The 72,089-nt window shown below is 42.1% G+C and overlaps 1 protein-coding gene across 2 annotated transcripts; it reads right to left on the bottom strand.

Moving 5' to 3' along the window:
* Positions 1-11,061: 11,061 nt before the first annotated feature.
* Slc30a4 (solute carrier family 30 member 4) lies at positions 11,062-33,446 on the bottom strand. 2 transcript variants are annotated; one of them, XM_052724452.1, is made up of 7 exons: positions 33,018-33,446; positions 25,757-25,903; positions 19,357-19,510; positions 17,860-18,064; positions 17,081-17,186; positions 16,117-16,251; positions 11,062-15,455 (listed from the first exon to the last, which is right to left on the bottom strand). In XM_052724452.1, exons 1-7 carry the CDS (start codon positions 33,406-33,408, stop codon positions 15,301-15,303), a joined length of 1,293 nt encoding a protein of 430 aa, XP_052580412.1. In that variant the 5' UTR covers positions 33,409-33,446; the 3' UTR covers positions 11,062-15,300. The 2 variants fall into 2 exon arrangements, with proteins under 2 accessions (XP_052580412.1, XP_052580413.1); XM_052724453.1 differs by lacking the exons at positions 11,062-15,455; positions 16,117-16,251; positions 17,081-17,186; positions 17,860-18,064 and adding an exon at positions 18,093-19,014.
* Positions 33,447-72,089: the final 38,643 nt, after the last annotated feature.

Consider the following 72,089-nt stretch of genomic DNA (forward strand, 5'->3'; position numbering starts at 1 on the left):
TGTTTATGTCTCTGGAACTTGGTTCAGATAAATTTTATCTTAGTTTTGCTAGAAATGCACTTTTCTTTAAAATGGAGTTTGTCTTGCTCTCTCACAAGTACGTGGTCAGAGAGGTGAGTGGAGAAGCAGGAAAGAGCCCAGGCACAGAACCAGTGTGGTGTCTCCAGGAGGAGCCAGGCCACTGAGGTCCAGGTGGGCAGATCCAACTGGTACTTGGGAAGCAAGCGTAGGAAGGCTTTGGAGGCCATGGTAGGGGAGATCACAGATAACGTTCTTGGGTGCAGACAGTAAAACAGCTGAGTGGCTGTGGATTTGTGAGCTTCCCTGTGTGTTTAGGGAGTGAACGAGGGAGGGACACAAGAAGTCGCACAAGAAAGTAAACAAGCAATTACTTCTGGGAGAGAGGCAGTTGGGGCGGGAGGTGAGATACTGCTGGCTGTGGGGGTTTTTTTTTTCCTATTGCCTTGATATTTGAATCATTTGAAGTTTCATGTGTTAAAGAAAATTAAAATCTACACCAAGAACCAAAATATGTCCAAGGGCATCGACAGTTGGAAAGGCATTCGTGAATTAATGACCTCATGGGGAGATTTTAAGCAATATATCAAGGCAGATAAATTAGGGTTGAATGGTTGGAGAAGGGTGCACTAGCCTGGCCAGAGGGGAACTTGGGGCATGTGGCTTGCCTTGTTTTTTTATCAGCTGGCACTCGGGAGGGAAGAGGTGGGAAGAGGAGGGAAGAAGAGATAACCTACAGACACGTTTCCTGTGTCAACACGGTAGCTTCTGGCCATATGTGGCTCCGGAGCTCTTGAGATGTGAAGATGTGGGGAGAGAATTTAAATTCACTGGAATTTTTATTCCTTTTCACTCAAGGCATAAAATTAACCTCTGATACCCTGCACACATTTGAAGGGAGCATTATGATATGCTTTGGTATGTGAATATCCTGATGAAACCACGATTACACTCAAGACAGTGACCCCATGACTCCGGATGTATTCTTCTGCATCTTTGAGGACCTTGCCCTCGTTTACTACAAGCCAGCAGCCGACCTCCTTCCTGTCACAACAGCTTAGACTGAACTTAAAGAGCTGTATATGAATAAATCCCCCAGTAGTTGCTTCTTTCATTTGCCACTTTTGCTCAGTGTCATTATTTTGAGGTTTTTGTACCAATAATTTTATGATTTATTAGTCACTCTGATGTATTCTGTCCCATTAAAATGCTACTGTTTATTTTTCCATTCATCTGTGAATTGATGTTTTCAATCGCAAATTTTAGATGTTGTGGGAAAAACACTGCTATTAACATCATTCTATTGGTGTTTTATAGGCATATGATTTCATTTTCCTGGGTTGCATACGTAAGAATGGAATGGTTGGATCCTACAGTAAAATTTAACCTTAATTAACTTTAGTTTAACAGCAAAAGGTGGCCAGTAGCCATATCAGGTCACAGAGTTCTAGAGTGCACTCACTACCCCAGTGGGTCAGTGCCAGGGAGAAACTTCCACGCTCATCTAAAATCTGAATTCATTGACTTTACTCTTGAGCAAAGACAGAGTCCTGTGCTGAAGCATGGACCTTGTTCTTAAGGGCTTGTAGCCAAATGGACTCTGGAGGCTGTTTGTAGTTTGACTTCGTTTGGCATTTCCAGCTCACAAATTACAACATGGAGACTTCTTATTAATTATGAAAGCTTGGTCTTTAGCGTAGGCTTGTCCTCAGCTAGCTCTTATAACTTAATTAACCCATATTCTTTAATCTACATTCTGACACGTGGCTTTTTTATTTTTAACCTCTCCTCCATTCTATATGTCTGATTTGGTCCACATTGCTAGCATCTCCCACGCGCCTTTATTCATGCCCATTCCTTTCTTTCCTTGGAAATCCCACCTATCCTCTCTTGCCTAGCTATTAGCTGTACAGCTAGTATAATTATTAAACCAATCAGAATGCATCTTGGCAAAGACACATCTTCATAGTGTACAAGAAGATTATCTCACAGCACGCATTTGTTGCTGAAGCCTGCCAAGAAATAGGAGGAAGGACCCAGTGTGACTATGAAGTAGTGTAGTTTAGGCAGGTGGGTGGGCTTGGGCGGTGGACTGAGGTGACCTGCACAAATCAGGTTCATGGATGGGGGTGAGGAGGGGGTGCAGTTGTTGGTAAGGGAGGATGAGGACACAGCTGTGTTAGTAGGAGTTGTTCCAGATGGGACATGGTGACAGCCCAGTGCAGGAGACGTGGCTGAACAGAGCTCTGTGCACTCAGAGTTCACATTCTGCCACACAGTGACGGGATATAGATGTCTCTAGTAAGTGCTCTCCCTAGAGAGAAACTATTTTCAGACTATGACTTCTGGGTGTGGGTGTACTGAACTGAGAGACTTCTTAAAAATGTTAGGTCCTTCTATGCATGATTCCATCTTGCCCCAGGACACATTCCTCAGAGGCAATGATGGGCTTTTGGTGGGAGAACGAGGGTAGGAGGGTTGCCATAGGGTGTAATTTCTGAGCTGAGGGAATACTCTGGGCTAGGATGATTATGAGTGACTCACTTATGAAGCCCATCCTGCATCCTACATGTATGTTTAAGTTAGAGACTTGGGAGCCTGTTTGTGGAGAGTCTGTAAAGCCAGAGAGACCTACGGAAACCAAAACACAGTGACAGTTGTGAAATACTCAGTTTCTGCCAGGGGTCTGGAATGCACGATTTCATTTAGTTCTCATGAGAGTCCTATAAGCCAGGCAATGATTCCCACTTCACCAGTGAAAGCACGGGTCCAGGTCACACCCACTGAATGGGTTTTAAACTCAGCTAGTTCTCCCTTGCCTAGAAGCTGATATAGATAAAATGAACTGACGTAAAATCCCCTGCAGCCTCTTTTTATGCCAACTTGACACAGGCTAGAGTCATCTGGAAGAAGGGGACCTCAACTGAGAAAATGTCTCCTTAAGATCAGGCTGTAGGCAAGCATGTAGGACATTTTCTTAATCAGTGATTGATGGGGGAGGGCCCAGCCCATTGTGGGTGGTGTCACCTCTGGGCTGGTGGTCCTGAACTCTATAAGAAAGCAGGCTGAGCAAGCCATGAGGAGCAAGTCAGTAAGCAGCACCCTCCATGGGCTCCTGTCTCCAGGTTGTTACGAAGTTTGGGTTCCTTTTGGCTTCCATGTAATTCTACCAAACATCCCCATGATTTATCACCCCAGGTGCACACTTGAGTTCAATGGACTGGGACTTGGGGTATGTAGGCCAAATAAACGCTTTCCTCCTCAAGTTACTTTTGGTCATGGTGTTTCGTCACAGCAACAGTAACCCTAACTAAGACACATATATACTTTCCATTTTCAAATTAATCCCTGAGGAGAGAATCTACTTGGATTAAACTAAATTCCCTAGAGGTGTCTGTAGGGACATGTACAATCTCTCAGTCATGGAGTGAGGACAGAGGAAGGAGATAATTCGGTACTAAGGACCACCCTAGAATTTATGAGTGATACTTTTATTCACCTCTAAGGCTCCACACGAGGCATGACCTTATTCTCTTGTATAGCTGAAAATGGGCATAGGTTTAGACTTACGCCAATTTGCCTGTATGAAACAAGCAGGCTTGAAATTGAACTGGCTGTAGGCTGGATCCAAACCCACCTCATACTCGTGCTTTCTCTCCAGTATCTTACCAAGTGTCCGGGAAAAGCACAGCTCCTTCAGGGCTTTTGTTTACAAAAAGCATCAGCTAGGCTCTAGCCGTCCTGCATTCAGTTAGGCCACTATTGATAAAGCAAGCCTGATCCTGCTGGGCACCTCCTCCCTCTCATCTGCCCCAACCCACACAGCTGCCCAAGCAGGCAGGTTCTTACCATTGCCTGGGGCAGCCTCTTAGAGAGCACAAGTTGGGAGTGCACTAGATGAAGATAAGGTCAGTCTCAGCTCTAATATGGTCATAAAGGCTGAGAGCGGGGACGCTGGAGTCAGACTGTCTGGAACAGGAGCTCAGCTCTGTGCTTATCAGCTAACCTGAATTTACACTACCTTTCTCTGCCTCAGTTGCCACAAGTGTGCAACTGGGGTAATGAATCATCAGGATGTTTGGTAGAATTACATTGAGTTACTGTTTAAAAAGCTTTTAGGAATACTTCCAAGAATACACAGCGCTATACATTTTATCATATTTTATTGTATTTCTAAACAGCCTGGTCAGACTGAGGCCCTGCAAAAAAAAAAAAAATAATAATAACATATTCAATGAGGTAACCTACTACAGCTGAGGCTAAACTTAGTTCTTCATCCTATTAATCCAAGGAGTTCAAATATAAACAGCTGATATTTTAACAGTGAGAACAGAGATTAATGAGTTTTAAAATGATCAAAACTTTGAGAGTCATTGTTTACTCAGTTTCAAGATAAAAATGATCACCTTATTAATGAATCTTTTAGAGGTTTGTATGAAAGCACACATGTCAGGAATGCTAGAACTGTCATGAACCAGTTCAGTGTCAACACTGGGCTCAGATGGAGAGATGATCATGTGCTCTAAGGGTAATAACTGTTGCCTATTAACAGTAAGCATTTATTGTATTTACCTATACAACAGTATGGGGTGTTTTGAGAAAAATATCCTGAAATAGAGACATGGAAAACAGCCATAAAGATTGCACGGCTGTAGCATAACCACACACACACCCAGTACACAAACTCTGTTCTGTGTATTGGGAGATGGCCAATTTGGAGTGATTTCATGAAACAGCGGATACATTGTAAGAAAAAGGTTAGAATGCTGATGGGATTTTGCAAACTTCCATGTAGGAGCTGGAGAGGTGGCTCAGTGGTGAAGAGCACCAACTGCTTTTCTAGAGGACCTGGGTTCAGTTCCTAGCATCCACACAGCAGCTCACAACCATCTGTAACTCCAGTTCTGTGCAGGTCCTGTGCATGCTGCCACAGTCTCTGTGAGTTCTTATGTGCGTCAGTCCTGAAGGGTCTGGAAGGCACTGTTTCCCTGGAGTCATCCACCACCTCTGGCTCTTACAGTCTTTCTGCCTCTTCCACACAGATCCCTGAGCCCTGAGGGGAGGGGTTTGATGAAAAATCCCATTAGGACTGAGTTTATTACTAGAGCTCTGTAGAGCAACTTGAGATCTAGGATGGTGGCACTTCCAGCAGATCTTTTATTGTTCAGTATTGTTTTTTAAAGCTATCCTGGGCTTTTGTGTGTTTTCATATGAAGCTGAAGATTGTATTGTAGTGATAATGTGTTCCCCAAAATATTGTGCACCCTAATAAACTCCTCTGGGGCCAGAGAACAGAGCAGCCACTAGATAGACATAGAGGCCAGAAAATGGTGGCACTCACACCTTTAATCCTATCACTTGGGAGGCAGAGATCCATCTGGATCTCTGTGAGTTCAAAGCCACACTGGAAACAGCCAGGCATGGTGACTCACGCCTTTAATCCCAGGAAGTGATGGCAGGAAGCAGAAAGGTATATAAGGCATGAAAACCAGGCACTAGAGCTGGTTAAGCTTTTAGGCTTTTGAGCAACAAACAGTTCAGCTGAGATTCATTCTGGATGAGGACTCAGAGGCTTTCAGTCTGAGGAAACAGAATCAGCTGAGGAATTGGCAAGGTGAGGTGGCTGTGGCTTGTTCTGCTTCTCTGATCTTCCAGAGTTCACCCCAATCCCTGGCTCCAGGTTTGTTTTTATTAATAAGACCTTTTTAAGATTTGTGCTACATTGTATTTTCATTTTCTGTGAATTGTGATGAAATTTTGATGGAGCTTGCATTGAACGGTAGATGGCTTTTGGTAGAGTGGCCATTTTCACAGTATTAATCCTACCAATCTGAGAACATGGGAGATCTTTCCATCTTTTGCTGTCCCCTCCAACTTATTTCTTCAGTGTCTTAAAGTTTTTATTATGCAAATCTCTCACTTGCCTGGTTAGAGTTATCTGAAAATAATGTTTGAGGCTACCGTGAAAGGCACCGTTTTCCTGAATTCTTTCTCAGTCTGTTTGTCATTTGTATATAGGATTCCTGCTAATTTTGTAATCCTGCCTCTTTGCTGAAAATACTTCAGTTGTAGACTTTTCTAGTGGAAAATTTAACGATCTTTTGTGTATCAAATGATACCATCTGAAAATAAAGATCTTCTGACTTCTTGATTAACTATTTATCTCCCCTTTATCCCCTTCACTCGTCTTGTTGCTCTAGCCAAGACATTAAGTACTACATCAAATAGGTATGAAGGAGTGGACATGCCATTTGTTAGTCTGTGTCTTCTTATTAGGGAACTAATATGAGGATTATCAATAAACAGTTTTAATTTCTGTTACTTTTTGTTGTGTTGTGGGCTTCATCTCCCTCTTTTGATTTGCTGCTCAGGAATTATTTATTCCTTGTGTCTTCTTGGATGTGGTTAGCTTCTTCAGACTGAAGTTTTCTTTCAGTACCTTCTAGAGCTGGATTGGTAAATCGAAACTGCTTAAGTTTGGTTTTATCATGGATCTTTTGTTGGTTATGACTGATAGTTTTGCTGAGTATAGTAGTCTGGGCTGGCATCTGTGGTCTGAGTTTGTAGAACATCTATCATGCCCTCTGGCTTTCAGAGATTCCATTAAAAAGTCAGACGTTATTCTAATGTGCCTGCCTTTATATGTGACCTGATCTTTTCCCAATGAACTTTTAATATACTTTGTTTTTTACATTTAGTATTTTGATTATTATGTGTTGTAGGGAATATCTTTTCTGGTCCTGTCTATTCAGTGTTCTGTATGCTTCTGTACCTGATAGGGACCTCCTTCAGAGTAGGGAAATTTTCTTCTATGATTTTGTTAAAAATATTTTCTGTGTCTTTGAATTGGGCTTCTTTTCCTCCCTCTATCTCTACTATTTGTAGGTTTGGTCTTTTCATGATATCCCAAATTTCCTGAAAGTTTTATATCTAGGTTTTGTTTTGTTTTTAGATTTAATGTTTTCTTTGACTGAGTTAACCATTTCTTCTACTCTGTCTTTAAGACCTGAAGTTCTCGCTTCCATGCATTTCAATCTGTTGGTGAGGCTTACCACTGAGGTCTTCGCTAAGAGTCAGAGTCCCCAGGCAGTGGAGCTAAGTGGGGAGGGAGGGCTTCTACTGGCTGGTAGCTATAACACTAAGAGTAATTCAGGAGAGACTGGAATTGAGAACAGGAATGATAGTAAAAACCTACCTGTATACTAGCTCAGTGTGGCCCCTGGGGTCCCTGGCAGAACATGTTTCTGCAGATCAGCAGCTGATACAAAGGAATGGATATGGGCTACAAGGAAAGGCCGAGAAGCATTGTGGGAAATAGCTAGGGGAACCCTTGGGTCTGCTCCAAGAAGTAGGGGGCAGGTATGGTGAGGAGTGGGCCTCCTGCAGGTAGGCTTCAGCTGTAGTAGGAGGAACAGTTAGGTAACCCTAACCCCATTTTATGGGTGAAGAAACTGGAGCATGGAGAAGTCAGAGATTTTGCTCAAGTCTCACTGCTGAGGGGGAGTCAAAATGGAGCACAGCCAGGTTGTTTTGAGTGCGGCTGTCACTGTGTGAACTCACAGCAAAAATATGCATGTGGTTTAGGGCAACCTTGTAACTAACTCCACCATCAGCTGCATCTTATCCACTCACCAACCAAGATGAGATCAACTTTAACCTCGACTTCTGACTTCCTGCACAGCTCTGTGACTTGGCAGATGTAAGCTGTTGTTTCTGGTGCTCCATGCAGCATTTCTGAGCTGTTCATTTCCATCCTGTCTTGGTGATGGTCTATGTGTGGGTCCAGTCCTTTCCGCTTTGTATAGCCTTCTCTTAGGTGTGGAGTACTGGCTATGACCACTGTGGGCCATGGAATGTTTCATTGTCATCTGCAATTACTTCCTTCTATCAAAGACCAGACCAAGGGAGGATACAATACCCCAGTGGCAAAGCAGAGGCCAGTTAGAGAGCAAAGGTCAGGAGAAGCCTTAGAGTTATCATTGTAAGGGCTGAAGAGAAGAAGACACAGTGACAAGAACACAGTGGGACCTTTATTTGATACTAGTCTGGTGCTCCCCATCCCCCAATGACTTAACACAGCAAACTCTGGCTACATCATCATCATCATCATCATCATCATCATCATCATCCAATCAATCATCAATCACCATCATCATCCAAACATGCAGGCAACTTTGGAGAATGCTGCTAAACCATTGTTTTCCATTACATTTATATGTCACCCAAAACTTGGTTGTGATTTTTAACCACATTAGCCGACACTGGATCCCTTTCGAGTTACATCTTACTAGTTGCAACTGTTTGTTGTGTGTGACCTACCCCTGCTTTCCAGCTCTACCTACAGGACTTTGGGGAAATCATCTAGCCTCTCCTGATGAGGATTACAATATTCTTCACGGCACCATCCTAGGGACTAACTTAAGGTAGCATGTGGCACATAGCACAGCTTCTCAAATGCGTAAAGATGAACAAATACAAGCAATGCTATATTCCCCAGGCTAGCCAAAGCTGGTGTTGTGGTTTGGCATGGCTGCCACAGAGGCGGCAGGACAGCGGCAGTGGGGATGTAGCAGTGGGGTGGTTAGCTAAGTGGTGACCAGATCAGGACTTTGTGTGTTTACCGAGAGTGGACTTTATCCTGTGGGTCAGGTTCTGAAGTCATTCTTCAATGGAAGACAAGTATAACCTTCTATCTGTTGGGAGGTAGATTATGGTCCAAGATGTCCCCATGAATAACACTATTTCCTGTTTAACTTAACAGCCCATAGCAATTCTGTGCCCTATCCCACACCATGCATGGTGGCAGGAAGGTGGTCTTTAAAGGATCTTGAAATGGAAGACATTTGCAAATAGTTCCCATACACTAGTGTGCTAACCCTTTGAGATGCCTTAATTCCAGTATCATGGCATCTTAGAGATGAGAAGTGCTTCTAGAGCCAAATATACATCCATGCCAACACACTGGAAGTTATGTAATACTTTGTGTTAGGATTTTAAAGTTATCTTAGTCCTTTTAAAATATATTCACACAAAGAGGTATAGTTGGAAGTTTTCCTGTGCCCTGCAGCTGCTCAGTCCAAATGAACACACAGAGGCTTATATTAATTACAAACTGTTTGATCTATGGCTCAGGCTTATTGCTAACTAGTGCTTTTATCTTAAATTAAAAATTAACCCATTTCTATTAATCTATGTATCACCATGTCTCGTGGCTTCACCTATGTTGCATTACATCTTGCTCCCCCAGTGGCCCACAGTGTCTCCCGACTCCTCCTTTCTTCTCCCTGTATCTTTGCTTGGATTTTCCACCTGGCTATAACTTGTCTTGCCATAGGCCAAGGCAGCTTCTTTATTAACCAATGGTAGCAACACGTATTCACAGCATACAGAAAGACCATCCCACAGCAAAGAAGCAAAGGGAGAATGGAAAGGACTTGTGTGCTGATAATAATGAATGCAGGCTGTAACTGATTAAGAGCCCAAAGGAACAAGAATTGTCCCTTTAGCTGGCACAGGTGCCTACCTACAACAGATAAGTGAGTAGATGGCCAGGAAATACACTGTGTCTTCCCCCAGGTCCTTCTTCATACCCTGAATGAGGTTATAGTTACCATTACTGTTTGGAGACAAGCATCCCTGCCATCTTTTAAGTAGTTAGTAGGTTTCCTCTGGGTAGAAATGGAAGTAGGTGGTAGGAAAGGATGGGCCCCCCTGGGGAAGTTGAGGGGGCAACGTGGTTTTCCTTTAAAGCTAGCTAGACCTTACTCTCATGAGGTCTTTAGCATTTTTCTAGTTCAAAAAGAAACCTACTCTTACAAAGAAATAGCTCAATATATTTTGGGAAAAACCAACCCACCTACATTTTTATTTTTTTGTCTTGTGGTACTGGGATTTGAACCCACGCTTTGGGGAAGATAGGCAAGTGCTTTGCCACTGAGCACTTTCCTCGCTTTCATTTTCTCTATCTTGTCAGGTTTGTTAAAATGAAAAATTACAAAAATCAAATCAACCCTCCCCCAAAACCAATGTGCAGAAACTGGCAAGTAAAACCAAAGGAATTTGAAAATGAAGCCAGAACCAATGTTTGAAAACCATGTCTGCCAGGACAGGACACATGGAGCTATTTGGTAACCCAGAAGTATCATCTTGGTGTTTCTTGTGCAATACCCACAGACCAAACTCTGCACTTTGTAATTTTCTATAAATGTCACATGAAGTCTGTTAAACCAGGATGCTGCTCAAAAGATTGTATCTTTTGTAGATTTCTAAATCTCATAATCTTAAATATGATGCCTGTGGGTTATAGTCACAAGGCTGTAGACTTCCCATTATTGTAGTCTTACTACATTTTCCTCAGTTTTTGTTATAAGAAGTGAGAACTGAAAGTGTCATCTTTTAGTTGAAGGCACACTTCCACGGCGGCGGCAAGCATGTGCTGTGCAGACTGCTCTCATGGAGATCTGGAACACTAAGATGAGAAATCTTGCTATTTGGATTATTTCTTCCCCAGACCCAAAAAGGGATAAAGAAAAAAGCCAAGCAAACACCCTGTGGTCAAAGATGCTTCACCTTTACCAGATACATAAACTTCCAAGTGGGAGTCTCAAATCATGCATGCTGTTGCAGCCTTGCAAAAGTACAGCAATCGACACCAGGGCATGGCAAACATGCTACAAAGTCCCCATGGTAAAAGCTTCGTATTGATCACAGCTACTCAACACCGCTGCTGCGGCCACAGCATGAGAGCAGCCGAGCCGTGGCTATGGAGCTGGATCGTACACATTTTCCCAGGCACACGATGGCCACTGGAACATAATCTTCACATCATGAAATATTCCGCTGATTAAAACCATTTAGAGACGCAAAACCCACTTTTAGCTCTTGGGTCAAACAAAAATGGCCGCAGGCAAGACCTGGCCAGGGAGGAGTTTTATCACTGGCCCAGAACACTGGAGTGGCTAGGCTGTTCTCCTCAGTCTGATTTTCATGCTAGCATCTGTCCCTTTTGCAGGTTTCTGTTAATGGAGGAGCATTACAAGTGACTGACACCAAGAGAAAAAGGTTCTTTTAATATCTCATCCTGTCTAGGCAATTTTTAAAAGAAGGTTTATTTCTTAAACACTTAAGAGGGCATTGCAGTTTGAGACTACAAAGTTAGACAGGTATGTTTTAAGGTCTTCTAATATTAATCAATGAAAATAGCAAAAATTTAGGACACTGTACATTTTGTTTTTAATAAACCACAAGGCAAAACAACACTTTATTTAATAATCATATAGGAAATTTCATTTGAAAATGGCAAATACAGTACATATACAAAGAATCTGATCTTCATTACACAGTAAACCCCAGCTTCAAAATCTTTCTAAAATCAGTCATATGCAAAATACTTGGTTTTTGGAGGAGGGTTAAGTAAAGTATATACAATTTCTTAAACCGTGATATGGCTTATTTAATCACATATTTGTTTAGAGAGGCAGATACTTTCCAAATACAAGGTATCTTCCAGGTAGAAAAGGGACATACTGGCACATTTCAACTTCGTGCTGCATTTATTGCAGGATATTCTTAATGGCACTATTTAAATTGACACTGTCATGGATTTAGCTGTCCAAGTCTCTAAAAACATTTACCAATCTTAACAAAAATCAGAAAATGGCTGTTGGTTCCCAACAAACCTTTTGTAACCAAGAACTCAATGACTGGCTTGCCTAAATGGAGACACATACTGAGGATTTCCCACAATTTCTTCTTTCTAGTTTGCATGCTCCCACTAACATCACAAACAACATATCTAACTGTAAAATAAAATCTGAAACCCTGGCCTGCAGGATCCATCAGACAGCCCTGGAGTTGGAGTTACAATTTGCAAATGATGCTCTGGCTACAGAGATGTTAGGCCAACCACTCGGAAGTCAGACTTGCTTCCCCTCAGCACAGTATCTAGTGAGATGTTACTGTTCATTTATAACTAAGCATGGTCCAAAGGTGAACTGAACCGGATGAACTGATCTTGTATGTAGGGATACATTCTGTAACTACATACAAGGTAGTCAACAGCAAAAAATGCCTATAACTGTACTTCAAATGGGTTCAGATTCTGTAAGAACATCTTATGATGAACCAATGATCATAAATACATAAAGCCAAATGTAGCTGAAGTATGTGCTTTAGGATCAAAATCTCCAACAGGGCTGACTGGCATCTTGAGAAACCCAAAGCCCTTCACAGTGGCTGCTCATTCTATTTCTGTCAATATGCTCTACTAAGTTCAGTGTGCAGAAACCTGGGCAGGGGATGATCTGCTGTTTTAAAAACCTTTCTCACATGGAAAGATATTTCTAAGTATTGCCTGAAAGTTCTCTCTGAAAAATGAGAGAGAAGCTGTGTATCTATCTGATCTTGACTGTGTCCACTCTGGGAAGGATTGCCTAAAGACAAATCCTGACAGGTGGGCCACCTGGGCTTAAGAAACAGGACATTGAGAGTTGTATAATCAGGAAACATTTCAGAGAGAATAAAACCCCTACCCCAAACTGAAAAGGAACACAATAAACTAAGAAATCCAGTGATCTGGCAAACAGTGCCGATGGGAGCTGTGAAAATCTCTGATCACATCAAGACCTGTAACACAGCTGTATGTAAGAATTACAATAGCTTCGGGTTCTGACTATCAAGTATGTTTCATTCACTGCATTCTTGTTATGCTTGTTAAGGTAGCAAGGTCAGTAGTCAGATAAAGTCTTCCTAAAACAAGAGACTGCAGTGGGCCAGAGTTGTGAAACAGGTTAATTTCTGCAGTAACTGGTTATCTGCAAATATCCATTAGAATGGACTGCAGGGGAGAACTGCCAAGTTTTTATGTCGTGATGTTTCCCAGTGCAACACTGTGACCCTCCGACTCAGACCCGCTTTTCAGAGCACAGAGCTCGGCCAGCTCAGCTGAGGAGTCGTGCCCCTGTACACTGGGCTCAGCAGGTGAAGGACAGACCAGACCCCAAGGCTGTGTAGTCCCCGGAGCAACTGCTGAGTTAATGTCCTCCTCTGCAGGTGCTGACAAGTGAAAAAGTAAAATCTCTCAGTTCTCCATCTGGTGGGTCCAGTCAAGGACAAAGTCTAGCTCTTGCTGCAAAGTAAAGCCCAGAAACCGCAGGTACACCCCACTTTAAGCAGAATATGACAGTTAAGATTTGCAAAAGTTTTCAGTGTTTCTGTATTTTATAAAACCCTTTTCAATGTTCAAATTGACTTTTAGGCTGTTTTATCAAATAACCTAAAGAATAAGTCAATAAGAAAATCTAGATATGGACTACAGAGTGAGTTCCAGGAAAGGCGCAAAGCTACACAGAGAAACCCTGTCTTGAAAAACCAAAGGGAAAAAAAAAAAAGAAAATCTAGATATGCCCACATTGTGATAAAGGATGCTTACTTTAAGAAATAAACTCAACTGACATGGGAAAATGTTAAGTATAAAATGTACATTTTTCCCTTTCTTTCCTAGATACCTAAAGGCCACAAATGCCCAGGCAGCCACTTAAATGCCTGTCACTTACTCATATGGTTATCATTGTTGTATTTATATTTATATTCTAGTTTATATTCTAAAAATTTTGAATCCAAACATTTATAATTTTAAATGGACTCACAATAATAAGTCAACAAAGTAAATTTAATTCTTTTTTTCCAAAGCAAACTTTGAATTCAACAAATACTACTGGGTTTTAATAGGTAACATCAGCTGTTTTTTTGATTACACAACAACCTTATGGGTAAATCCAGATTTCCTTATTTTAGCTTTACACATAGGGAAAGTCTGTAGTAAGAAGATAACACCTATTCCTTCTCTTCATTTACACATCATTTGGGTTTCTAGGATTTCAATTCACAATGTGTTGGGACATTGTTACTCCACTCTGATTCTCTGAGGAGCCAAGAGCCATATAAAGGGTCTATGCTGAAAAGAGATTATCTCAAAACAACTGTTGGAAATGAAATATGAATATTCATGACTGTCTCTTCTGCCAATTATGTTCCCTTAAGCTTGGAAATATTTATGCTGCTCCCCTAGACATAGCTTGAACATCCATCCTTACTTCGGTTCTTTTGCGCACATACATGGTTAAAAAACAAGACCCTTTACCCTTTGTTTTCTCAAAGCACTTTCTCCGCCAACCCCTCTCTATCTTTCTGCTATAGCATTATTGCAAAACTTCAAGATTGTACTTTGGGGGTTTCTGTAATGCATGGAGAACCCCCAACCCATAGCATAAACAGGAATTCTCTCTGGAGTAGCAGGGTACTCTGCATGGCAGGCATTAATAAACTCAGGTACTCTCTAGGTCACTGAAAGATGCATAGGGATCACGGTGTACACATGAGAACAGGGTACCAAGCAAAGGATGACTAACAACTGTTGGCACTTCTTCAAAGGACGTGGAGAACTGCTGAAGCTTTGTTGTCTCCTACTGTCCTTAGACAACTCTACAGAAAGCACAGAAGTGACCTTCAGGGAGGATGGAAATCCAAACCTCACACCCCACTGCTTGCTCCTCTGTTTTAGATCACCACATGGCAAAGTAACTGAGGTTAAATCTAATCTCTACCATTCAGAGTTATAGTAAAAATTTCCTAAATAATTTAATGACAGTGACCACATTATTTCTGATAAGATTACAAATAATCAAAACATTGAGATTCAAAACCCAGTAACATCTGGAAAATTTGCTTATAAAGTATGACTCTAATAATAATATTAAGAGTTATCTGTGAAATAAAACAGTTCTGAAATACTTAGGAATACATGCTTATTCCATTTTCTGGATATTATTACTTTCTGAAATCTGTTGAGGGTTGATTTTTATAAAAAGAGAACACAATTCCAGAAACTAGATGCCAAGATTACACAGAGACAAAAATCCCAAATGATTCAACACTGATTTGCTAGCACTGACTTCATATAAAAGGCCTGTAAAATGTAGTTTTAGATGCAAATACTGAATTCCGAGTCTTCCTGTACGTCTTGTGTATTCTGTCAAATTATTGAAGTATGGTCTTGGATTGTCTTCTATGAGGTATCTTCAGAGTTACAGCTCACTCTGTAAACAGCACTTTGGAAACTTCATCTGAAGATCATGCACTGATCAGGCAGACCCGAGTGACTGTTCTGGAGAGACTGGTATTTGACATGGACACAGCTGTCAGGGACTCCATTAGGTTTGCATTTATTGCTCTCAAGTCTGTGACTTCAGGATAAATAAGGCTGTCGGCCCCAACGACACAGACTCAGGTACTGGAACTCTGACAATTTGCACAAGTTCTGTTTACTTCTTGTCTGTAACTCTGGAGTTGAATAGTGCATTTATACATGCCAAATGTGTTCAGTAATAAATGCTTAGCTTTGGACTGTACTTCTTCCCATTTAGATGAACTTCCAGGAACTGCAATATCAAGAAAATATCGCATTATCTATTGTACACTGCTACACATTAGTAGAGGAGATACAGAGAGAACCAACAGTACACTGCGATCACATGCTCATCAGTCTGACGCCCCTCGCTAAGCCCTTCCTCTGCAGAAGGCAGTTCATAAGCCCAGAATGGCTTCTCATGACCTCAGTCTTTCCACACTCAGTAGAGAGAATGCTGAATACAAGCCTCTTGTTTAAGGACCTTAGGCTCCTTAAGAAAGAATCAAATGCATATATTATTTTTATTTTAAAAAGCCATCAATCTCTGAAATGATTTAAACAAGAATCTTGTTTTTATTATCTAATAGACAGCACAGCAGAAGTATGTAATGTCTTTAAAATGCAGGTAGATATCAATTTGTAATATTTCCTCTCAAGGAAGTACAAAAAATTAAATGTTATTATTTGTTTATTTGGCGTTCTGGGAATTGAACATGGGGCCTCATGCATGGCAGGGCAAATGCTCTACACTGAGCTATCGTCCCAGCCCTGTTATCCTCTGGACCTGCAATTTATCTCTGAAGAGCCTCATCCCTCCCTTAAGTCTTTTTATCAGAAAAGTCTTCATACATATGGTAAACTCAGATGTTGGCTCCAAAACCAGACCCCTGTGATCCCCATCAGCAACATACTTAGCTGCATGTGAACTATGGCAGTGGATTTTCCCGAAGTGAGAGACCAGATATTCAAATCTTCCACAGAATATACATCTTCTATTTTCATCAATGACTCTTTGATATAATCTACATTCAAATGGCTTGGAACACCTATTAGTTTGGAACACAAAATTTGTAAGTTTACTTTGGTAGGAAAAGTTTTATATTACATTTAAAGAAAACAAATGGTTTTTGCCAAATTCAGTTTCTATGAATTGGTCAAGCTATGTTTGTACTTTGATATAATTATAGCCATTCTATAAAAACATAGGAAATATACATGAGATGAATACATACTTTTAATACACTTTTATTCTTCACTAAATGGAGTGGCAGTAAAGTTGGAACATGGGCTTAACCTTAATAGGTTAGGATATAAAAATTTTTCCCACATGGTTTCACTATGTAGCCCTGGCTGGCCTGGACTTCCCCCTGTGTAGATCAGGTTGACCTTGAACTCACAGAGATCCACTTTCCTCTGGGTTGTGAGTACTGGGATTACAGGCATGTGCCACTATGCCCAGCTTAGAAACATTTGATAATGACAAGTTATTGCTGGGAACTTTTGTCTTCATGCCTAGACATGCTTTCAGTAAGACAAGGATGTCCAAAATACACCAAAGTCACAAATGAGATGAAGGAATTCAATAACCACAACTGCATTAAGAATCAAAAGGTGCACTCTTATCCTAACTACAGTTTATTAGTGACGTGACACTGACCCTCAAACATTTTCTTTTTTGTAAATGTCAATTCACTCAACTGCTGCTTTACCTACTGTAAGGTCAAGTGCATGACCCACAGACGGCACTGCTTCTTGTTTGCTATGTACAAGAGAGTATCAGGAAATGGAAAGACCCGGCTCCTGTCCAGAGCAATCCTGTGACTTATCTCCACTAGGGAGGGCTAAATCCACAGTGGGGTGTTAATGAGCGCTTACCTTCCAGTATTATCACTACTGTGTCCCATATGATGCGAAATGTTGTGAAAGCCACAAGTAATGAAAATATATATGTACAGATGGGGTCAGCAATCTTGTATTCTGGCTGAAAGGCAAGCAGATGAAAGTTGTGTGACTAAACAGAGAGCGACATTAAAACACACTATAAAGCAAGCAAGGAGCACGTCCCTGCTCTTTACCTTTCTTTAACAGGATTGGAAACCACTTCTAAAACTCGGATACTATAATGAGAAACATCATCTCTCTTAAGATTGTTCAAATGACTTCCTCGTGCATCTTTTCTGGAAGTGTGATCATTATGTCTAGTCTCCTCTGTGCCTTCTCTGAATCCTTTACTCAGAAGCACAAGACACTGAAGCTGGAAAGAACTGTATCAGCAATCTGGATTAAAATACTCATGAAGAGGACCGAATTAAAATTTAGAGTTGCTGCAAAGATGAGAACCGCAGCACACAGCCTATCGTCCAGTGGTTCTGAGACAAGGCTTAACCCTGAGTTTTACAGTGAAGGTGCTACCAAAGCCAACTACAGAGAAATCAGCTGGTAAGGCGACAACACTGCGCTTACTGATAAGTAACTATACCGATGGCCAATTAATCTTACATCAGTGAAAAATGAATAGAAAGGCATTAACTGCAACTCCAACAGCTGCGGTGATGAGCATGATATCACCATTTATTTCATAGTTCATTGATACAAGACAACTAGTTTTTTAATAAGCATTAAATACTTTTGAAGTAGGAAGTGCATCATTTTACCTTGAATCGTATGATGTATGCAGCTATAAGCACACCAACACTCTGAACCAAATCCCCCAGGGCATGTACAAATGCAGCTCTCACTGCCAGGCTGTCCTGCCCATGGCTGTGTCCACTAGATACCATGCTTGGAGAATTTGAAGCCAGGGAGTGGGAATGGGAGTGGGAATGATGGTGACCGGACTGGTTCAACAGAAACCCCATTCTGTTCAAAATGAAAGAAAACACATTATTTCTCTAAACTATTGCTAAAACATTTATTACTACCCAGACAGTAATGGAGCAATGCAGAACAGTCATTTAATAAGGATGAAAGCAACTGTTACACAGCAAATATTGTTTTAGGTTCATGAAGCTTATGATCTGGATGGGACATCAGAAGCATAAGCAAACACACAGCTAGTTAATGCGAAATGCCTTGGAAATGCATACAGCTTTGTAGAAGCATGAAGATGAGAGGTGGGGTGGTGGCGTAGGTGGGTGGGGTGGGCACAGAAGAGCTCTCTCAGACTCCATGGGAGGAGCAGAGACTTACAGAAGTCAAGAGCAGATGGTGGATGCGTATTCTAGGAAGAACAGCAGGCAAAGGCTTAAAATGAAATATGCTCAGTGCACTTGAAGAAGGATGACATTGTGGCCAAAATAAGGATAGTAAGAAGTGCTAAGAGGCAAAGAGGAGGGCTACACAGGGTTTTATTTTAAAGGTGATTTTTATTCAAACTTCAATAGAAGCCATTGGCCACTAGACCAGATCTGGTTATTTTTTTTTTAAGGTGAAGTTTTAATACAGGCATATATATTTATTCACACAATGACTATGGCTGTTTTTGTTAACATCAGGGTTCCATCACTTCACATGAAAACTCCCAGGGACTCACTCACTAGCCTTTTAGTTGTTTTAGAAGTGCAGGAATCAACCCAAGGCCTCAAGCATGCTAGGGAATGCTCTATCACTAAGCTTCACCCATAAGCCTCATCTATTCTTTAAAGAAAGTCTGCTTAGTTCTGTGCTAAATGGCTAGGTTGATAACATATTTCAGTAGATTTGAGGAGGAAAGAATGATTTTAAAAACTAGCTGAGAGACTGGTGATACGGCTCGGCAGGTAAGGTGCTTGCCGCTAAGTCCGACAGCCTGAGTTCTGATTCCTGGAACCCTGGATCAAAAGAGAGGAATGACTCCTGTAAGGTGTCCTCTGACCTCCATGTGTGCACAATAGCATGTGCATATCCACACACACAAATAAAATAAATGTAAAAAACTTTAAAATACAATTAATGTATAAAAGTATTAAATATTAAACAACATACTTGGTTCTACTTAAATTCCTTAGTGTTCAACACGTGGGCAAGTTAATGAGTTTATAATACTCAATTTTATTATACTTTTAAGTAAAATTTATGTGCTTTTTTTAAAATATGAAAATATTTAATGGTCTGAATATATACATGTGCAACAGTCTTTTAGCTTATAGTATGTGAAAAAAATTTGTGCTTACATTACATTAACTGCAACTCCAACAGCTGCGGTGATGAGCATGATATCACCATTTATTTCATAGTTCATATGGATTGTTCTCTGCACAGCTTCATATAAGAGGAATCCCATAAGTACATATACCAACATCACACTGATCATAGCTGATAAAACCTCTAGAAGGGAAGATGGAGAACACATGGATCTTCAGCACAGCCATTATACTTCAGACCAACTAAACACTGTTCACATTTTACTCACATTTTCTTTCCTCGAAGGAGGTAAAAGCACTATGTTATTTTGTCATACAACATTTTTTAATGTATTTCATAGCTTGAATTATCTAGACCCTTAACTAATTTGTCCCCATCCTCTATTCATACCTCCAATTAAGTATTCACAAGGTAAAACCGATAAAGAAAAAAAATGGAAACGTGACCACAGACTGCTTTTCTAACACAACAAGTACACTTAAAAGTGTAATAACAGGCGTGTGGTGTAGTTCAGCATGCAGAAAGCCCTGGTTGATCTCTAGCTTAATTCAGGTCTGGTGGTGCATCTGTAATCCCATCACTCATGAGGTAAGGTCAAATGGATTGGAAATTCAAAGTCATCTTCCCCAGCTTCATATTGAGTTTGAGGCCAGACTGGGATATAGGAGAGCTGGTCTTAACAGCACAACAACAAAATAAATAACCTATAAGAAAAATAATTTCTAAAAAGAGGTAAGGAAATAAAGAGTAATTTGTCATAGAAAGAAATGGACAAATTTTCAATAACAAATGTAATAAAGAAAATTGTATTTTAATGGGTGTTTTGCCTGCATGGATGTCTGTGTACCATGTGCATGCTTGGTGCCCGCAGGGGACAGAAGAGGATATGGGATTCTGTGATTGGAGTTACAGACAGCTGTGAGCTGCCATGTGGGTGCCTGGGTTCTCTGGAAGAGCAGCCAGTGCTCTTAACCTCTAGCCCCTCAAAATTTTTATATCCTTGTTAAGTGGCAAAAAAATTTAAGACTGATAATTTCTAAAGTTAGCAGGGATACTAACAGAAATATTAAATGGTTTAACTTGTTTTTGAAAGCCAATTAGTAAAACTAATCAAAATTTAAAATGCATATATTTCTTGATCTAGCAATTTTACTAGTAGAAAAGAACATGTGTACAAAGACATCTAGAGGGCTTTGTACTGTAACACATATCTGAAGACATGTTAAATGTACATCCAACAGGAACTTAAAGGGTTAAGCATTATATACACAGTGAGGATACCAGACACCTACTTATACTACTTAAAAGTTAAATATTACATATACAGTGGAGATACTAGACACCTACTTATCTACTTTAAAAGAAAAGAGGATAACAAGAAAATCAAAAATCAGGCAAATTAATGATTACAAGACAGGAAGAGAAGAAAGCATGTATCTGGGAAGTGCAATGAACCAGGGGCTGAAGGGATTTTTTCATTTCATTTTTTTTTTTTTGGTAATGTTTGAAATTTAAATTTTTTTTACCACAAATATTAAAATTATACTAAAGAAAACCTGATGATTTATAATTAAGAAGCATAAGACACAGATTATACTAAATGGCTTAAAATGCTAATCAAGTAATATGATTGATTATTCTGATTAAACAAAAGAGCTATTTTACTATGGATAAATAAAGGTTTGGAGAAATGCCAGGAATAGTGACAATTATTGCTTAAAAATCTCTTTTTACTTAAGGTGACAGGATGCAAACTGTAGTGGTTTGAAAGAAAATGGCCCCACAGGGAGTGGTACTATTAGGGGGTGTGGCTTTGTTGGAGTGGGTGTGGCTTTGTTGGAGGAAATGTGTCACTGTGGAGGCAGGCTTTGAGGTCTCAAATATGCTCAAGCCACACCCAGTGTCTCAGACTACTTCCTGTTGCCTGCAAATCAAGATATAGGACACTCAGCTACTTTTCCAGCACCATGACTGCCTGCATGTAACTATGTTGTATCACGATGATAATGGACTAAACCTCTGAAAATGTAAGCCACCCCAATTAAATGATTTTCTAAGAGTTTCCATGGTCATGGTGTCTCTTTACAGCAATAGGAACCCTAACTAAGACACAAAAAATGACAGGTTAAGTTTGTCTCCCAGAGAAAAGGAAGAGTTCAATCATCCATGTGATGATGACACTATGGTCCACTCCAGGTGTCTCATTCTTGTTTTGGGTTGGTCTCTGGTCAAACAGCTTACAATAAGCTTATCATTCCCTACATCACATCTACAGTGCCAGCTATGGTCAGGTTGACTTATGGTTATCCAATGTTGACCATTTCATTCATGTCTTCCTTATGCCTCAATTAAAACTCCCATTTCTAGCAAGTTCTAGAACTCAATTCTTTTCCTGTAAGAGCTCATGTGACATGATTAATTATTTGCAATAAGATGTGAGTAATAAAAGACATGGATTTTGTCGTGGGTAGGGGGAAGCTGTTAAGAATGAATCACAACTAGGTAGAAGGACATTTTTTTTTGGATGCTTGCATGAAGGAAATTTTTAATGAATGCTTTCTGACCCTCCAGCATCAGGGGATAAAGCAACAAACTATACAGAATTAGTTACAGATTAAACCTTATCTAACTGGGGAGATGGCTCAGTATGTAAGAGCACTTGCTCAGCAAACTTGGGGACCTGCATTCAAATCGCCAGAACCTGAGGAAAAAACCAAACATGGGGCCGGGCGGTGGTGGCGCACGCCTTTAATCCCAGCACTCGGGAGGCAGAGGCTGGCGGATCTCTGTGAGTTCGAGGCCAGCCTGGGCTACCAAGTGAGTTCCAGGAAAGGCGCAAAGCTACACAGAGAAACCCTGTCTCGAAAAACCAAAAAAAAAAAAAAAAAAAAAAAAAACCAAACATGGTATTGGGTATACTTGTAGGCTCATCGCTGCAGGGGCAGGCTGGAAGATCACCAGGGTTTCCTGGTGACCAATCTAGCCCTAGGTTCAGTGAAGACACTTATCTCAAGAGAGCAGGTGGAGAGTGACAGAACAGGACATCTTTGTTCTCTGTGTGCACTCATGGGCAAATGCAATCTCCTACACATGTGCACATCAACCACATATACTACACACACACACACACACACACACACACACACACACACACACACACAAAGCTCTTTATCAGAAGAGTTGTGCATGTGTAAGAGAAAGTGTACACATAGTGTTCCGTAATATCCATGGCCTCAGGTGTTCACTTGGAGTCTTGGAGTATACTCCTTGCATATGAAGGGAAGCCATTATATATATACTATCTACATAACTATATAGCATATATCTGCAGCCAAATGCTGCCCAAGACACAACTAGCTGGCTCTGACCGTGATCTCTGCTCAGCAAACATTTTGAACAATACCTGTCCTATCATCATTGACACTGGCTGAGGAGATAAGCCACACACACATCACATCACACACTGCTCCCTACCCCACACACAAACAGCTCTGCTTACTACAGTCTTTCTACCAGTGGAATCCCTGAAGATCTGGAAGAAATGCCATATAAACAAAGACAATTACTAAGGTAATTCACAGAGAGGCAGAAAGGAAGCATGGAGATGGGGGCAGCTGTCTTCAGAATGGCCCCCTTGTAAGAGAATCTTTTTCCTCCTGAAGATTTGAGACTTCTTTCAGTGTGGTTTCATTAAATCCTGAGTTTTATTAGTTCTCAGAGTAAAGAGACATGCCCACATCAAATAAATCCAGACATTTAAAAACAACACACAAGGCTTCGGTCCTCCCTCCCTCTCCCCACATAAACCTGCTGCTGTAGCTCACTGTAAATAAAGAAAACCCAGAATGATTTCATAGCACCCACAGCCTTACACAAAGGAAAAGAAAAACTGCAGCGATTTAAGAGACCGGTGACGGCTCTAAGAGAAGAGGGTGACAAGCTCTCCTGCTCATTTCCACGGGCCCTCGGCATTTCTTTTCTGCTAAGAAGCACAAATTCTGTTCTATCTCACAATGTGGATTCTTAACAAATTAGGATAAAAAATTAGCAAACATTTTCAAGACTGGATATTCCAAGGAGTTATACTGGCTTTTCTGAATACATGCATACCTGCTACACAGAAGCCTTGAATTCATTTTAATTGTTTTTCAGAGAAGAAATGAAGCTGATTAAATGAAGAATGATGATTCCTTTAAGTGCTGGGTACTGTCCTGAGTGCTTTTCAAAGAGTAATGCACATACTGCCCTTAATAACTCTATGTGGAAGGCACTATTATTAACATCCTTTACAAACAGAAAATGGAGGCACAAAGATGTTACAGAACTTGCTAAGGTCAGATTGGTAGGAAGTGAGACAGCCAGGATTTGAACCAAGCTATTGGTTTCTTTGCTGCCTCTCATGGGTGTTTGAAAACACCAATTACAAGGCTATAATCGGCTGGGTAGTGGTGGTGCATGCCTTTAATCCAGCACTCAGGAGGCAGAGGCAGGTGGATCTCTGAGTCCCAAGACATCCAGAACTACACAGAGAAACCCTGTCTGGAAAAGCCCCCCGCCCCGAAAGGCTATATTCAATAGACCATAATTGTGTGTGTCTGTACGTGGGTATACACACACATGAGAGCAGAGGACTGCTAAGACCAAAGGCAGCTGATCACTGGGGTTGAAGTCATAGGCAGCAGCTAGCTGGGAACCGAATCTTCTTCAAGAGCAGTACATGCAGGGCTGGGGCAACAGCACAGCATTAAGAGCACTGGCTGCTCTTCCAGGGGACTGGTTTCAATTCCCAGTACCCACATCGTGGCCCACAACAGGCTGTAGATCCAGTTCTAGAAGATCTGATGCCCTCTCTGGCCACCCTGAGTACCAGGCATGCAAGTGGTGCACAGACATACATGCAGGTAAAACACCCATAAATATAAAATAAAAATAAGTAAGTCTAAAAATCAAAGTATATCTTTATTTAAAAATAAAACAAAATTTAAAAAGAGCAGTATGTGCTCTTAACAGAGACATCTCTCCAGCTCCAGAAAATGTGATCTCTAAGAGTAGAGAACATCTACACAACAGAACTAAAATGACAACTACAATTAAACTGTTGTAGACTATTAGTTAAAGATGTGTTATAGCTGCTTATGCTGTGGAACATTTGTTTAATGATGCAAAGATGTGTTGCATTCTTTTAACTCTGTGAAGCTGTGTTACTGTGCCTGTCTGAAACACCTGACTGGTCTAATAAAGAGATGAAGGGCCAAGAGTGAGGCAGGAGAGGGATAGGCGGGGCTGGTGGGCAGAGAGAATAAGTAGGAGGAGAAAAAAAGAAGAGGGAGGAGTGAGAAAGAGAAAGGGAGAAGGAAAGGATGCTGGGGGCCAGCCACCCAGCCAGACACAGAAGAAGAAGGAAAGAAAAGACATACAGAAATAGAGAAAGGTAAAAGCCCAGAGTTTAGGTAGATGGGATAATTTAAGTTAAGAAAAGCTGGCTAGAAACAAGCCAAGCTAATACCGGGCATTCATGAGAAAAAATAAGTCTCTGTGTGATTATTTGGGAGCTGGGTGGCAGGCCCCCCAAAGAGTAAAGAGTTTAAAAAAAAAACCAACTACATTAAACCATGTTGATAATTACTACTGTCAGATGTTTGATTTGGTTCATTAATACAGTGCTAATTTCTAATAACTCCAGTCCTATTTTCTGATTCCTTATGTAGAATCTCAATGCAATAGCCAGTGTTTAGTTCTTTATTCGAAAAAGCCAAAGAACATCATTTTTATCTCAATTCCTTAATGTGCATTATCAAGTGCTGAGTTTTTCAAACCAGGAAATTCTTAATTTTGGGGTTCTATGCAAATATCTATTGATATGGCCCTTCATATAACAATTCACATAGTTATTTTATGTATTTTCAGAATAAGTAACAAGTTTAAAACCATATCAACAGTAAGAATCAGAGCTATGTAGGTAATGATATAGATTTAAACCCTTCTAAATTAAGTATTATGAATGTATTTGCAGAATTACATTGATATAATGCAAGGTCAGTCACATACCATATTTTGTACATATGATGAAAATGCTTAAAATATGTCTTCAGTTGAAATTCTTAGAATACAAAGAAGCAGCAAATGCTTATAAGAGTTACCCAGATGGTTTTGCTAGGTTCAATAACTGGAAATAAGCCTCCTTACAGTGGCATTTTCAGACACAGGGAGACATGAGTAACTGTAACCACATAATTCTGGTACTATTTAGGGAGGCCTGAGTGGGATGTTCCATGGAAGACAGTTTTGTGGATAAGTATCATTATTTATTTTCATTTGCTTTGTTCAAATCCACTATTATCACCTTAAAGATTTCAGTTAATTAGGGTCATAGTTCATTGTAGTTTTACATTAAAATATTATAAGCCAAAAGAAACTTACGTTACCTACCTAGGCGATGAAATCCAAAGGTGAATCTTCTGGTTGGAGACTTTGAGGACAGCCACAAAGCAAGCAAAGTGAGTATGATGGCACTGAGGTCAGTCAGCATATGGAGAGCATCTGTCATAATTGCTAAGCTATTTGCAATGTATCCACCTGGTAGAGAGGGAAGGAGGATTAACTGAAAAATGTCAACAATCAAACCTGAAATGTACAACATCCTACAAAACGTAACTGTGAGCTAAATTTCTATCCTGAGATAGCTAAATCCAAGTATTCTGAAATTTCATGCAAAATAGTATATATGTCATGTCATAACCTTTAATTTATATGGGGATGGTTCCAGAAACCCTTTGATACCTTTTGGGTATCAAAATCTGTGTGTGTTCAAGTATCTTATATAAAATGGTGTATTTGCATACAGCCTTACATATAAACCTACACAGTTGATCTTATTTCTAGGTTACCAATACCATCTAATACAATGTAATCATTATACTGTACTATTTAGGGAAATACTATAAGAAGACAAGTTATATATACTATACTATAAGAAGACATATTCTATACAGACATATTATTTTTTCAAATATTTTCCATCCATGAGTAGCTGAAACTATGGATATGGCAGCTGTGGATATGCAACTCGTGGGTATGGAGGACCCACTGCACAAATTTCTGGCAAAAAAAACCAAACAAACCCGTTTTTATCAACAGGGTCTCCAAAGTGTTAATTACTTCATACGGTTAACCATTAAATTGGCAGTAAAAACAAAAGAGGGATGGAAATTTTTGCTCAACTTACTAATTCTATGAATACAGTGAGTTAATAACTACATTATCTGAATACCACAACAAAGCAGGAAAACATGTTTTCTTTTATTCAGGAAGGGCTGAACATGGAATGACATTGAAGAATTCAATAAAGTGCATACTAGTTCAATCCAAAGGGTAAAACTAACTTAGCTTATAATTCTGAATACAGATAACAATCTCTGAAGAGAGGAACAAAAAGTGATATTTAGAAAATATTTTGTAATCGATGGCATAGGAATAGTAGTGTGTGTGTGTGTGTGTGTGTGTGTGTGTGTGTGTGTGTGTGTGTTAGAGCTTGAATGTCTCCACCACAACTCATACTGATGTTTCATCTCCACGAGGTATTAAGAGGTTGGAAATTTAAACTGATCATTGGGAGGTAATGTTAAATGAGACCCTAAGGGGAAGGCCTCAATTCAACAGGATTGTGGCTTTATAGGAAGAAGAGATTGGAAAGAGGAACATCTTCCTTATCATGTGACCCTCAATACTGCTTTGAGACTATGAAAAGGACCTCAACAAATGTGGCCTCTAGATCTTGAATTTCCTAGTCTTCAGAAACACAGGCTGAATAAACTTTTCTGCTTTATAAATTACTTAGTCTGCGGTATTCAGTTATGGCAACATAAGACAATATAATTAGGGTTTGAAATATGTGATTTCAGGCATCCGCTAGGAATTTTGGAATATATCCCCATGGATAAGTGGGGACAACAACACAAGTGTATGTATGTATGTATATTAACACACATACTTTTTCATTTCTCTCCTATTATTAATTTTATTCTATTCTGGAAAAGTAGAATAATGACTCATTTTCTTTTCTTTTTTGGAGATACAGTCTCACTATGTAGCCCTGGCTGATCTAGAACTCACTATGTAGATCAAGGTGGCCTTGAACTGAGATCTGCCTGCCTCTGCCTCCCAAGCACTGATATAAGACATGCACCACCATGCCTGTCCCTCATTTTCTATGAGTTTTTGTTTGTTTTCAAGTTTCTTTTAGGCTTTTATTGTTCAACAGGTTTTTTTTCTTTCTTTACCCTGAATTTCTTTTGTAGAACAACCTGTTCTTTTCTAGATACATGATCTTATCTCTGAGTACACTAATTATATGATTATAACTGGTTCTTAAAACAGGTTTTTCATTAGCGTTCCTCATTTTAGCCTTCTTTGTACATATACAGAGGCACCTGGCATGGCCCAGCCTGGCCTGCTTAGGATGATCTAGTGCAATAGTCTTATATGTAGGTCCTGTGGGGGTAGCATCAGCATTCCCTGGGTTCCAACAAAAATGCAAATGCTTGCCAGGTATAGTGAAGCACACCTTTAATAGTAGCATTCAGGAGGTAGAGGCAGGTGCATCGTTATGAGTGTGAAGCCAGCCTGGTTTACATCGTGAGTTCCTGCTACACAGTAGCAAGACTGTCTCAAAATACATACATGCATACATGCTCTGGCCTTATCCAAAGCCTCTCTGATTAGAACTTTTGAGGGTGGGGATCAGTACTTTGGGTTTTAACGAGTTCTCCTCATGACTGTGATATATAGCAAAGCTTGAGAACCACTACTGTAGTGTAATCTGGGTTGGTCCTCAGCTGAGGTGTTGGCTTTCTTGAGTGTAGTAAGACAGTTAACTCTACCTGTTTCTTTTCCAGTTTCCAAGATTTTTGCTATTTTTCTCTTTTTTAGTTTTTCTCATCTATGTGGATTCATCCCTTCCCCCAGCAAGCCAAATCCCTTTAATTCGGTTGGAGAGATACTTTGAGACAGGGCAAAATTAAATATACCAGTTCTTTATCTAAAAGTCAGTGTATATATCTTCATGTGTTTTTAGGCGCAACAAAAACGTAAAATACTGCTTTTTCTGTTACCAAGTCCAAAGGCTATCTTAGTTTTCATTTAAGAAGTTCTCGTTTCCTCTTTGAAATACAGTAGTCCTTCTCACCCTATCCTGAGGCATGTATTTCAAGATGGTCACTGGACACCTGAAATCTCAGCTAGTACCAAATACTGTACGTGTATTTCTCATACACATACGAACCTAAGATAAAGTTTAAATTATCAGTTAGGCACAATAAGGAACTAAGACAATAGCTAATAATAAAACAGGATAGCTGTAACAATACACCGTAATAAAAGCTACATGTGGGTACATTCAGACAAAGGGATGGTTCACATGCAGGGCAGGATGGAGCAGGACTGCAAGATTCCATATTAATACCTACAACAGTGAACAATTGAAAACATGGACTATTTAGTTCTTGAATTTTCCATTTAATAATTTTGGATATAGCTGCTGTAATCAATTAAAACTGTAGAAAGTGACATCAACGGTAAGGGAGGGGACTGTGGTTTGGTTCCTTGGATTTTGGGACACCTGTTTGCCTCTGTTTGACTTTCTAAAGTTGAAGTTCCTCAAGACATGGGTTCTCAAGGAATCCTGTCTGTTCTAGGGACATTGTGTACTGTGCTGGGCTGTCTTCTAAAGCACAGGCTTATATTTAATAGCCCACCAGACATTTCCACTTGTCTGCATAAGCATGCAAATAAACATGTTTTAACAGCCTCTGAGTCCATGCCCCAGCCTTGCTCTGCACCCTTTCCACTTCATAAATGACGTTCCCCATGTATCCAGCTGGTGAGTGAGCAGCTCAGGGTCATTCCTGACCTGTGCTCTCCTCAACCCCATGTCCAGACCAGTCAGTCTGGTCATCTTCCCTGAGTCTGTCTCTCCAGCAGTACATCTCTCTGCATCCACTCGGGTTTGTTTCTAGCCAGGAGCTCTCTAAGTCTGCTCCCACTTTTGCACTCACATTCCTTTCTTCACAGAACACCCATGGTGAACTTTTAAAAAGTTGCTCTCCTACATAAAGCCCTTCACTGGCTTCCCAATGTACTTGAACAAAAACCGCACTCATTCGGTGCGGTCTATCAGGACTTGTTTATCTGGTCTTCCTGTTCCTTCCTTTCTGCCCACTACACTCCAGGCACACGAGTCTTCTTTCAGTTTCTTAAAAGAACTGAAAGTGTGGGGACCTCTGCACATGCTGTTTTCTTTGCTTGGGTGATTCTTAATATCCTTTTTGTTGTTGGTTTTAAACGCTCCTATCCCATGCAAAAACTATATCCCACTGGGAAATACGTCTATTTTTTTCTTTGTAGAACTTAATATTTGAATTTACAATTTAATCACTTGGCTATTCATTCAATGTTTGTCTCCTATATTAGGTCAAGAACTTCAGATGATAACAACAGTTTTGCTCTCCATTAGATAGCCAGAACATTCAGGACAATGCATGCAAACTAACATGTAGGTACTCAGAAGGATCTGCTGAATGGAAGAGAGGAAAGAACAGACCTTGTCCAATGTCTTCAGAGGCAAACTTAGATTCAAAATAAGTCTCCACTCTCAAATCTTTTAATGATTTTTTATTGGCTCATACTTCCTACATAAGATGATTTATTTCCAAGTTCTCTGGACACATTTTAATAACCACTCCACTAGATCTAAGTCTAGACAACATTCTGAGCACTATGGTTCCTATCATTTCTGTATTGTTAACAAAAGATTCTATATTTGGATATTGAGTCAGTATTTGAAAGGAAACACTTATTGTGGCTTTTGCAAAGTATTTACCAAGAGACTCTGGAAATGAGAAGTCAGGACAATTAAATATTAATTTTTACTTAAGTTAAATTACATCTAAATTAATTTTAAGGGAGAAAATTATGATTAACATGACTAGCTTCAAATACTCAATATCAGCTTCAAAAATCACTAAGTCTGAATGGTGAGTATTTTAGCTGCATGAGTTTGAGAAAGCCCCTGAAACTTAGTCTGTTGAAGTCATGAGACCATGCTCTGACCACAGCTTACCATCTCTGCATTTTAGAGTTTACACATTTATAATTCTCTAACAGAAAAAGTAATTCAGAGTGCTCAGCCCTAAATGGAACATCTATATCGCCTCCTCTGAGGCTCAGGGAACACGTGGAAGAGGGGGCGGAAATTAGTTTGGAGCTGGAGGATGGGGAGATGTGCCACGAAAAAGATGTCTTCTGTATATGGCACAGCTGTTGTACTCACGGTGCCACCGTGATTCCTTAACAAGAACTGCAACAAGATTGGGCCTGTCAGTACTTCATCTGGGAGAGAGGAATGTACAGGGTTTCACCTCCCTGAGGGACTACTGACAGCTGCAGCCCATGCTTCAGAAGTAACTTTTCTCCAGTGCTCACACAGACAGCGCCAGTTAAAGTCAGTGAGTGCATCACATATCCCCAAAGGATGAAAGTTGGGAAGAAGGTTTCCAGTGGGAAAGGGAAAGGGTATGCGAGAGAATGGCTGTGTATAATGATTAAAATTCATTATCAACAGTAAAAAAAATTCAAGAATTTAAAAAATACAATTAAAAATTCAACAAAAGCTCATTTACTATGTCTAATTTGTATCGTTCGCCGTTGGAGGTGTTAGGCAGTCAGCTTATACTTCAACAAATAAAAGGCATGTAGATAGTTAAAGCAGGAAAACGACAGGTTTACTCCAGACAGTCAAAGCCAAGCCTTTCAGAGGGGTCTTTGGAAATGAGATGAGACATGACTGACACACTAGCCAAGGGACGATCCGGGAAAAGGCAGGACCTAAAAGGCGAGCTCAGAGGCTGCTGACAGCTCAGTGGTTAGGAGCGCTTGCCACTCTGGTGGTGGCTCCCAGCACCCACAGTAGGAAGTTCACAACCACCTGTAACTCAGCTCCAGGGGATCTGATGCCTTTAGGCACCTGCACACACTCACGTGCACACACTCATCCTCCCCACGCATACACGTAATTAAAATTAAGTAAACATTTTTGAAAAAGCTGGAAGATGGGTGATGTGCCACATCTGGCCTACCGGTGGGCCATGAACTTCGTAGAGTGGGCTGAGTGATAACTGAAGATGTTAGAATATAGCATGTAAAGTTTGTGTTTGCTCTGCACATATTATACTCATATCTGTGGATACGTACATACCTAAGTTTGCATGTGCAGTATTTTTTATTAGCGTGTATTTCTTATTACAGTGAAGCCAACAACAGCTTGAAAAACATTGGGGGGGGATCAACTTGTACGAAAGCCGTCAGGGCAGGAGAAGGGGAGCCCCGAGAAAAGAAAGATAATCATCACAGATGAGTTCACTCTGAGGAAGAATGCTATGGCGTGAGGTAGGGAAGGGACATGATTCCTCTACACACAGCTTCCAGAGCTTCCACCCAAGCATTTAAAATGTGGGTTGCCAGGTCTCATCTTGTCATAGTTCACTGTAAGAGACAATCATCCCCCCTGCTGCTGTCACTTCATAATCTGTCACTAAGAAGTTGTTAGTCCTCTCTCTTTGCAAGTACTGCATTCGTGGACCCCATCAATCATGGATTGGAAAACATCTGGAAAAACAACAGTGCCTCAGGACTCTCCCTGCACAGACTTGTCCTCTAAACAATACGGAATAACAGCTACTTACACAGCATTTAGTTTGCATTTTGTAGTCGAAGTAATTTCCAAATGACTTAGAGTACACAAGGCCGAATATGTAGGTTATATGCAAATAACTGCCTCATTTTATGTAAGGAACCTTTACATAAGGCATCTTTGGATGAGGCATCCTGAAATTCAGGTTTGCAGAGAGGACTCCTGGAACCAATCCACCTTGAATATGAAGGGGGGGAAACTATAAACTAATGTGACAGTAAAAATAAGGTCTAAACTGAAAACCTGAGAGAAATTATTAGCGGAAATAATTAAACGAGAAAGAAAACAAGCTCTTGCAGCTGTGGAGGAGCCCTCTGGCTCACACAGATTCTCCTTATAATAATAAACTTTAAGTCAGTTGACGGAATTAAATTTTGTAAAGCCCTTGGTTATAATCTCAAAAGGAATGGCATAAAAGGATCCAAACAAGCCAAATGTAGAGAGAAAGAAAAGTCTAGTACTGTAGATGGCTCTTCCATTGCCCAGTAAGGTGGCCTCATACGTTAACCCCTTCAGAATTTTATACTATGAAGGGACGTTGCTGAACCCCAAACAGACTGGGGTTCAGCAACGTCCCTTCATAGTATAAAATTCTGATTCTAAGTCATGTTAGAATTATTCTAGCTGTTCCGAGATCAACCTGGTGTCTTATCAGCATCTGTAAAAGGGGAAGTTACGTGATACACAATCACGATAACACCCTAAACCCTACAGTAAATGGCACAGTGTTTGAGGAATTACAAGCCAGCTGTACGTGCAAGCTGTCTGCGGACGCTCACGGAACCGCACTTTGGAATCCGGTGGCCCTTTTCACGTCCTGCGAATGTCTCTCCATACCTGACACACTTCCTGAAAACAAAGTTTCAACCTCGACTGAGGCGTAGGTAGCTACCCGGCCCGCCCCCGCCCGAGCCCAGGGAAAGCCAGGCGGCGACAAGCACTCACCTACAAGCTCTCCGATCATGAAAAGCAGGTACAGGACGGCAGCAATGGTCAGCCTGGTCTTCACCTTCCTCTGCTTCAGCAACTCGCGCCGTTTGCTGCAGTTGTCGCAGGGGTCCATCTTCAAACTCAGCTGACTGTTGGTCAAAGGTAAGTCCTGGTCCAATAAGGAGTCATCGTCGGCCTGGAGGGCCGGGTGCGCCCCGTTCACAGGCCTGTCCGGGGCTTCCGAGTCATCGTCGGCCACCACGACCCGAAGTTTATTAAAGCGCGAAAGGCCCTCGTCGCTCACCTCGTCCGAGAAGTCAAAGGCGCTGGTGTCATTTAAGAAGAGCGGCGCGTCGTCCTTTCTCAGCAGGGATTTGAGGCGCTTCCACGCGCCGGGGCCGGCCATGGCCGCGGAGGGCCGGCGGCGGCGGCGGCGGCGGCGGCGGCGGCGGCTCCGCCTTCACCGGCGCTCGGGCTCCTCAGGGCAGCAGCACCTCGCGTCCCTGCCCATCGTGAGGAGAACGAGACCCGCTACGATCGCCGCCGCGCCCCGACCGCGCGCCAGCTCCGGGGCGGCTCAGGACCGCGCGGCGCTCAGCTCCCCGCGGGCCGCCGCCGCCGCCGCCGCCGCAGCCGCCGCGCATCCCCTTCCCGGGCGGCTCGCGCTGCTGCTGCTGCTGCTGCTGCGTCCCGGGGCCAGGGATCGAGGCCGAGCGCCAGCTGCTGCTGCTGCTGCTGCTGCGCCCCGCGCCGCTCGCTCGGAGGCCGGCCGCGGGGTCTGACAGGCCCGGCCTCCTCCGGCCCCTGCGCGAGGCGGCGCGTGCGCCCGCCAGCCCGCCCGCCCGCGAGGCGCGAGGGAGGGGTCGCCGCGGACACGCGGGCCGGCGCGGCTCGGGGGCGCGCCGAGGGGGCGTGGCCGCGCGTCGCCCCCCCGGCCCCGCTCCTCCCAGCCCCGCCCCTTCGCCGCCGCAGTCCCGTGCGCTCCGAGAGCCCCGGGGTGTGCCGCGGAAAGGTCCCTCCCCGGGCTAGGTGTCACGGCTCGGAAATTCCCTCCACTGGAGATGGGTCTTGGGAATCTCGGGTCCGATCTTGGTTATGGAGGGACCGGTGGAAAAACGTCACTTAGTGCTCTCTTACTAAGTGGGCGATCTTGGTAGCTTTTCTTTTGCCAAATTGGGCAAAATTGGCTGCTTAGCTTGGTCAAATGGCTAGGGCAAGATTATGACGGTCAGTACTTCTATGGCTTGCCTTACGTTTACTCTTTCTCAGCAACATGTGTCTTCCCTCTGTGTTGTTCACTGTGCTACTACGACGTTCCTTGTGCAAAATGGTTGTGAGCTTATTTTCCTTATCTTTCATCACATTCTCAAATGTCCTCAAGACACAAGATTAAACACCACAGTCAGAAAAGATCATTTTAAAATGTATCCTGGCTTCTGTTCCTCCCCACACCCCCTTTGAGATTTCGGGGATCGAATCCAGGGCCTCATGCACCTTAGGTAAGTGTTCTACCTACTGAGCAACACCACCAGCCGGCTGGTGGTGCCCTGCAAGGTGTTTACAAAGACTGTAGTTTTAAAACCATTTATATTTTACCAAATTGCAAGTCACAAAAGTACAATAAAAATCACATGAAGCATTTGGTTCTGAAGACGGTTGACACCTTAGAGTCATGGGTGAGCACACTGGCTGCTTTTTTATTCCAGGGTGATCCCTCATTTCTCAGTCTCCACACATTTCCCCCAGAGCTGCCATCATGACAGCAAGTTAGGGAACCAGAATTAGACACTCTCTGTTCCCTACATCAGGAAGGGAAGACGACTACCTAGAATTCCATCAGTCAGGACACTGGTCATAGCCAAAGGAGAGAGCTTACTGGGGATTAGTTCTGCTCCAAAGACCTCAGGAGCAGGTTCTTCTGTTGTTTTTAATGTCCCGTTTTACGACCTGCAGTGTTTGAGGAGTGTCATCAGAGTCTCTTGACACACAACCTCAAGGAAGGAGGAGGGTAGATGTTTCAAGAGTAGGTGAAATAAAAGCATGGTTGTTTGGGAACATTTCCTGCACGCTGTGTTGAGGAGGGCTGCAGTTATCCCTTCCGTTTTGTTTTTGCTCTTGTCTCCCTGGATTCTGGAGAAACGGATGAGATGACACCAAAAACTGTGTGTCCGTAAATTCTGTGCTAAGCTCACTCCTCAGGGGATAAAGTTAAACCCCCTTCCTATTGCTGTGGACAGCACCTAGTAATGGCATATGACCTGTAATGAACAGAACATGGCAGAAGTGACTGTGACTTACAGACTAGGTCATAAAAGGCATCGCAGCTGCTTCCTTAGTCTCCCTCTTGGATCTCTTGCACTGTGAGGAGACAGCTACCACATCATGAGGAACTTACCCGGCACCATAAAGACCTGTGAGGGAGGGAGCTTAGCCCCATCAACTGCCATGTGAGTGAACCATTAGCCGTGGACCCTCACGCCCTAGGAAATCCTTTGGATGACTTCACTCTGGACAACTGAAGCTTCATGAGGCATTCTGGGCCAGCACTACCCAGCTAGGCCACTTGCAGATGATGCAGAGACTGTGTGAGATATGGATGCCTGCTATTTTAGGATACATTTTGGGATATTTTTTTTACAGTAATAGATAGAGAATACACTATATTTCAAATTTCTCCAGAACATGGAAATACTCTTTTATTCTTCCTTTTTTTCTTCTTCTTACATCACATGGGGTCTTGTTTCTACATCTGCCCTGGTATTAATAGCATGACTTATATCATCATGCTTTCAAATGGGCCAAATAGACCTATGTCAATAGGTATGGAACATAACCACATTTACAGCCTTATGTCTCTGTGTTTGGTGTTTACAACAAGAGACAAACTGTTGAAACATGACTCAGCAGCAAGACCTACAGTTCTGCTAGTGGAGAGTCAGTATGCATTCTTTTATATGCTTTTTTCCAGGCTGGAGACTTTTTTTTTTTTTGGTAACACATAAGAAATTTCACCAACCGGGGCTGGAGAGATGGCTCAGAGGTTAAGAGCACTGGCTGTTCTTCCAGAGGTCCTGAGTTCAATTCCCAGCAACCACATGGTGGCTCACAACCATCTGTAATGAGATCTGGCTCCCTCTTCTGGCCTGAAGGGATATATGCAAGCAGAACACTATATACATAATAAATAAATAAATTAAAAAAAAAAAAAAAAAAAAAAAGAAATTTCACCAACCATTTAGCCTACCTTTCAGCCAGGTGACCCATAATATGTAGGTTGTTTAGGTGACTCCAGAGGCCTTGCTGAAAGAAACATAGCTGAGAGAGACATAAATCTACGTCAAAACCTATTTTCTGGCCCAGATGTCTCTTAGTAACAAAGCCAAACATTGTAAAACAGCTAACATTTACTTACGACTTGCTTATGTGCTTAGGCACTGCTCAGGGAGTGACTTAGGTTAATTCAGTCAGCTATTAAACAGTGTAAGGAAGAAGGCAGTGATAATAACGTGGCTTTCGGAGTCGCGTTGCTTATCTTTGAATCCTGGCTCCACCGTTCTCCACCGAATCGTCTCTGGCAAGCCACCCTCCCTTTGCTTGCCTATCAAATGGAGACGATAACAGTGCCTGCTTCACAGGGCTGTGGTAAAGACTGAAACTGCATGTCAAACAAGACACACACTTTCCTGGAGTGTGGTAAGTGCTCGGTCACTGACAGCTGTTATTTCTACATAGGCAAAGATAGAGCCTCAGATTGCCAAGTGTCTTGGTCAAGATCATACAGCTAGGAAAAAGAGCAGGAACTCACTTGCACATGGTTTCAGTGCTCAGACTCAATCATTTCTGCACCGCCTTCCTTGTTGTTAATTTTTTTCTGTGAACAAATGGAACCCACCTGGAGAAAAGATCGAGGGGCTTAGAAGTATACAGAGACCTTTATTTCATAGAATACCAAGGGCTATGAGGCCTCTCTGTACATGCCGGGAAAATTCCTCCTTGGAAATTAGTGGTGGTGGGGGGGGGGGGGCGGTGCTTTAAACATTGAAACAGGCAAAGAGGCCACTTAGTCAATTGAGTTCAGTCAACTGCACATATTAGAATGCTTTTTCTCTTTTCGGAGTGTGTGGCCTTAGGAGGTTCCCACGGGATGTGTTCTCCTTTTCAGGACAAGGATACTGTTGGATGAACAGTGATAACTATGTGATACACAGCTAGGAATATAATACATGCTTTCTTTGGGGGTATTCTGTTAACAAAATGGACAGTTTCAATTTGAAACATCCCCTGAGGGAGGAAACAGGAAGGTCCCAAGATAGACAAGAGAATTGTCCAAATATAGGAAAGGCCCCTCCTAGGATGGAGGGGGATACAGAAGGATCCCTAGCTGCAGGTCATCAGACAAATCTACCTGTAAACCAGATCTGAGTTCGTTGTTTAATACCTTTGGTTTTGTTTTCCTATAATTTTAAAAGCAAATATTGCTAAGTATTTCTCTATTCATGCTGCAGTGGTGTTTAGGGGAATAAATATAAGATGGGGGTCTGGAAGGCAGCGCTGGGCTGGAAGTTTGAAGATGAAGGTGGAAGAGGGGTGCTTCATCACAGAGCTACCTGGGAACTTGGAGAACCGGGCGCAGCTTCTAATTTTGTCCCCCATTCCCTGTGACCCCCTTGTTGCACACTATTGCTGCGTTAGTTTCTTGTCTGAGAAAGGTAGGAAATGATATTTGTCCTACCCACTTTATAGGGACACTGCAAGATCAAAACAAATCCCTTGCTGACTTTACTAAGGGAGATTAGAGATCATGGTGCTGGAATTAGAAGGTCAGGAATCTAGTCTAAACTGTTTTTGTGTCCACAGTACCTAACATCATATATGGTAGGAGCCCTGGAAATACTTACAGACTTATTCCTGAAAAATACTTTAATCATAGGGCATCCATCCACAGCTTTACATTTCCCTCTAGCATAAATGTCTAGCTAGTTGTTTAAAAGCAAGCACAGAAAGCCGTTCCTAAGAAAATTCTCAAAGCCAGGGTATGGTTACATCTCATTCCTGTAATCGTAGCACAGGGAAGATTGAGGCAGGAGGATTGCCAGGAGTTTGAGGCCATCCCATCCTGGGTTATGAATCAGGATCCTGACTCAAAAAAAAAAAAAAAAGTAAAAGAAAAAACATAACAAGAACAAACAAAAAGGCAAGTTTTAGGGGTGAGCTCAATGTTCCTCATAATGACTGGTGATTACTACCTCACTATAGTTATTCTAGCTCTATTATAATTAAACCTGGACAAGAAGCAACTTTATACAAAGTAACTCGTTGTGGCCTCTAACCATTGGTGACTTTAAACAATAGGCCTTTGTATAAAGTCACTCCAGAGCTTATTGTGAGGATGATTTAGATTAAAATCTGCCAAGTGCTTCAAGCTTTTCTCAGAATTCTTTTGTAAATAAAAATGGCATTAATATTTTTTTAATCTCAAAAAGTATGTTTATTCTGGTCCTGCCAGAATGAAATATAACAAGCTCACCTGCTGCTGAATTGCTTGTGTTCCCTAAAGAAAAACAAAACAAAACCCAAGATTAAAACCAAGCCTAAATTACCTTTAATGGTTATAAGCTGACTACAGGAGCACACTTGACTGAGCAGGAATTACTACCTTAATCACAAAGAGTTTGGTGTATAATTTATACTACACAACAGTACCTCATAGCCATCATGCCAGATGGTAATTATATATAAACTCTATAATTACTGTAGCTATTCTACACAGAGGAGCAAAGATTTACTACCCTCTTTGTTATTTATATTTTAATAATTTACATTCTATTCACTTACAAATAGGATGAAAGGCAGCCTTCCCTTTAGTAGGCTTCTTCATACAATGTAAATGCTAAAAAATTTCTCCGACACCAAATACTGTTCAGTCTTCATTGTATGCAGAAGCCAGCTCTCAGAAGTGAGAGCCAAAGGCTGGCTGACTTCCTTGGGAACCCCTGCTCATTAGCTACCCGCTGTCCTCTGGTTGGAATCCTGTCCCTAGTGACTTGCCCACCTCAGGTAGGCTATCCCCACCCTCAACCAGAAGGAAGAGCTCTGAATATTCTAAACTGTAGGCTTCTGGCTGCAGAACTCTGGAGCAGGCCAGATCCTGGAAGAGGGTGGATAAGAGCCTCATTGTATTTACAATGGCGCCTGCCTGGCAGGTGGCCAACCAGGTTTGCTTGGGGCTTCAAGGGTTCCTGGGACTTGGGACTTTGACTGACTGTTACCTGTTTGCCTGACAGTGAACACAGATTCTAGAACCCTGACACTGGCAGATTTGCTGGGTGGGGAGAGAAACTAACCCTGGGAAAGACACTTGGTGCCTTTTGGATCCTGCAGCACATTGCGCTGAGTGTTCTCAGGGAACTCTGGGCAGGACTCTTGTGGCACTGAAAGATGTCTGAGGTGTCTGTCTAAGAATCAGCGCAGTCTTACTCAGGCAGGACTTCCAGGGCATCAGGGCTCTGGAGCCAATAATGTCAGTCCTTAGGTCAACCAGTTCTGCAGCTTTGCAGGTAGGGAGCCAGCACCTGGTGGGTCAGCGTGGTAGGAAACAGCTCCTGCTAAACAACCGGGCCTAGACACTGAATTATGTCACATATCCTGGGGACATGGTGATCATGTTCTCTAGAGGCTCTTTTCCAGGAACTAGTGACCCTACACGCCTAGCTGCCTTAGAGCTAAAGCAAGGGTATCCAGGAGATTTAAAGAACATTGTTTCCCAGTATGCCAGTTTCCCTCCTCTGAGTCACCCTCCTCAGCCAGCTCGCTTGCTTAGGTCCAGTCCAAACCTCCGTGGATCTGCTCAGTGGCCATTATCCCTGGCCACCTTTTATTCTTCATCCCTCCTCTCCCTATTTCCCCTCCTGTCCTTCCCCCTCCCTCTTCTGTCTCTCCTCTTCTTTTTTTTTTGGTTTTTCAAGACAGGGTTTCTCTGTGTAGCTTTGCGCCTTTCCTGGAACTCACTTGGTAGTCCAGGCTGGCCTCGAACTCACATAGATCCGCCTGGCTCTGCCTCCCGAGTGCTGGGATTAAAGACGTGCGCCACCACCGCCCTCTCCTCTTCTTATCTTCCTTCCTTCTCCAATAAATATTATTGGAATGCCTAACAGATGCCAATCATTAACTGTGACACTTACACTCTAGGGAAAGAGAAAGCCCAGATGATAGTTCATTCCTCAGTCCTGCATTCATAATTGCAACTTCTAAATCTAGAATAAATGCAGATTGTTACTATCTATATGTATGTGTGATTTAAAAAAAAGATTTATTTCTTTTTATTTTATGTGTGTTGGTGTTTTGCCTGCGTATATGTATGTGCACCATGTATGTGCCTGGTTGCCTTGGAAGCTAGAAGGGCAACAAATCCTCCTAGGACTGGAGATACAGAGAGCTGTGAGCTGCCATGTATGTATTGGGAACTGAACCCCCGGTCCTCTGGAAGAGCAGTCAGCACTTACAACCACTGAGCCATTGCTCTAGACCTGATTTTTTACTCTTTTTCTAATATTGCCTGGCTGGCCTTGAACCCTGAGGTTCGAGTCATTCTCCTGCCTCAGTCTTCTGGATAGTTGAGACTGGAGATGCTCATCATTGTACCTGGTTATCTATGTGTAGTTTTCAAAGGAAATCACAAAATAATGGATTCGTTATTCCTAGGCGATTTTCAGTCTTGCATTCTGGGAAAGGTCTTTGTACGCTCTCACCAGATGAAATCTGCAGATAGGCAGTCTCATCCATCCATTGTGTTATGATCTGGTGCAGGAAGCTTTCTTAATTCTGCCACAGCTGCCTCTAGTCCTGAGCTGCCATCTCAAAGTCCTGTCTTCACTTTGTTCATAATTTGGATATTTTTATCTCAAAGTGCATTACTTTGTATTTGCTTCCACAAAAGCTCATTTATCAGTTGTCTGATCACATGGTCAGATTTCTGGGCTCTTCCTGTAAAAGGCCAGATAATGAATAATTTCCGCTGTGTGGAGGGATTGAAGTGTCTTTTTTGTTGAAACAAGTACAAAAGCATGCATGGAAGACAGAAAGTCAAGGACAATGGCTGTGCTCCGGTAAACCTTACTTAGAGAAACAGTTCGTGTAATTTTTACTTGTCATAGAATAGGATTTTTTTTCCATTTCCTCCAACCATTAAAAAAAAGTAGAAACTATTCTTAGTCTGCAGGTTGTACAAAAATAGGCAGAGGCTGGCTTTGTGTCCAAGGCCTGATCAAGGGCATCACTATCTAGAAGTGTTGTTAGAGACCGTTTACCCACTCTGCCCTCCACAGCATCACACCTGTACCAGTGGGCCCCCACCGGCACTGATGTGGGAGGGGTCAGGCTTTTACACAGTCCTGTGAATCCTGTCTTCCCTGGATATTATTAAGGCCTCCGTGTTTAAATTGCTCAGCAGTCCTTGTTTAGGTGAGGTGTAGCCGAGGTCCCTCTCTGCTTCTGGCTGTCCAAGATGCTCCTGTTAAAATACCTGGAACCTTTCAAATCAGAGATGACTGTGTCTACCCTTCATCCTCAGCTCAGGGACTCTTCCGGTGCCCCTGGGCTGTAGTCACATCACACTGCATTTGTGTGTTAGGCTACTTACCATAGGCCTTGGCAGGTGTAGTTCGTTTTCGATGCTCTCATCACCACTTCTTTATCTGTTTAACTCGGGTAAGCGTTAGAGTGCCTCTGCCCCCTGGGAGCCATCCGTTATACCTCAAGTCCAGATGAGCCCACTAGTTAGAGGTCTGCTGCACTCCTCGATCCCTTCCTAAGTGTTAGTGGCACTGTCTGGCCCATGGCTGCCTCTAACTCCTTGTTAGTAGTCTCTAAGCTCCAAGAAAGCAGGGACTGTCTTTGCTCACCACTACATACTTGAAACCTAGCACTAGATCTGGCACAGAGCCAGTGCTCAGTAAGCACCCAGTAGGGCCTCAGCCTGCTGGCTGGGACATTGACACCTCTTGTCACAGTCTCCCCCATACCAGTAGACTGAATGGCCTTGGGTAAATTATAAGATCTTTTCTGTTTCCCTCTTTTAAAATAGTTCTGGTAACTAGTATTGTTGGATTGTGATGATTTAATTGAGATGATGTGCAACACACACACACACACACACACACACACACACACACACACACACACACCTGACCTAGCCACTGCTAGGTTACTGTTAACTCTCTTCCCCACTTGCCCCTCACTGATGTCAAATTCATGGTCGCTTGACTCCCAAGCACCATTTTCCCAGATTGTTAAGTGTGTGGTGCTCCACCCTCCCGGTGAGCTACCCTGTTTCCATGGAGAAATGCGGTTTGATTAGCACGCCATCATCTACCGACTGTCAGAATCAGTCACCTGGTTCCTGCAGTTCTACCCACTGGACTCAGGAGGCCCCACCCATTGTTTTCAAGTTGAGCTATTTCCTTATTGTTTCACAAAACATTCCAATCCTAGGCAACTTATGTCAGCCTGTCCCTTGGAAATGTGTCAAAGGTTTTATGAGGTCGCTAGCTTGATTGTGCTACACAGGTTTTTAAATCTACCTACTGTTACTTCCTCAAGAATTAAGCCGTCCAGTTTGCTCCTTAGATGTATCATCTTGACATCCTTTCCCGATAGTTTTTTTTTTTCTACGTAGTTAGTCTGCCTATGTCACAAGTCCATCGTGACCTCCCCTGTTCACGTTAGAAGTTTTAAAACAATAACATCATTGCACAGTAACGATTTCACGGCTTTAAGCTCACTATGCTAGAAAACCTTATATAATTTATTTAATTTAATCCTTGTAATAATTTTGCAGCTGAGACACTGTGAGAGTAGGAACTGGAAAAAGTGACATCAGAGGTACCATGTGAAAGAAGCCAGTTTGCAGAGGAAGACAGAAAGCCCTTCCTCATCCTGCTGTCATCTAAGGAACAGAGCATAATCAGCACAACAAAATACAAGAAATACAAACAGGAAGTGGGGACACTAGAGAAGACCACACATCGCGTGGCTGGACACCTTGGGGACTTGTTCCAGCTCACTTTCCAGCGCTGTCATAAAGACCATGGCCAACAGCAATGTGGGGACACACGGGTTGATTTGGTTTGTATGTCCTGATCACATTCTGTCACTGAGGGAAGTCCGGGCAGAAACTCAAGCAGAGCAGGAACCTGGAGGCAGGAACTGAAGCAGAGACCATATAGGGACATTGCTTTCTGGCTTGCTCAGCTCCCTTTCTTTTACAGCCCAGGGATGGCACTGCCCATAGTGGACTGGGATCTCCTACATTGACCATTAAACAAGAAACTGTCCCACAGACTTGCCTATAGGCCAGTTTTATGGAGTAAATCCCACAATTAAGTTTCCCACTTCCCAGATGACTTTAGTGTCAAGTACACACATGTACACACACACACACACACACACTCACTCACGAACACCTATCACAAGGCTCTTCCTTCAGCTCACCATCCCATTTCTGTTTGTGAGAATGCTTTTACTTTCTTAATAAAACTGTCTTTCTTCCATGCCTAACTTAAAAGGCAAGGCCCCCCCCCCCCCCCCCCCCCCCGGCATGGTGACTACTGGAATTTTTGTCTAAACTGTACTGTGTTTTTCTCTTATAGTCAAATAAAATTGTCCTCAAGCTCCCTTCTGAGTCCATTTCTAATTTTTCTTTACCACTTAATGAATTAACTACTTAATAAAAAATAATTAAGACTAAGAACCCCTAAAGGTTACATCAGCTTCTCTGGTAAAAACACTAATGTAGCCATTTTGTTCGATGACTAGAAGAAATTTTATACATGATTTGTTCAAAGTCACAGAATTGGAAACCTGTCAAATAAGGATTTGTAAGAGGTTTGTCTGAGCCTAGGGTCCATCATGGTGCCACTCCTATATTTTCCTTTTATATTAGGTTTGGTGGTTAGTGATGGCAGTGGAAACGGTATGTGTGTGCCTTTTTTTTTCTCTTTTCAAATTTAAATGAGTAGCTACACATTTTGACTAAGGGTCTTAAATGTCATATTGGACTTCTAAAAGACTCAGGTATTGTCCTTGTATGTAAGATCATCATCCATCTGTCCATCCACCCATCCAATATCCTGTACAGTTTTGTATACCAGATATGTGCTATGTACTAAACATAGGCCAAAGCTTAAATCTCTAGTTTCTGAAAGGACACTGAGAGTTAGAAGAAGAGACTTTTGGCAGTGGGTGCAAAGATGGACTAGGAAAGATCTCAGAGCTAAAGGAAGGTCTTCCTGTGAAGATATGTCCTGGGTTTACTAGTTTGGTAGAGAATTCGGGGCACTGTCTCTCAGATTCATGTGCTCCAAGATGTGAGTGGTGGGTGGAAATGGCCTTCTGTCCTGGTCTGATGTGGCTCTGTGTGTGGTTTACTGTGGTTCTCAGTTCCCTTCCCCATAAGCGGGTGCTTTCCTGGTTCTCAGTGCTCTCATTTTCAAAGTCAGTTTTCGAAAATTTCTGATGTAGATATTACCTTTGAATTTTGTGGTCTCCGTATAAGTAGCACCCTATTTTAGGTGTCTTCATATGTTTTGAGACATAGTAGCTCTCTGAACTTTAAGCTCATAATTCAGCTAAGCTGGCTGGCCGCTGAGTTCCAGGGATCTGCCTGTCTCTGCTTCCAACCCCCACCTCAATGTTGGGGCTACTGCAGTGGCCCAGTTTTCACATGGGTGTTGGAGTTCCAAACTCATGTGCTCATGCGTGTGTGTGGCAGGCACCTCACTGACTGAGCCGTTGTCCCAGCCTCTCATCACCTTGAAAAGAAGCTGTGCAGAAGTGGTTTGCTTCATTTTCTGCTGCGGTTTTGTGTTATGCATATGTTTGTATGTGCACAGTGGGTGCATTGTGCCCTTGAGTGTGTGTGGACCTGTAAGAAAGGAACCTGGATTGTTGTTGTTCAACCATTAAAATGTGTTCAGACAGGAATCTTGGTGACTTAGAGTTCTTTGTGGGGACTTTAATTTGATGAGTTTGTTGTGGATCAAAGCACTTGATTTTGTTGACATTCTCAGAGTACATTTAATTCCCTTTAACTTGCTTGCAAAAACCAACAAACACAAAGCAGAATATTGTAAGGATGGATGGATGGATGGGTGGATGAATGGATGGATCTATCTATCTATCTATCTATCTATCTATCATCTATCTACCTATCATCTATCTATCTAAAGGTGTGTGTGTGTGTGTGTGTGTGTGTGTGTGTGTGTGTGTGTGTGTGTGCACGTCTTGGGGATCTATAGGGAACTAAGTATCTTGGTCAGTGTGGGCTGTGATTTCAGAACAACATAGACTTTATTTCTGATAGTTCTGGAGAAGTAAGTCCATAATCGAGAATAAGCTGCTGGCGCATTCACTGTCTGGTAAGGATCCTCTTTCTGGTTATGGGTAACCAACCATCTTTCCATGTCCTCATAGTGAGAAGAGACCAGGGAACTCTTAACAATCTTTGCTGGGAGGGCATTAATTGTGTGAGGTCTCCACATCTGTGAAACCTGATTATTTCTCAAAGGCTCCACTTCTTAAAACATTGCTTTAGAGTTTAAGGTTTCAGTTATGAACTTTGGGAGCACACAGTCAGGTCGTAGCAGAGGGGATGAAATGATTTAGGTGTGGGATTTTCTTTTCAAATGATTTAGGAATTGACTTCTAAAACTGGCAGAATTTTAAGGATTTTATATTTTATTCTATGTATAATATATAATAGTCATTATAAAGCAGTGGTGGCACATGCCTTTAATCACAGCACTTGGGAGACAGAGGCAGGTGGCTTTCTGAGGGGTCAGTCTGGGCTACACAAGACCCAGGTTCTTTTCAACAATAAAAACTTCTGGGCAATAGACTGGAAATGATGAAGGTGGGAGATTTTTATCTTTCCCTTTAAATAGCTCTGTACAGTTTGAAATTTAAAAACATGCAACCATTGCTTCTATAAGCTACGAAGTTAAATATAGAGTGACACTAAATAAAAAATACTCACCAGTGAATCATTGCTTAGGTATATGTAATGCTGGATATTCAATGAAAAAAATGAAGTAGTTTTATGTGAATTTTAAGAAAAACAAGTGGCAGAATTATATGACTATGATAGCATTTCAAACAGTTTTGGGGGGTGGGTGGTAGTGGTGTAGCTGTGTGTAAACATGTATCCCAAACTGGAAGGAGATATATATGAAAGTGTAGGGATGACAGCTGGAGACACTTTGACTCTCTATGCCTCCATATATTAATCATTTTCAAGGACCATTTACAAACCATAAAAGAATATAGAATGTTGTGTGGATCCAGTGAAAATTTCTGAGAACTTTTTCTTTCTTTCTCTCTTCCTTCCTTCCTTTCTTCCTTCCTTCCTTCCTTCCTTCCTTCCTTCCTTCCTTTCTTTCTTTCTTTCTTTCTTTTTCTTTCTTTCTTTTCCTTCCTTCCTTCCTTTTCTTTCTTTCCTTTTTTTTTTTTTTTCATGAAATAGGGTGACTCTCTTGCTTTAAGGTGGTGTCAGGATCTCCACACTGGCTTGTAGTTAAGTGTCTTTGTCCCAAAGTGTTACAAACGGGAAATCTGTGAACTGATGAGTCCCTCCCTCTCTAATGTCCTATCTCTCTTTAACATCAGCACAATTTCACCAGAAGTCTGAGTCATATTTCCTTTTTTATTTTTAGAGTAGACGTCACCAAGAGAAAATGGCTTTAAAACCTCCAAACTCAGACTTTGATGACTGTTGTAAGATCCACCACACCTTTGGAGTCTTGGATTTGGTGTTTTGACTAACCCTGATACTCACTAGAATCCTTTAATGATCTTAGCGATAAAGCCACTGACTCTGAGGCTCTGTATACTCATCTGCCTGTTAGGAGTCTCCCAGTGAACCTCAGCTTATTACCTAGATCCATTGTGATGAACTAATGAACACATATGAAAACTATAAATGCTGGAAAGATAGAGGATTATTACTAGGCCAAGTAACAAAAAGATACTTAATGTCCACCAACCACAGCTACTGTGTTTACTTCCTCTTCTTATCCCTGGGAAACCACTCCCACTAATCTAACCCCCCTCCACACACAAAATACAAAAAGGATTTTCTTGTTAGTTTCGATGCATAAGTGTCTTCAGAATAGTGCATGCCCATGAACTTGTAGCAGAGCATTTCCCTTTTTACCTTCAGCCTGGGTTGGTCCCTGGCAGCCTTAGGTAGGTCTTTTGTATCCCTTCTCCTTTCATGTTTGGTTTTCACTAGAACGGAGTCTTATGGTCCATCTGGTGCTTATTACCAGGTCTTCTGATGGGGCTTTAATGATTTTAATGATGATCACAAATTCCTCGTCACTCCCCTTATAAGAGTCACATCTGTATTCCCTTCGAGTCTGGGGTGAACTCTTTCCTGCTCTGGTTGGTGGAATACGGCAGATGTGCTGCTGCTAAGTCTCAGAATACTGGAGCCTTAGTCCAGTTCCTGAGAACATCTACTTTGACACCCTGCTTCCACGCAGGAATGGCAGCTACACAGAGCCATTGTACAAGAGTGGCCCTGGGTAGATGATCTGGTCAACTGTCCTTCTTTAGTCTAGGCTTCTAGCCAAGAAGCCGGAAATATGAGTGGAGCTCTCTTCAACCTCCGGGATCTGGGTCACCACACTTACCATTCTGAGTCTTACTTTCTTGTTTGTTTTTACTGTGAAAGAGCCCAAGTGTTATTTCATTATATTACATGAGAGTCAGAACCTTATGTTGACACTTTTTCTTTTGGCTAATCTATCCATTGCATGATAACCAAAAGAGTTTGCACTTAATTACCATATATTGGTTGTATAAAGCAATGGGTTTCATGGCATTTTTTCTGCATGGATATAATATACTTTGATCATATTCATTCACCTGTTATCCTTTCTCATTATCTCTTCCCTCTTTCTCCTTCCATATCCCTAATAGTTTCCCCTTTTACATATAAGAAAAAGCATGTAGTATCTGCCTTTTGTGATCCTGGATTATTTTACTTAAAGTGATATCAATTCTACTTATATTCTTGCAAGTGGCATTCATTTCTTATTTATGACTGAATAAAACTCCATTGTGCATATATTCCACATTTTTACTATCCATTCATCCTTTGATGGGTACCTAGACTAATCCCATAACTTGACCATCAACAAATCAAACAATCAATGTAGGTGTGCAGGTATCTCTATAATAAAATTACTCTGAGGATTCACTCAGAAGCTTACATTGAAATTCCCCATGGACCAAGGACATTCTCTGGCTCTCTGCCCCATGTTTTGTTTTAGAGACCTTGACTGAGGCCAAACCAAGGTTCATGGATTCAACACACTTGTGCCTTAACATCACTTTTGGTGTGTCCTTCACCAAAATATGCTTGAACAGAATTCTCAAGTCAATGACCTGCAAAGTTGTTTGGGGTTAGTTTGTTACATAGTAATTGGAAAACAGAACAGGAGGCATCTATTCCATCACCATTTTAACTTAACTTTTGGGGCAGATTAAATAAAATTATGGAACCAGTTTATCTTCTATGGCAGTTTGAATGTAATTGGCCCCCATAATCTCATAGGGAGTGGCACTATTAGGAGGTATAGACTTGTTGGAGTAGGTGTGATCTTGTTATGGAAGTGTGTCACTGTGGAGAAGGGTTTTGAGGTCTTATATATGCTCAAGATACTGCCCAGTGTCACAGTCCACTTCCTGTTGCCTTTTGATCAAGATGTAGCCAGCACCATGTCTGCCTGCATGCTGCCATGCTCCCCATCATGATGATAATGGACTGAACCTCTGAACTGTAAATGAGCCACCACAATTAAATGTTTTCTTTGTAAGAGTTGAGGTGGTCATGGTATCTCTTCACAGCAATAGAAACCCTAAGACATCTGCCTTTTCCATTTGTACTGAATTTTTACATTATTTACTTGTGTGTATGGGTGTGGGCATGTGTGTACAGGGGTCAGAAGACAACTTATGGGAGTTGTTCCACCATCTAGGTTCCAAGAATCAATTTCAGGTTATCAGACCCTAAGCCATCTCACTGGCCTTTGCACTGAACTTTGGATATAAAAATAATTCTGGTTCTTTTAATTGCATCCACATGTATTATGAGTCTGGTTCATTCATACTTAGTATTTTCTTCTTTCTAATTTAATTTTATTTGGGTTTTTGTGGTATTGTATTCCCCTAAATATTGTGTATGCTAATAAACTTATCTGGGGTCAGAGACAGAGCAGCCACAATATTAAACATAAAGGATAGGCAGTGGTAGCACACGCCTTTAATCCTAGCATTCCAGAGGCAGAAATCCATGAGTTCAAGGATACAGCCAAGCATGGTGACTCACGCCTTTAATCCCAGAAAGTGAGCCTTTAATCCCAGGGAGTGATGGTAGAAAGCAGAAGGTATATAAAGGTATATAAAGCGAGAGGACCAGAAACTAGAGGCATTTGGCTGGTTAAGCTTTTAGCTGGTTAAGCTTCAGGCTTTTGAGCAGCAGTTCAGCTGAGAGCCATTTGGGATGAGGACTCAGAGGCCTCCAGTCTGAGGAAACAAGACCAGTTGAGGATCCGGCGAAGTGAGGTAGCTGTGGCTTGTTCTGTCTCTCTGATCTTCCAGTTCACCCCAATACCTGGCTCAGGTTTGATTTTATTAATTAGAACTTTTAAGACTCATGCTACAGGTTTGCATTTTTGGTACTCTGGGGCCTTAAATGGGTATAGGGATCTTCACTAAAGCCATTTTTCTTGTTGCTCCTGAGTAAAACGTGAGGTTTCTCTTGAGTCAGAGCCTTTGTCTGTACTCATCATGTCACGACTGTAGATGTGTTCCCATTTATTTTGTCACCTAACTTTATTTACACATCTTTTTGTTCCTGATTTGGTTTGAATTATCTCCATAACTAACGAACAGCTTCATGCAATAGCTGCGCTACAGCCTGAGTGTTATTACACTATTTTAACTTTTCTCTGCCGTGTTGTTTAGCCTCTTAGTTTTGAATTCTGCCTCACTCAAATTTTTAGGGTGCAGGCAGATCCTAAGCAGATTCTCAGCCAGAATAGCACGAATGGCCTCTGGTTTATTTCCCGATGGAGTCCTTGTTTGTGTCTCTCTGAAACGTCGTGAGTTCAGTCTTTGTTGTCCACATTTCTGTTGGTGTTCTGTCTGCTACGAGACAGCTTAGTGAAGCAGGGCCTGAGAAGAAAGACTCCCAGAATCCCGTCGAAGCTTTTTGTCAGCTGAGAAGCAAAAATTCTGCTGCAATTATCAACTGCTTAAAGTCTTCCCAGCTGTAAACCTGTAATTTTCTAGGATTCTTGCCAGAAACTCCATTATAGGGAAAGGACATGTACTAACCCCCTTGTGCTGCCCTGGTAGCTTCTGGTTTTATCTGATCAGATCACAATCCATCCAAGGTATCTGTGGAGCCAACACATGCATCTCTTTGATCAAAGGAGAGGAAAAAGGAGGAAGAGGAGATTTGTTTTTTATGTCTCACAGGTGTGTTTTATTCCTTCCAGTGTGAATCACGTGAAAATTAAGATGCTGTATTATTGCCTTCAATCGACCTGCTATTTCCTGGAAACAGTAATTTGCCAGACCTGTCCTTGTTGTTGGGGTGAGTCTAACCCTGTTCCCTCCATTCCCTCCCTCCACCTCCTTTCTAGGGGTCAACAAAGCACGCCATACCAAGTTGAGGCAGGACCAAGCTTCTCCCCACAGCATCAAGGCTGAGTGAAGCATCCCATCATAGGGAATAGGTTCCAAAAAGTCAGCTCCTCCTCCAGGAACGGATCTTGGTCCCACTGCTAGGGGCCACAAACAAACCAAGCTACACAACTGTCACCCACATGCAGAGGACTTAGGTGGGTCCCATGCAGGCTCCCTAGCTGTCAGTCTGGAGTCTGTGAGCTTCCATAACCCGGGTCAGCTGTTGGAGGAGGAGATTTTGTGGTAACTTTTGTAGCTGTAACCTGAGAGCCACCAAATAGGTATATATGATAGTGCTAAGAAATTAACTGCTCACTCCTCCCTTCAGGAGCCTGCATCCATGTTTAGCTTATCCTATTTCCCTCTACTGTCCATCGGGAAGCACATACCCTTATCTGGGCAGCTCTTGCTTTCTTCTGAGCACCTTCTTTCTCTTAATGTTCATGCTCAAGTCTATATTAAAATCTGTTTAATAAAACCCCCGATTCTGTTTCATAAACTGTCCAGTCCTGAAAGTTTTTCTTTTCTATTGACTCCATGAACCTTGGTTTGGCCTCAGTCAAGATCCCTAAAACTCTAGGGGAACTCCTTAGGTTGCTGAGGGCCTATCTCACAGCTGGAGCTGTGTGACTCTGTTCCCTTACCATTGACATGTCACATTCCCACCAGAATGGCCCATTGTTGTGTGATATTTTGTTTGTGTTCTGACAAATAAAGCTTGCCTGGAGATCAGAGGGTAGAACTAGTAACTAGTTAACCATAGAGGCCGGCTAGTAGTGGCACACACCTTTAATCCCAGCACTTGGGAGGAAGCAGGAAGATCAGGAGTTCAAGGCCACCCTGGGCCACACAAGATTGAACCAGTCTAAAAGAGAAACAGAGCCAGGAGGTGGTGGTGCATGCCTTTAATCCCAGCACTAGGGAGGTGGAGACAGGATCTCGGCCCCCTATTTGGTCTGAGAATTTGTAGAGGTAAGAAGTCTCTAGTGGCTGTCTGTCCTGCTTCTCTGATCTTTCAGCTTTCACCCTGGATATCTGACTCCAGGTTTTTATTGTTAAGACTAATTAGGATCGTGCTTCAGCCCATGCATTATAGGGCTTTATAGCTTGCAGCTCCAAATTCTTCTGTGTTCCTCCTCTAAATCAGCCCTGAAGTCCTTTAAGCCACACGGTCAGGCAAACCACAGCAATGACCCTGTTCTTGGTGCCACGTTTCTTATTGCTGTGTCAGAAGCTTGACAGAAAATTTTAAGGAAAAAGGAACTCATTTTTGGTCATAGTTTTGCAGAAGGCATGGTGTTGAAGGGGGTCAGTCCCTGGGAACTTCTGGTGTGGTTTGTTTACATCTTTGTAGACAGTGTGCCAGAGACCTTGGCATTGAACTTAGGAGTGGATATCACTTTCAAAGCATGACTCAAGAGACCCACTCTTGCTTGCTAGGTCACACCTGCTAAAGGTTCCAAAACAGCACCACCATCTGGGACCCAGGAACCTATGGGGGACAGTCCTACATAAACCTTAACAGTCCCGCTTCCAGATTTCCCATAATACATCATCCCTTTCTTCTCTAGTCTACCAGTTGAATAAAGAATGGAAGATACAATAGCCTACCCCAGAGACCTGACTGGCTGGGCAGAACTGGGTTCCAGAACTTTCTGAGTTCCATGGGAATGTGTTGAGAGATAGGTATTTATTTGGGTGAGCCTCAGAAATAGTAGCGTGTACCTGTTGCAGCAACATCCAGTGTCTGCCTTCACTGCGGAGGGTATTTTGAATGCCTCTGCTCCTGTTGTGCACAGTTCTTCAGACAGGAGAGCGGGACAATAATTATCACTGACTCATTTTAGTGCTCACCACACTTCTTATTGTTTCATTTTAGTGAATCACTGCTGGCATTTTAAGATTTTGAAAAAAAAAATCTCTGGGTTCTTAGTGCTAAAAACCTTTTTAAAGATTAAACATAAAAAAAAACATTGAATTACATGTTTGTACCATAAACATAGGACTTTATTAGATAAAGTTAGTATAGTGTGTTGATACTGATGTGTCCTGAGAGGCTGCATATTTCCATCATTCATTAGTTTATTCATTCACTTATATATACCACCTGTGGTAGACACTGAAAACCGAAGATAAATGAGACAGACTTAACTTTTGACAAATAACTTCCTGGAATGCTGGGGACTGTTCATGTAAGAAAACAAACCCATGTTTCACTTCCATAAACAAGGTTGGTTGCCCCAACTGCATAGGATGTACTTGATCACACCTAGGCAGGAGGTAAGTAATATACAATCATATATTCTCAGGGTGACCATGAAAAGGTTGCTAATGTCTGTGAAGTCACTGTACTTAAAAACAGGGGCAATGCTGCTAGCATCCACATTAATGAGATTTAGTCATGTGAAAAAGTGCTTGCTATACACTGCTTAATAAGTATGTGTCTTTAAGAACTTTCACTAATCATTCTGATAGTTGAAAACAGCAATTTCCAAAGAGAAAACCTAACCCTGTCTCTAAATAGGGGTATCTGGGCTTCCCTCCTCTTATTTCCCTCATACTAAGGATACTGGATTAACTACACTCTTCAACAATAACTTTGCAAAAATATTCTTAGCTGGTTATCACTTCTCTTGGGTTAATAACTAGGACTGAAATTTCTGTGTTATGGGACAGATGCATGCTAAACTTGTTAAGAAACTGCCATTTTAGACCCTCATTAGGAAAGGTTGAAAGATCATGCTTCATCTCACCAACTGATGTTTGTGGTGATATATTGTGTACCCTAATAGAGCTTGTCTGAGGATCAGAGGACAGAGCCAGCTATTGGATTAGACAGAGAGGCCAGACAGTGGTGGCACACACCGTTAATCCTATCACTCGGGAGGCAGAAATCCATCTGGATTTCTGTGAGTTCAAGGCCATACCGGAAACAGAGCACATGCCTTTAATCCCATTACTGTGGAGCACACAAGCCTTTAATCCCAGGAGGTGATGTCTGGGCAGAGAAAGGTATATAAGGCATGAGGAAACAGGAACTCAGTCTCTTTAGGCTGAGGATTTTGTAGAGGTAAGAACTAGTGACTGGCTGCTCTGCTTCTCTGATCTTTCAGCTTTCACTCTGATATCTGGCTCTGGGTTTTTTATTAAAAGACCATGTAAGATTCGAACAACAGATGTTGTGTTAGTCTATTTTGCAGCTGAATCAAAATTCTTGAGGCTGAGTATTGTTAATCTCACCAAGCAAGAATAAGACCACTACCACAATTTTGAGCCAAATTTAAAGCAAGCTTTATTAAATACTGGCCAGGATGATGGACACTGGCCAGGTCTGTACCCAGGATTCCCAAAGAATGGCACTGAATTAGGTTAGTCAGGTGCTTATAAAGGCAAAACCACCAAGGCTATGTACTTCCTGCCTTTGTCCAAAGGGGGCAAGCAAGCATTGATGTACTTCCTGCTTACTTACCTCCTGCCTAGGTGTGATCAAGCACATCCTATGCAGTTGGGGCAACCAACCTTGTTTATAGAAGTGAAAACATGGGCTTGTTTTCTTACATGAACAGTCCCCAGCATTCCAGGAAGTTATTTGTCCTTGGGCAACTGGGGCTTAAAGGTTAGAGATGTTTTTGTTTTGTAGATCTCTTAAACACTGTAATTAAAACATAACTTTAGCCCTCACAGTACTTTATAAAGAAAAGAGGGTCATTTTTAGTGGACAGTTCTGGAGGCTGAAAGTCTAAGATTGGGTAGCCTATTCAGTCCAGCTTCTGTGGCTAATGCCATCAAGGCAGAAAGTCTGAGAGATTTGGGTGCTAGGCCTGCTTTCTCTCTCTCTCTCTCTCTCTCTCTCTCTCTCTCTCTCTCTCTTTAAGCATGACAAAAAAATAATGCCCTCTCAAGAATCAAATGATAACTACATGAATCTGGTTATCTTCTAGTGGGCTGTACCTGTTAGTGATTCTACCACTTAAACACTGTCCCACTAGACGCCACACTTTCAGCACTTTAGGTGACACTAAAACAACATCCAAACCATAGCTTGAAATAATAAAGTTGAGATAAAGAATTTACTAATGAACTTGCTTAGGATATACTAAGTTACACATGGTAGAATCTAGCTGAAGGAGCACAACCTCCAATATGACTGGATGATAAGTAGTGGACTAACCTCCCTTGTCAGAAACTGCAGGAAAGAAAAGTAGGTAGCAAATTGAAGTTTAGGCTGCTGAGAAAGTTTCTGCTAATGTTTACTTACCAAGACTGACCTCCAATCAAACTCCATTCTCATAACAAAAGGAGACAGACCTGACTCAAGTGCCGTTTGGTCATCTCCATATCAAAGAACAGGTCTCTAAAGAGCATCTCAAGGGGTTCAACTCTGAGATACCATCTTATACCTGTCAGAATGGCTAAGATTAAAAACACTGATGATAGCTGATGCTGGAGAGGATGTGGAGTAAGGGGAGCATTCCCCCACTGCTGGTGGGAGTGCAAACTCGTACAGCTACTTTGGAAATCAGTATGGTGACTTCTCAGAAAATTGGGAATCCATTTACCTCAAGACCCAGCTATACCACTCCTGCGCATATACCCAAAGGATGCTCAATCATACCACAGGGACACTTGTTCAACTATGTTCGTAGCAGCATTGTTAGTAATAGCCAAAACCTTCAAACAACCTAGATTCCCCTCAACTGAAGACTGGATAAAGAAAATGTGGTACATATACACAATGGAGTATTACTTAGTGGCTAAAAAAAAAATGACATCATGAAATTTGCAGGCAAATGGATGGAACTAGAAAAAATCATCTTGAGTGAGGTAACCCAGACTCAGAAAGACAAACATGGAATGTACTCACTCATAAGTGGATATTAGATGTAAAACAAAGAATAACCAGGCTATAATCCACAACCCCAGAGAAACTAGGTAACAAGGAGGACCCTAAGAGTAACACACATGAAACACCCTGGGAGGGGGGAAATAGATGAGATCTCCTAGGTAAATTGGGAGGGGCAGGGGAGAGGGGAGGAGATGGGAGGTGAGAACATGAGAGAATGGGATGGTTGAGTGGGGAGAGGGATGAAGAATGAGAGCAATGAAAGAGATATTATGGTGATATTTTATTTGTACTGAAATGTGATTTTATTCATATATTAATAAATAAAGTTGTCTGGGGGTCAGAGCTAATAGCAAGCCATAGCAGAAGCTGGGCGGTGGTGGTGCACGTCTTGGTAGGCAGAGCTAGGCAGATCTCTGTGTGTTCAAGGATACAGCCAGCATGGAGACACACACCCTTAATCTCAATACCAACCATAGAAGACCTGGAGGTCTGTATAGACAGACAGTGACGAGGAGGTCATGTGGTTGGGTTTACAACCAATGAGAAGGCAGAATAGAAAGTCTATAAAAAAGACAGACAGGAAGTAGGTCTCTTGCTGAAGAGTGAAACAGCAGCAGTGAAAGGTAAGGCTTTTAGCTCTGACCTCTTGGGCTTTCATCTCTGCGTTGGCTCTGTGTTTCTTATTTAACAAGACCGTTCATCTACAAGATATCTTGATAGAAAGAGCCCTTATGCAGTTAGGGATAAACCCAATGCTAGGGAAATTCCCAGGGATCTACAAGGATGATCCCAGCTAAGACTCCCTAGAAATAGTAGAGAGGGTGCCTGAATGGGCCTTCCCCTGTATTCAGATTGGTGACTACCCCAATTGTCATCATAGAGCCTTCATCCAGTGACTGGTGGAAGCAGATGTAGAGATCCACACAGGGCCGAGCACCTCGAGTCCAGAGAGAGGGAGGAGGGATTGTACAAGCAGGGGAGTCAAGATCACGATGGGGAAACACACGCAGACAGCTGACCTGATCTAGTGAGAGCTCATGGACTCTGGATGGTCAGCTGGGGAGCCTGCAGGGGACCGAATGAGGCCCTCTGAATGTGGGTGACAGTTGTGTGGCTTGGTCTGTTTGTGGGGCTTGGATTTATCTGCTGTGGGATGGTCTGTATGGCAAATGTGTTGCTGATTAGTCAATAAATAAAACACTGATTGGCCATTGGCTAGGCAGGAAGTGTAGGTGGGACAAGGAGGAGAATAAAGCTGGAAAGTGGAAGGCTGAGTCAGAGAGATACTGCCAGCCGCCATGATGAGAAACAGCATGTGAAGATGCCGGTAAGCCACGAGCCATGTGGTAAGGTGTAGATTAATGGAAATGGATTAATTTAAGCTGTAAGAACAGTTAGCAAGAAGCCTTCCACGGCCATACATTTTTTTAACCAATATAAGTCTCTGTGTTTACTTGGTTGGGTTTGAGCGGCTGTGGGACTGGCAGGTGAGGGAGATTTGTCCTGACTGTGGGCCAGGCAGGAAAACTTTAGCTACATTTATCCCTGGTGCATAACCTGGCTTTTTGGAGCCCACTGTCTATGGTGGGATACCCTGTTCAGCCTTGATGCAGCAGGTAAGGGACTTGGGCCTGCTTGACTTGATGTACCAGATCTTATTGACTCCTCTTGGGAGACCTTACCCTCTCTGAGGAGTGGATGTAGGGTGGGTGCGGGGGGGGGGGGGGGAGGTGGGAGGAGAGCGGGAGGAGGGGAGGGAAGGAGAACTGTGTTCGGTATGTAAAAATGAAAAAAATTAAAATAAAATTATATACATATAAATATACTAACAATCCCTAGTGAGTACTGGCCTGCCATTAACTATCAGGAAAAGCATACTTCTGTCGGGTAGGGAAAATGGACAACCGGGTAACTGCTAGTGGAAAAGAACAACCCTGATGTACGTAAGGAATAGTTCTGGCAATGTCTCCACTGTATAAATCTCCCATCTGCCCAAGTGGCTGGACTTGAAGGAGACTTAAGGATGGCAGTGTATGTGATGTTGTGAGATACTGGCACACTGTGTAAAGATACGTCACTGTGATTGGTTTAGTAAAAAGCTGAATGGCCAATAGCTAGGCAGCAGAGGTCAGGCGGGACTTCCCATCAGAAAAAGGAGCTCAGCAGGATGGATCTAGCTCGGCACAGGGGGAATGTCAGTGAGACATGGAGGAAGTCAGACATGCAGAATGGGGGACAGGCAACAAGACATGTGGCAGGACGCAGATTAATACAAACAGGTTAATTAGTTATGAGAGCTAATGGGACAAGCCTAAGCGGAAGGCCAAGCTTTCATAATTAATAACAAGTCTCTATGTCATTCTTTAGGGGCTGGTGGTCCCAAAAGAACGTCCAGTTACAATGTGAAATGCCTGAGGCGTGTCTAAGTTAGTAAAACCTTCTATTTGTGACTGGCTTTTCTTTGGGCATTAGCCAGAGATGAACATGTGCTACATTAAAGGGCTATTTACTTTATTAATCTCTAAGTGTGTGGAATGGTTTCTCACTGAGAAGGCATATTACTTCCAGAAAGACTGTTTAATTTTGATGAAGTTCTGTTTATCTGCTGTCTGTCTTTTGTTGCTTGTGTTTTGGGCATTGTATCTTAGAAATCATTTCTTAATCATAGTCACAAATATCTACATCTATATTTTCTTTCCAGAGTTTTATAACTTCAGTTTCTAGGCTCTGGACAATGAACTCCTTTGAGTTAATTTTGAGTACTGAGTGAGGTAATGAGCCACACTCATTTTTCTGCACAGGGGTGTCTAAGTGTGTTTGAACACTGCTGGAAAGGTGTACCATCACTGAATCATCTTTGCAATTATCTTGTAGAAGATCAACTGACCACAAAAAGTGTGGATTTATTTTTAGGCTTTCCATCATTTCACATTACTCTGTATACCTCTCCTTGAGCACAGCTTTTATAGAGTGATTCACCGAGGCTCTAATTTGTGTTTTCCTGGTGAGTAATGGCTGATTTAGAAGGTTTCTTCCTGCCTATGCCAGCCGCCCCTCACTCCATCCCCCGGCATATTTTGATGAGTTTTCCCTGTAGGTTAGCCTTAATTCTTCTAGAACTCTACATAAAAGTAATGACACAGCATTCACTTGGTCTTTCACGCAGCATATTTTGACAATCATCCATGCATTTTGTGTACTATTTCTTCAGAATTATTATTACCAAAAAACCATTCTTACATTTCAATTTCTGTTTTCATGTGGAAAATTCTAACCTGTTGTTTATGTTTCTTATCTAGTTGATTAACCTGTGTGGTTATGGGTATCAGATTTTTTTTCTGTCTACTTCTGGTTTTTGTCATTTCTATATAATTATCTTTTTATTATTCCTTGATGGCTATACCAGAGTCAAGGGTCATTTTCTTCTGTCTTTCTTTACTTAAAAAAAAAAAAAACTTTATTTTAAAGAACTTAAAATAAAAATATTATGCAGCTAGATTAAGGTAACTATTCACACACTTGCCCTGTCCCAAATATTTCAATCTTCTTTTTTTCTAAAATATTTTAATCCCTATTTTGTGTGTATGGGTGTTTTGTCTGCACGTATGTAAGTGTACCCTGAGGTCAGAAGAGAGTGTCAGATCCTCTAGAACTGGAAGTTCAGACAGTTGTAAGCCACCATGGGGGTGCTGGGAATTGAACCTGGATCCTCTGCAAGATCAGCAGATGCTCTTAGCCACGGAGCCATCTCTCTAACTTGTTTTCTCCCTTCTATGTTCATACACACTGCCATCATTTTACATCTGAATTGTGTATATCCATGCAAAAATCCGACTTATTCCATCTCCAAGTTTTATTTTTGCTTTGAGTAATTAAAATATATAGAATACTTGTGAGTTTCTGGAAAACCTGCCAAAATTATTCATATTAGGGCAACATTCCTGACAGGAAAGGAAGTTTGCTCCTTTTCTGCACTGCTATTTATTTGTTGTGTTTGACTTTGCAGATGAATCTGGAAACACTGGTTGTGAAGATATACATTTACATCTCTGGTTATACGAAAGAACAGAAATAGAGAAGGAAACCAAAATACAGTTGGGCTTTCTGAAGAATAACTTTCTTTGATGCAATCTGCAGATGCTGAAGTCGGCTGCCTCTTCCTCACCCCACCCCACCCCACCCCTGCCAATGCCTGCAGCTGCCAAAGGACAGTTGAGTTTGTGGTACAACCAGTTTTCCCACCTTTACACTGAACTCTCTGTCTTTTCCCCACTCCAGATAATGCTTGCCGTGGGCAACTGTCGAATTAACCAGAAGTTCTAGACTCTCTTTGTGGCTCCAAGCTCTTTACCGCTCTGTGCAGGCCTCACAAAGCCCAATCCCAGTCATGCTAGAGTTCAGTCAGGGAATCAGAAACAAAAGAGTCTGCTGGGAGACACACTGCATGCAAATGGCTCTGTTGCTAGAATTCTTCCACAGAGGGAGACGCATGTCTGCTCCCTCTTCCCATGGTGGGAAGCCGATGAGTTTGCTAGGCTGGGGGGGGGGAGTGTGTGGGGGGTTATAGCAGGAGCATTAGGAGTCTTAGAGCATCCGCTCTGGAAGGTCTGTTCTCAGCATGGGTGATGATACCCCCATGGCTATGGATTGTGGAGCTCTCCCCCCTGAGACTTCCCACCTGCATACTCGACCCCAACCCCACAGAATCATATGTGTGAACACGAGTTTGAACCCTGGCTGGTGGCATTGTGTTGGGAAGTTATGTAACCGGTGGGGAAGTGAGGCGTGGCTGGGAGGGATGGATTTTTAGGGGTGGGTCTTTGAGGAGTAGGATCTGGCTCTACTTCCCGTTCTGTTTTCTGCTTCCTTCTGCTTCAGCACACACTTCCAATGCTTCAGAGCCGTTCTACCTTGTCTGCCCCACAGTGATGGACTGACATTTCTGAAACCATGAGCCAAACAAGTCTCTTGACTCTGCTGTTGGGCATTTTGTTACAGCAATGAGAAAGCTGACTGGTATGATGAAGAAAAAAAAATTAAGACTGAAACAATAACAAACTGAGAACATGTAAAGGATAGGGTAGGATAGGGTAGAACTGAAACCTACCACTATTCATACCTGTCAGTGTCTCCTTAGTCTCCTGGGATATCAACCATTCTTATTCTTTTATCTCTACAACCTAGAACTAACGCATGTTCTACTGGCGCCTCCCAGTTTCTCTTCACGAACATACCTGGGCAGCTGCACCTAACATGCCTTCCTTGGGCTTTCTCCACCCACTACAGCCCTGTGCACAGACTCACTGAAGGAATACACTTTTCTCCAAGGTTTATTCTGTCTTCTACAAAGGTTCTCTTGAAGACCAAGTTATTCATCCATCAAATATTTATGTAGAGGATTGGCAGGCGGTGCTTGCAGATAAACAGATTAAATTCTTTATCTGAAGACTTTGACTTCTAGATCAGGGGACAGAATGTAACAAGGGGGTGGAACAAAACACAGACATGAACGGTGTGTACAGATTGGCAGAGTTAAGAAAGCTGTCCTGAGCTCTTCCGCTGGAAGCTGAAGGTTCGGAAGGATCCTAGTAGATAGAAGAACTTTTCAGGTTAAGTCAACTAGGTAAAAAATGCAAGCATTCTTGAAGATGAGGAAATAATTCAGAGATGGCATGTGGAATGGATGTAGGATATAAATGGTAAAAGATTAGATAGATAGAAAGCAGGTCAGTGCCTTGCCTGGACCAAATGGTTACACTTAAAAATGGCTAACATGGTAAATTTTATGTGTATTTCAGCACAATAAAAACATAAAACTAAAATGTTTCCATGTGCCTTTGATAGGTTAGTCTACTTCCTCCCTAGCCCAGGTAAGAACTGACCTGCTTTCTATTGCTATAGATGGGTCTTGCCAGGTCCAGACCGTCTTGTAAATGGAAGCATAACAAAACAAATTATCATAAATTTGAAAATGGTCCGTGTTCTGTGTATCAGTAATTGACCCTCTCAATACTGTAGTCCATTGTACGGTGTGAGCAGACTCAGTTTGTCTTTTTGTTGTCTTCTCGGTCGATAATTCAGTTGTTTTGAAGTGTGTCTGTTTATGAAATATATTTAACTTTTATAACAATTAGGCTGCCAACTTATTTACCCCAAAGCTAAAGTGAAGAGAGAGAGACAGAGAGAATAAATCATGGGAAGTGACACTGGAGTATCCCCTGGTCCCACGAAAGAAGTCTAACCTCAAAATTTAGTCAGTGCCAAAAATACAGTCTAAGCAGGGAGGACTGTTGACTTCCCTAAATTCTTCCTTTTCTCCCCCCTCCCCCAGACTGCTAATTGCTTTCCCCCTTCCCAGTGCTTTGCCTGTGAGCATGGTTGTCTTTGAAAGGCTGCATTTCCTGGCTTCTCCTGCAGCTGTGTGGGACATGGGACTAAGTTCTGGGAATTAGGATTTGAGTGGTGGTGCTTAGGCAACTCCAGGCCACGGCATCCCTTCTCTTCTATCATGTTGGGTATATGGACACGCTGGGTCCCTCTCAGACCCAAACACCCAAGTCCAACACCTGAGGGATGACAGAGTACAAGTCACGAGGAGCCCATGTCTCTGTGTAGAGGCCAAGATTTCTGGTTTGTTTGAGCTGCTATTAACTTGGTCTTTGCTCAGCTAACCATCACCACATCATCACACCACCACACCACCACCACCACCACCACCACCACCACCACCACCACCACCACCATCATAATAATAACAAATATGGTGATGGTGGTAGGGGTGATAGGTGAAACAGCTTAGTTAAAGTCCTGAGGGAATTCACAATGTACTAGGAGAGACTGATACACACTCAGTAATTACGGTTCAGAGTGGATCTGGTAGTGGTTTTATTTCAGATAAAACAAAGCCTGGAGAAAGAGATTTGTGGAGGAAGCAATTCATTTTGATTGTGGTTCTAGGAAAGAATGTCTAAATAAGGTGGTAAGGGATTCAGACAATGAGTTGATTCTGATAATCAGAAGAGAATAAATAAATGCATTCCAGACGGAACAGAATATGTGAAGGCGCAAAGCCATAGAAGGATATGGTACAGCCAGAAAACAACCAGCACAAAGGGCAGGATGTAAGTGAATGCGAAGAAAGACAAGTCATCTTAAGTAGGGGTAAGAGTCTGATGGTCCTTGAATCTGGCCCAAGGAACCTGGCTTTGGGTAAGTTGAATTTGGGGTGTTTATGGAAGAGACTGTCAGGAGATGGCAGGAAGTGATTCTGAGTTGGGAAGGAGGTGAGAGCTGGAGATATAGGTCTGTGCATCATGCAGATCCAAAGTGCAGTAAGTAAGGAAGAAAGTGCAGAGTGAACAGAGGGCCAAAGAGGAGATATTGCTGACCTCTTCAGGGATGTGAGGAGGTGGCACCCACAGGAAAGGGGTTTGAAGGATACCTGGACTTGATGACACAGGTGGGGAGAGACCAAGGGGAGCCAGGGAAGTCATAAATGACCTCAGTTTACTTCCAGCTAATGCCAAGATTATTCTTTCAGGCCTCGCTGGCCCTTTTCCTAGGGTTTGTTTTAGAAGCAAATCCTCCAAGCATCTATGATCTCTGGCGCTTTTTGGATGGTTTTGGTGTGTTTCTCTCTCTCTCTCTCTCTCTCTCTCTCTCTCTCTCTCTCTCTCTCTCTCTCTCTCTCTCTCTCTCAGCTTGAGACTCCGTTTACTGATGGAGCTAGAATCTCAGGGTGAGTAGCAGCCGTCCACAGTAAGCTGAGGTGTGCTGCTAGGAGCTATCCGTTGGCACAGAGGTACTGACTTCTGTAGCTACCCGCCTGTCTACTGCTGACCCAGATTCTGAGAGCCCTTCTGAATGGGTGCAGGCGTACACAGGCTGGATCTTTGCATTTGTTTGAGACAATGTGAAGAATATTTACAGCTCTAGAACTTTCTTCCGGACCAGCCAATGTCTCTTACACAACTCCTAACCAACTCAACTCTATGACCAAGCCCTATTCCTTCACTCTCTTACAGGTATTTTCCTGAAAACATGTCAATAAACCTGCTTGGAATCCTGGCCTCAGAATCTGTTTCCAAGGGAATTCTATGTAGGACAGTTGCTCTTACGCTATATTAGCAGCTCTTGGGCAAACTAACAATAAGGACCTCATTGGTAGCAGGCAGCATTCTACCAGTGCAATTGTTTAAAATACCTGCATGCTAAACCTTGTCAGCAGAGGGCGCTGGAGAAACACTGCAGGAGGAAGAGGTTTTTTTTTTTTTTTTTTTTTTTCTTCTCTGCTCTGGCTCTCTGATTTGCTTGGGAAGATCTGTGATGCTTGACTCTGTAACTCGCCTGGCTTCTGCAACATTCAGCTCCTGAATGCACACAGCAATATTCCCTAGGCTGTAGGACATGCTACCGACTCGAGGGCAGTTTCTCAGTGCCTTCCTTAGCGAAGCTTTTTAATGAGTCACTACGAGGTGTGGCACTTTCTTGTAGGTGACTTTCCTCGGGATCCTGGAAGCTCTTCTGGCATGGCACCTCAGAAAACTTTTGTTCAGCAAGCCATTGTTATTTAATTTCCAACAAGACCTCCATCTTAGCCTTGGTAGGGTGGCGCAGGATCTTGTTGGAGGTCGTATCTCAGCCAGTGGTTGAGGCTGTTTCTTTCTTTCTTTCTTTCTTTCTTTTTTTTTTTTTTTTTTTTTTTTTTTTGGTTTTTCGAGACAGGGTTTCTCTGTGTAGCTTTGCGCCTTTTCCTGGAACTCACTTGGTAGCCCAGGCTGGCCTCGAACTCACAGAGGTCCGCCTGGCTCTGCCTCCCAAGTGCTGGGATTAAAGGCGTGTGCCACCACCGCCCGGCGAGGCTGTTTCTTATATCGGCAATACTTGTAATGAGAGGTCTCTTTACTCCTAACTGGATAATCCTGTGCTACCTCCTTGTCTGGTATAGTAATTCTTCATATTATACTTTGCACTTTCAGATAACTGTAGGTGTTTTCTCTCCTGACTGGGACCTGGCTGATGCACTTGTAGCCGGAATCATGATTGGACTCTCCATGGGGGCCTGAGGCAGGATGCAAATCTACTCACCACTCTAGCTACCTCATGAGGCAAACGGAAGAGATGTCCTGGTTTCCCATTTATGCCTTCTTTCCAATCTCCCATCCTTCTGTCTCCACCAGTCCTTCCCTTGACGAAATCCCTCTGGAAATCAGTTAACGATGGGAATGTAGAACATTCCTGCTCCAGGAGATAGCAGGTCCTGTGTTCTCAGCAGTAGCAGGTCCTGTGTTCTCAGAGATAGCAGAGCAGGGGCAGGTGAAGATGGCACAGAGGGCAGCCAGGACTGACAGTACCCTTCAGTAGTTGTTGATTCTACCAAGTGCCTCACGAGATAGGACAGACTGTGCTCAGCCCTGCAGCGAATCAATACAGTTCACCGCCTCATCCCTGGCACATGTAAGTGACTTTTCTGAAATCTTACAAGGAAATATGACATTCCGAAATCTTTAGCTGTCAATGAAGCTAATGCCTGTGACCATGCCCTTTCATTTAGTAAATTTAATAAGTGGTCTAGAAAAAGCACTCTTGAGATGAAGAGAAGTGGATAGCTTATTTTAAAGACAGCACTTTCATAAAATAGAGCGAGAGATGCTGGCAAGAAACTCAGAGGAAGGCCAAGGACTAGGGCAACAATTTTGAAGTTATTTGATCCACTGACATTCTTTTTTTTTTTTTTTAAAAAAAAGATTTATTTATTTATATGTATACAGTATTCTGTCTGCATGTGTCCCTGCAGGCCAAAAGAGGGCACCAGATCTCATTACAAGTGGTTGTGAGCCACCATGTGGTTGCTGGGAATTGAACTCAGGACCTCTGGAAGTGCTCTTAACCACCGAGCCATCTCTCCAGACCCCCAATGACATTCTTTTAAACAAAAAAGGAACTGGAGACCCTGGACTCTCAGGATTACTGATCTCATCATGTTAGAAAGAAATTGAGGGGCTGGCGAGATGGCTCAGTGGTTATGAGCACTTGCTGCTCTTGCAGACACATAAGGTCTCATCACCATCTATAACTCTAGTTCCAGTGGATCTGATGTGCTCTCTGGCCTCTGTGGGCACCTGCATGTAGGTGGTGAACACACTCAGGCACACACACTTACATGTAAAATAAAATGTAGATAAATCTCTAAAAAAGACATTGAGTTTTGGAAGACCATGAATAAGTTCATCTTGTTCCCAACACTAGCAAGTTTGAGTTTCCTTTTGTTTTGCCTCATTCTCTAAATAATTAACCAATACAGTCAGCCTTTCCCCCAAAAGAATATGAGAAAACATCAAAGAACAAATCTCAGAATGCCAGCCATGGGGCCTCCCAATCAGTATTCTTTCTTTTAGATCAGAAAGGTCTGGAACTTGGTGACCTGAAGGTACTGAAACATGCCAAGAGAATTATTACTAGACATACTGACCTTTGCCATACCCACATGGCTATTGCTACAATTAGACTCCTCTGGGTACCAGGCTTTTGCCCTATAAATCACTGGCAAGATGGTGTTGGGGTGCAGATCTTCTACTTTGGACCTGCTTGCTTGTTGCCAACAAAACTGGTTCTTTCCCGTCACCTTGTCTGAGTTGTCACTGGTTGGCAAAAGAGTAGACTTCTCATGATCACAAATTTGTCTGGCCAGCCTTAGACTGGGGAATATGCCCATTAGTCCCCACGGCTGCTGGGTTTCCTTAGTCTTACCCTCCATTCCTTGAAGTTGGATGCCTTTCACGCTGTGATGGAGTGAAGCAATGGCCCAGGAAAACAAACTGGTTGTCTCTGGAGTTGGGTTAGTCACCTGGATGTGCATACTCAAAGACCCCCTCACCTCCTTCTGGGCTCCCTTCCTCTTTTCCTCGTGGGAAAGGAATAGAGCGAGGGCTTGGCCTGTTCCAGCTTCTGTTTGTTGCTGGTCTCTGCTCTGCCATTGTTTCTGCTGATGCATGATGGGAAACATGTCATCAGGCTCCAGCAAGAGCCCTCTGGGTTTAATTTTGAACAAGTGGGCTGAAAACAGCTACAGTTCCATGACAAAAATGGTGTTGTTAAGTGGCAACACTGTCTAAGCACAAGGTTGAAGAGGAATGGTCAGTAAAGGCCCCCCTAACCACTACAGCATTTTTCACTTAGACTTATTCTGCCAAAAGGAAAGAAAAAAAAAAAAAAGATGAGTTCTCTCATGTGAAAGGGTTGATGCTACTCTATGTAGTGTATTTGCTCTGCCCATAACCTTGGGCTATATGGTCGGAAGGAGGCGATGCTTCTTGCCGTTGTATGTGACCTCTTAAAAGGAAAGGGAGAAGGGTCACAAGCCCCTCTTCCCTGCCCCTGGTTCCTGATGTGATCAAACTGCCAGGTAAATTCACTCCTGGTCAGATCAGAGGATGACTTCAGCTGTCTACTCCGGGCTGTATTCATGAGTTTATTTCCTCAATTTACCCTAATAAATTTCCCTAATACTCCTTAAGCAGACTCTCATGAATTTATCGCTTTATATGGTGCCCAACCACATGGATCTGAGGCTGCACGTGGGCTCTACAGGGCGGGTGGCTGCTGGTGAATTTCTCTGCTCTGTAGAGCCCTCGTGCAGCTCAAACCCCCAAGGACCTGCCTGACCCCTGCTCAGGTGACCGCCTGCATACAGTGGCTGTGTGGGGAGCCTGTAGGCCAGGTGGCTCACGCAGTAGCAGTTCTTGTAACCACGCACATTCTGCGAGAGAAAGGTGCTAGGGCTAGACGTCTTTCTTTTTCTTTTTCCATTTTTCTTTATAAGAAATTTTCGCCGGGCGGTGGTGGCGCACGCCTTTAATCCCAGCACTCGGGAGGCAGAGCCAGGCGGACCTCTGTGAGTTCGAGGCCAGCCTGGGCTACCAAGTGAGTTCCAGGAAAAGGCGCAAAGCTACACAGAGAAACCCTGCCTCGAAAAACCAAAAAAAAAAAAAAAAAAAAAAAAAAAAAAAAAAAAAAAAAAAACCAAAAAAAAAAAAAAAAAAAGAAAGAAATTTTCTACTCACTCCGCATACCACCCACAGATTCCCCCCTCCTCCTTCCGCCCACCCTTCAGCCCTCCCTCCCTAGCCACCCCCCATCTCCCAAATCGAGGTCTCCCATGGGGAGTCGGCAGAGCCAGGCACACTGAGCCTAGGCAGGTCCAAGCCCCTCCCCACTGCACCAAGGCTGCGCAAGGCGTCATACCACAGTCACGGGGTCCCAAAAGCTTGGCTAGGCGCCTTTCTAGTTCTGTGCTTCTAGCGACTGAATCAGGTCACGGCCCCCTGCCTGGTTAGAGACTACTAGCAGACTTTAAAAACTGTTCTGTGTAGGTGCTGCCAATTCCAGGACATCCCAGGCCACCGCCCTCATGAGCATGCCCGCCCAGCAGCCCGGCTCCCTGCCACCACCACCGCTGCTGCCATCACCATTCCATGCACAGCCACCATCATTGCTCGGTGTATGTATTCCATCATTTGTTGTAATTCGGGCAGCTCTGCCCAGTGCTCACCGGTAAGAGTTGCCTGGGTTAGTGTTTGATTCACAGAGCTCATTGGGGAGCTGAGTCAGCTCACACCAGACCTGGCTTGTATGCTACACCTGCAACACCTGCTGGTCAAACATCGCTACTACACTCCCCCAAACCATCGCGAGACCTGGAACATCTGGAACACCTAGGACTGTTAGGACAATCCTCACAAGGATTTCATCTGAAGTAAAATTAATTACTCAATAATTTTACACCCTAAAATGATTAATAAATAAACAAATGAATAAAATTTTTCTTTACAAATTTTGAATATTTCTCAAAAATGGCAGACAATATCACCACTCAGGAATTTAAAAACTTTTGTTTGTACTATGAACAAAATTTTACAGGACATAGATAGACAGCCTTCCTGGGACATATACAGTGTTTGTCGTAATAGCAATTAGTATAGTGATTCATTTCATATCATTGGAAAAAATGGCTTGGTAATAACAGCAAAAATGAGACATTAATGGGACGGATACAGGCTTTACAAAGTGGTAATGAGGATTTAAATGGAAGGATTCTTTCTATGGAATCTGCTAATTTACCACAAGAACTTCAGGCTTTGCAGATGGTAATGAGGACTTAAAAAGACAGATTCTTTCTTTGGAATCTGTTAATTTACCACAAAAACTTCAGTCTGCTAATAATAACTGAACAACCAAATTTAATTCAATTGATAATAAATATGAATACTTAATAGACAAAACAATAAATCTTCAGAGCAATCTTAATGATATTCAGATAATTTCTAAGGAGGAATGATCATTGCTAATTGATAGAATAAAATCTTTGGAATCATCTGTTTCTAATGAAGATAAAAATTGTATGATTCCATGAAATCTCTAGAATCCTTTACAACAGAGGAGGTTCAAACACTGCAACAGGTGGTAGTTAATTGATTTCAAGCTCTGGAGGAGTCTCTCAGAAAGGACAATAAGCAGAAGGGAAAAGTCATACAAGTCATAACATCGCCAGGTGGCTGTTATAAAATGGCTGATCCTGTCACCATCCATGAGAAGCCAACAGATGACACACATCCTGAAGAATATGTAGAATATATCTGGCAACCTATTCATATGAAAGATTTTTAAAAGGAAGCGGTAGTCACTTATGGAATATATTCAACATATGTAAAACAGATGTTAAATACATGGCCTTCTAGAAATAGAATTATACCAGGTGACTGGAATCAGTCAATCTCAGCTATATTAGGATACAACCGGCAGTTACAATTGAAAAGATGGTTGAGAGAAGAGGCTAAAGTCCTTGAACAACAAAGTAGGATCAGAAGTTTTGAGATCTCCCAAGATCAAATTCTTAGTGAGGGCTGTTTTGCATATATATAATATATATTATATATATTATATATATATAATATATATTATACGAGGCAATCCTTTACTGGTGGGAAACACATCAGGGGCCTTTTGCAGGCCCCCAAATATATATATGCTACCTTTCATGAGCATACATTATCCCTATGCTGTATAGAAGCTTTAAATGCTTGGGAAAAAATTCCAGAACCAGGGAAATAAACTGAGCTATATAAGAAGGTTTTCCAAGGGTCAAAAGAACTATTTACTGATTTTTTACAAAGACTGACCAAGGGTATAAACAAGACAATGTCAGACCAAGAATTAAGACAAGTATTAACTCAATCTTTTGCTTTTGGTAATGCTAATACAGAATGTAAAATAATACTTATACCTTTAAGTATTTAAGTGAAGGAATGAATTTAATATATAAGTGGTGTTGAGTCTCTTAGCCATGGTAATGAGGCTTGAATAGGAGAGGTGATTTCCAAAGGTGGAAAGAGGCATCAAGGTAACAAGTGTTTTAACTGTGGTAACCAGGTCATATAAGAAGGACTTGTATGCAGGGTGCTCCTAGAAGCAATTCTTCTTCTAGAAATAACCCAAACAGGGGATCCCAACCTTCTGGATTATGCAGAATATGTAGCAAAGGTCAACATTGGACTAATGAATGTAGATCAACAACAGATATATGAGGCAACCCCTTACTGGTGGGAAACACCTCAGGGGCCTTTTGTAGGCCCCCAAATTGAACGTGGTCCAAATGTTTCCAGTCACTGTAGAGGAAATTCCTCCCCAGGACAATTAAATAACCCAGTGCCTAAAGTAAAGAACGATACTGTACTGGATGATAGAACAACTTTGATAGATGGATCAAAAATTCCAAAAAACATAAAATGAATATTTTGGCAGACTTCCACAAATGAACAAAGATCAAAGCCTAGAGTGTGAATTAACAATATTGTCCTGGAAGGACTGGTGGACACAGGTGTGGATGTTATGATAATTACACCAAAACCATGGCATCCAAGTTGGCCTCTTCAAGAGGTAAATGTCCAATTTCTAGGGATTGGAACCCCATCTCAAGTAAAACAAAGATTGAGATGGGTTAAATGCATGGGGCCAGAAGGACAAAGAGGAAGGCTGAAGCCATATGTGGCAATTGTAGCAGTAAATCTTTGGGGCTGAGATCTGTTAGAGCAATGGAATGCCCAGATTAAAACTCCTCCAATCTCAAAAGTAGAATATAGACCAATTCATGTTTCTGGGAATAATATTATAAGATACTATAAAAAACAGCCACCAACCATTCAGGCTGTACATAAACAGAGCACAACTGCTGTTGAACTCTCAGAAGTACCAATGGTCCTACCTTTAAAATGTCTAACTGATAAACCTGTCTGGGTTGGACAATGGTCTATGACACAAGAGAAACTACAAGCTTTTGAACAGCCGGTTCAGGAGCAGTTAAATGCTCAACACACTGAAGAATCTACCAGCTCTTGGAATTCTCCTGTATTTGTTATTAAAAAGAAATCTGGTAAATGGAGAATGCTGACAGATATGAGAGCCATAAATAAAGTAATTCAGCCTATGGGTTCCCTACAGAATGGGATGCTCTTGCCCTCTTTGTTACCTAAAGGATGACCTATTATAGTTATTGACTTAAAAGACTGTTTCTTTACCATACCTTTACAGGAGAAGGATAGAGAAAAATTTGCCTTCACAGTACCTAATTGTAATAATTCCCAGCTAGTCAAGATATATCAATGAAAGGTCCAACCACAGGGAATATTAAATAGCCCTACCCTGTACCAATATTTTGTGCAAAAGCCATTGGAAATAATTCATGCAAAATTTCCACAATCTGTAACCTACCATTATATGGATGATATCTTATTAGTTCATCCAAAGTTAGGTACCTTGGAAAACATGTTTGAAGAAGTAAAGAAGGCTTTGCCTCATCAGGGATTACAAATTGCTTGTGAAAAAATACAAAGAGGAAATTCTATTAATTACTTAGTATATAAGATAGATCTACAAAAAATTAGACCCCAAAAGGTACAACTTGGGAGAGATCAATTGCAGACTCTCAATGATTTTTAAAAATTGTTAGGAAGCATTTCCAACTTACAGACCATCATTGGAATACCTAAAGATGGACTAGTAAATTTGGCCAATACTCTAAAAGGGGACAAAGACTTACACAGTACAAGAGAATTATCAGCTGAAGCTGAGAAGGAATTGACTCTAGTAGAAAAGAAAATACAAGAGGCACAGGTGGACCATGTGAATCTAGAACTTAACTGCATTCTGATCATACACCCCTCTAGACACTCCCCCACAGGGATTTTGATGCATAAGAAAGATATTATATTGGAATGGATATTTCTACCATGTAAACCAAGTAAGAAGCTAAAGACTTATGTAGAAAAGATCCCTGATTTGATTCTAAAAGGAAAATTAAGACTTTGTCAGTTGACAGGAATGGACCCAGCAGAAATTATAGTACCTTTAACTAATGAGGAAATTTCCTCTTTGTGGAAAGAAAATGAATACTGGTAAAGAGCCTGCAGTAACTTTTTGGGAGAGATTAACAATTG

This window comes from Peromyscus californicus, unplaced genomic scaffold (genome assembly GCF_007827085.1).
Source record: "Peromyscus californicus insignis strain IS unplaced genomic scaffold, ASM782708v3 Scaffold_7__1_contigs__length_154581171, whole genome shotgun sequence".
Taxonomy (NCBI): Eukaryota; Metazoa; Chordata; class Mammalia; order Rodentia; family Cricetidae; genus Peromyscus; species Peromyscus californicus.

Excerpts from the sequence above, each read along its gene's own strand:
- Slc30a4 (XM_052724452.1), bottom strand. The coding sequence starts at position 33,408 with ATGGCCGGCCCCGGCGCGTGGAAGCGCCTCAAATCCCTGCTGAGAAAG. Across the intron at positions 25,904-33,017 it reads CATGATCGGAGAGCTTGTAG|GTGGATACATTGCAAATAGC; the intron begins GTGAGTGCTTGT and ends CCTCTCTACCAG. Across the intron at positions 17,187-17,859 it reads CATACATCATACGATTCAAG|CCAGAATACAAGATTGCTGA; the intron begins GTAAAATGATGC and ends CTTGCCTTTCAG.